This window comes from Lathyrus oleraceus, chromosome 1 (genome assembly GCF_024323335.1).
Source record: "Lathyrus oleraceus cultivar Zhongwan6 chromosome 1, CAAS_Psat_ZW6_1.0, whole genome shotgun sequence".
Taxonomy (NCBI): Eukaryota; Viridiplantae; Streptophyta; class Magnoliopsida; order Fabales; family Fabaceae; genus Lathyrus; species Lathyrus oleraceus.
Window position 1 is genome coordinate 347671377 of NC_066579.1, and position 72089 is coordinate 347743465.

General features: G+C 33.0%; 1 protein-coding gene and 1 long non-coding RNA gene across 3 annotated transcripts; both read right to left on the reverse strand.

Annotated features, from left to right (window-relative positions):
- Positions 1-38894: 38894 nt before the first annotated feature.
- LOC127135957 (uncharacterized) lies at positions 38895-40475 on the reverse strand. The gene is made up of 6 exons (XR_007808664.1): positions 40406-40475; positions 40030-40325; positions 39556-39937; positions 39400-39481; positions 39215-39310; positions 38895-39114 (listed from the first exon to the last, which is right to left on the reverse strand). It is a non-coding gene; the product is annotated as an uncharacterized LOC127135957 (long non-coding RNA).
- Positions 40476-46560: 6085 nt separating this feature from the next.
- Positions 46561-47494, reverse strand: LOC127135963 (alternative NAD(P)H-ubiquinone oxidoreductase C1, chloroplastic/mitochondrial). 2 transcript variants are annotated; one of them, XM_051062586.1, is made up of 4 exons: positions 47432-47493; positions 47111-47313; positions 46914-47009; positions 46561-46841 (listed from the first exon to the last, which is right to left on the reverse strand). In XM_051062586.1, exons 1-4 carry the CDS (start codon positions 47478-47480, stop codon positions 46836-46838), a joined length of 354 nt encoding a protein of 117 aa, XP_050918543.1. In that variant the 5' UTR covers positions 47481-47493; the 3' UTR covers positions 46561-46835. The 2 variants fall into 2 exon arrangements, with proteins under 2 accessions (XP_050918543.1, XP_050918538.1); XM_051062581.1 differs by having other exon boundaries at positions 46561-47009; positions 47432-47494.
- Between the last annotated feature and the right edge of the window lie 24595 nt (positions 47495-72089).

The window sequence follows — 72089 nt, forward strand, 5'->3', positions numbered from 1 at the left end:
ATTTTTTCATATATAATTTGTTGTTATTATTTTTAAATAATATATACAAATTATTTGTGATACCTTATATTTGATAGAATTATATCATTACAAATATTTGTAAAGATATTTGCATGCGTATTTGTAAGGATTTCCTTATAATATTCACTAATATTAAAACTATTATCAGTGCCTTCTCCATTTAATACAATAGTGAAAACCATAGTTTATTAAAGACTTACATCGTGATTGTAAAGTTTATTTAATTTAGAGTAAGATAAGTTAGTAAATCTACAATTAAAACTTGAAATTTATGAAAAAAACTTACCAATTTTGATTCATCATTTTCTTCTTGACTACCTTTATTACCAAATAGGTCACAACAGTTTATAAATTCAAAATATTTTGAAATTACGTTATGATTCTTCATTTGCCAAAGGGGGTTGAAATATGTTTTTATTTTTGAATAATGGTAAGTTAAAAGATAAGTTTTCATTCATGATCACTTTGTTCATATAATAAGGAAACAAAGTTTCTTGTCTTATATAAAATATTTAAGGAAAGTTTATTGTGAATTTAGAATCATTTAAGGAAAGTTTGTTATGTTAATTGAAACATTGAAGGAGTTTTGGTTCTTCAATTTTGTTTATATGTTATTTGTTGTTATTGCTTTCAAATAATATATAAAAATTATTTGCAATGTCTCGTCTTTAATAAAGTGAAATCGTTACAAATATTTGTTAAGAAATATGCATGTGGATTTGTAAGGGTTTCATTATAATATTCTCTATTATTATTATTATTATTATTATTATTAATGTTTTCTCCATTTAATTTAATCGTAAAAAACAGAGTTTAATATATATTTAATTTGTGATTATAATCTTTATTTAGTAATGAGTCATATATGTTAGTGAATCAACAATAAAAACTTGAATTCTTTAAGAAAAAAACTTATCAATTTTGATGCTTCTTTTAATTCATGAATACATTTATTACTATATAGGTAAAAAAAGGTTATAAATCCAAAACCTTTTAAAACTACTCTATGATCGCTCATTTTCCAAAGGGGATTGCAAAATATTTTCTATTTATAAACTACGAAAAATTAGAAAGAATTTTTTTGATTTATGATCACCACAACTATGTCCATATAAGGAAACCGAGTTTGTTGTGTTAGATGAAATATATAAGGAAAGTTTGTTGTGATTTTAGAAACGTTTAAGGAAAGTTTTGTTTGTTAATTGAAACGTTTAAGGACTTCTAGTTCTTTATTTTTTTTTGTATATAGTATATTGTTATTATTTTTAAATAATATATACAAATTATTTGTGATACCTTATCTTTGATAAAGTGATATCATTACAAATACTTGTAAAGGAATTGGCATGCCTATTTTGAAGGCGTTCGTTATAATAATCTCTAATACTATTATTATTATTATTTTTATTATTGTCTTCTTCATTTAATTTAATCATAAAAACCATAATTTAATATAGATTTAATTTGTGATTGTAAACTTTAATTAATTATGAGATATATATGTTAGTGAATCAACAATAAAAACTTAATTTCTTTAAGATAAAACATACTAATTTTGATTAAACTTTTTCTTCTTCAATACATTTATTACTCTCCAGGTCACAATAAACCTCCCTTTAATTACTTTTATTTAACATTGGACGCTTGCTTGAACAATAGACTTCCTTTCATTTACATGCTACCATAATCATAACTCTTATTAAGACTCCAACTGAGCTAACCAACTCCCCTTACTTCCAATTCTTGGCTTGAATCCACCCTCAGGCACAACTCTACACACACTTCAGAGTCCTCGTGGTCGCTTAACCATTACCTTACCTTCAACGCACATAGAATTAGGTTGATCAGGCCTAATAATACATATATTGATAATAAGAATCTTGTTGGCTAAACATACATATGAGGAAGGGATATATTTGCTTATGATGTTTCAAGGCTATGTTGAGAATTGACCTGCTCTGATACCAACTGTAACAATCCTTATAATATATATTTAGTATAATATCATATAAGTGTTAATTATTGGTACTGTCACAACATAAGTTCCTAACGACATCTTTATATATATGTCCATAAAATAAAATACAACATATGACACATGTCATACAATAGTGCATAAATAAAAATCTAAGAACTATGCATAATACCTATAATTATACACAATACACAGCGGAAGATCACACTAAAAACTATGTCTCGTCTTTAATAAAGTGAAACCCTTACAAATATTTGTAAAGATATATGCAAGTGGATTTGGAAGGAGTTCATTATAATATTCTCTAATATTACTATTATTTTTATATACATCTCCATTTAATTTAATCGTAAAAACCATTTTTAATATAGATTTAATTTGTGATTGTAAACTTTATTCAATTATTAGCTGTATATGTTAGTGAATCAACAATAAAAACTTGAATTCTTTAAGAAAAAACATACCAATTTTGATACATCTTTTTTTTGTTCAATACATTTTTACTATCTAGGTAAAAATAAATTATAAACACAAAACCTTTTAAAATTACACTATGATGTTTCATTTTCCAAAATGAATTGCAAAAGCTTTTGTATTTATAAACCACGGAAAATTAGATAGAGAAGTTTTGATTTATGATCACTAATACAATGTTCATATAAGGAAATTGAGTTTGTTGTGTTATATGAAATATTTAAGGAAAGTGTATTGTGATTTTAGAAACATTTAAGGAAAGTTTGGTATGTTATTTGAAACATTTAAGGAAATTATTTGTGATACCTTATATTTGATAAAATTATATCATTAGAAATATTTGTAAAGATATTGGCATGCGTATTTGGAAGGATTTCCTTATAATATTCTCTAATATTAAAACTATTATCATTGCCTTCTCCATTTAATACAATAGTAAAAACCATAGTTTATTAAAGACTTACATCGTGATTGTAAAGTTTATTTTATTTAGAGTAAGATAAATTAGTAAATCTACAATTAAAACTTGAAATTTATGAAAAAAAACTTACCAATTTTGATTCATCATTTTCTTCTTGACTACCTTTATTGCCAAATAGGTCATAACAGTTTATAAATTCAAAATATTTTGAAATTACATTATGATTCTTCATTTGCCAAAGGGGGTTGAAATATGTTTTTATTTTTGAATAATGGTAAGTTAAAAGATAAGTTTTCATTCATGATCACTTTGTTCATATAATAAGGAAACAAAGTTTCTTGTCTTATATGAAATATTTAAGGAAAGTTTATTGTGAATTTAGAATCATTTAAGGAAAGTTTGTTATGTTAATTGAAACATTGAAGGAGTTTTGGTTCTTCAATTTTGTTTATATGTTATTTGTTGTTATTGCTTTCAAATAATATATAAAAATTATTTGCAATGTCTCGTCTTTAATAAAGTGAAATCGTTACAAATATTTGTTAAGAAATATGCATGTGGATTTGTAAGGGTTTCATTATAATATTCTCTATTATTATTATTATTATTAATGTTTTCTCCATTTAATTTAATCGTAAAAAACAGAGTTTAATATATATTTAATTTGTGATTATAATCTTTATTTAGTAATGAGTCATATATGTTAGTGAATCAACAATAAAAACTTGAATTCTTTAAGAAAAAAACTTATCAATTTTGATGCTTCTTTTAATTCAAGAATACATTTATTACTATATAGGTAAAAAAAGGTTATAAATCCAAAACCTTTTAAAACTACTCTATGATCGCTCATTTTCCAAAGGGGATTGCAAAATATTTTCTATTTATAAACTACGAAAAATTAGAAAGAATTTTTTTGATTTATGATCACCACAACTATGTCCATATAAGGAAACCGAGTTTGTTGTGTTAGATGAAATATATAAGGAAAGTTTGTTGTGATTTTAGAAACATTTAAGGAAAGTTTTGTTTGTTAATTGAAACGTTTAAGGACTTCTAGTTCTTTATTTTTTTTTGTATATAGTATATTGTTATTATTTTTAAATAATATATACAAATTATTTGTGATACCTTATCTTTGATAAAGTGATATCATTACAAATACTTGTAAAGGAATTGGCATGCCTATTTTGAAGGCGTTCGTTATAATAATCTCTAATACTATTATTATTATTATTTTTATTATTGTCTTCTTCATTTAATTTAATCATAAAAACCATAATTTAATATAGATTTAATTTGTGATTGTAAACTTTAATTAATTATGAGATATATATGTTAGTGAATCAACAATAAAAACTTAATTTCTTTAAGATAAAACATACTAATTTTGATTAAACTTTTTCTTCTTCAATACATTTATTACTCTCCAGGTCACAATAAACCTCCCTTTAATTACTTTTATTTAACATTGGACGCTTGCTTGAACAATAGACTTCCTTTCATTTACATGCTACCATAATCATAACTCTTATTAAGACTCCAACTGAGCTAACCAACTCCCCTTACTTCCAATTCTTGGCTTGAATCCACCCTCAGGCACAACTCTACACACACTTCAGAGTCCTCGTGGTCGCTTAACCATTACCTTACCTTCAACGCACATAGAATTAGGTTGATCAGGCCTAATAATACATATATTGATAATAAGAATCTTGTTGGCTAAACATACATATGAGGAAGGGATATATTTGCTTATGATGTTTCAAGGCTATGTTGAGAATTGACCTGCTCTGATACCAACTGTAACAATCCTTATAATATATATTTAGTATAATATCATATAAGTGTTAATTATTGGTACTGTCACAACATAAGTTCCTAACGACATCTTTATATATATGTCCATAAAATAAAATACAACATATGACACATGTCATACAATAGTGCATAAATAAAAATCTAAGAACTATGCATAATACCTATAATTATACACAATACACAGCGGAAGATCACACTAAAAACTATGTCTCGTCTTTAATAAAGTGAAACCCTTACAAATATTTGTAAAGATATATGCAAGTGGATTTGGAAGGAGTTCATTATAATATTCTCTAATATTACTATTATTTTTATATACATCTCCATTTAATTTAATCGTAAAAACCATTTTTTAATATAGATTTAATTTGTGATTGTAAACTTTATTCAATTATTAGCTGTATATGTTAGTGAATCAACAATAAAAACTTGAATTCTTTAAGAAAAAACATATCAATTGTGATACCTTATATTTGATAGAATTATATCATTAGAAATATTTGTAAAGATATTTGCATGCGTATTTGGAAGGAGTTCCTTATAATTTTCTCTAATATTAAAATTATTATCACTGCCTTCTCCATTTAATACAACAGTGAAAACCATAGTTTATTAAAGATTTACATCGTGATTGTAAAGTTTATTTTAATTTAGAGCAAGATAAGTTAGTAAATCTACAATTAAAACTTGAAACTTATGAAAATAACTTACCAATTTTGATTCATCATTTTCTTCATGACTACCTTTATTACCAAATAGGTCATAACAGTTTATAAATTCAAAATATTTTGAAATTACATAATGATTCTTCATTTGCTAAAGGGGGTTGAAATATGTTTTTATTTTTGAATAATGGTAAGTTAAAAGATAAGTTTTCATTCATGATCACTTTGTTCATATTATAAGGAAACAAAGTTTCTTGTCTTATATGAAATATTTAAGGAAAGTTTATTGGGAATTTAGAATCATTTAAGGAAAGTTTGTTATCTTAATTGAAACATTTAAGGAGTTTTGGTTCTTCAATTTTGTTTATATGTTATTTGTTGTTATTGCTTTTAAATAATATATAAAAATTATTTGCAATGTCTCGTCTTTAATAAAGTGAAATCGTTACAAATATTTGTTCAGAAATATGCATGTGGATTTCGAAGACTTTCATTATAATGTTCTCTAATATCATTATTATTATTGTCTTCTCCATTTAATTTAATCGTTAAAAATAGAGTTTAATATATATTTAATTTGTGATTACAATCTTTATTTAGTTATGAGTCATATATGTTAGTGAATCAACAATAAAAACTTGAATTCTTTAATTCATGAATACATTTATTACTGTATAGGTCAAAAAAGTTTATAAATCCAAAACCTTTTTAAAACATTTATTGCAAAATCTTTTCTATTTATGAACTACGACAAATTAGAAAGAATTTTTTTGATTTATGATGACCACAACTGTGTCCATATAAGGAAACCGAGTTTGTTGTGTTAGATGAAATATTTAAGGATGGTTTGTTGTGATTTTAGAAACATTTAAGGAAAGTTTTGTTTGTTAATTGAAACATTTAAGGACTTCTAGTTCTTTATTTTTTTTGCATATAGTATATTGTTATTATTTTTAAATAATATATACAAATTATTTGTGATACCTTATCTTTGATAAAGTGATATCATTACAAATACTTGTAAAGGAATTGGCATGCCTATTTTGAAGGCGTTCGTTATAATAATCTCTAATACTACTATTATTATTATTATGATAATTATCATTATTATTATTATTATTGTCTTCTTCATTTAATTTAATCATAAAAACCATAATTTAATATAGATTTAATTTTTGAAGGCGTTCGTTATAATACTCTCCATGTCACAATAAACCTCCCTTTAATTACCTTTATTTTACATTGGACGCTTGCTTGAACAATTGACTTCCATTCATTTACATGCTACCATAATCATAACTCTTATTAAGAATCCAACTGAGCTAACCAGCTCCCCTTACTTCCAATTCTTGGCTTTAATCCACCCTCAGGCACAACTCTACACACACTTCAGAGTCCTCGTGGTCGCTCAACCATTACCCTACCTACCACGCACATAGAATTAGGTTGATCAGGCCCAATAATACATATATTGATATTATGAATCTTGTTGACTAAACGTACATATGAGGAAGGGATATATTTGCTTATGATGTTTCAAGGCTATGTTGAGAATTGACCTGCTCTGATACCAACTGTAACAACTCTTATAATATATATATAGTATAATATCATATAAGTGTTAATTATTGGTACTGTCACAACATAAGTTCCTAACGACATGTTTATATACATGTCCATAAAATAAAATACAACATATGACACATGTCATACAATAGTGCATAAATAAAAATCTAAGAACTATGCATAATACCTATAATTATACAAAATGCACCGAGGAAGATCACACTAAAAGCTATGTCTCGTCTTTAATAAAGTGAAACCCTTACAAATATTTGTAAAGATATATGCAAATGGATTTGGAATGAGTTCATTATAATATTCTCTAATAATACTATTATTATCATATACATCTCCATGTAACTTAATCATAAAAACCTTTTTTTAATATAGATTTAATTTGTGATTGTAAACTTTATTCAATTATTAGCTGTATATGTTAGTGAATCAACAATAAAAACTTGAATTCTTTAAGAAAAAACATAACAATTTTGATACATCTTTTTTTTGTTCAATACATTTATTACTATCTAGGTAAAAATAAATTATAAACCCAAAACCTTTTAAAATTACACTATGATGTTTCATTTTCCAAAATGAATTGCAAAATCTTTTGTATTTAGAAACCATGGAAAATTAGATAGAGAAGTTTTGATTTACGATCACTAATACTATGTTCATATAAGGAAATTGAGTTTGTTGTGTTATATGAAATAGTTAAGGAAAGTTTATTGTGATTTTAGAAACATTTAAGGAAAGTTTGGTATGTTATTTGAAACATTTAAGGACTTCAAGTTCTTCATTTTTTCATATATAGTTTGTTGTTATTATTTTTAAATAATATATAAAAATTAATTGTGATACCTTATATTTGATAAAATAATATCATTAGAAATATTTGTAAAGATATTTGCATGCGTATTTGGAAGGAGTTCCTTATAATAGTCTCTAATATTAAAACTATTACCAGTGCCTAAACCATAATTTATTAAAGAAAAAACTTGAATTCTTTAAGAAAAAAACTTGAATTCTTTAAGAAAAAAACTTATCAATTTTGATACGTCCTTTAATTCATGAATACATTTATTACTATATAAGTAAAAAAAGTTTATAAATCCAAAACCTTTTAAAACTACACTATGATCCTTCATTTTCCAAAGGGGATTGCAAAATCTTTTCTATTTATAAACTACGACAAATTAGAAAGAATTTTTTTGATTTATGATCACCACAACTATGTCCATATAAGGAAACCGAGTTTGTTGTGTTAGATGAAATATATAAGGAAAGTTTGTTGTGATTTTAGAAACATTTAAGGAAAGTTTTGTTTGTTAATTGAAACGTTTAAGGACTTCTAGTTCTTTATTTTTTTTGTATATAGTATATTGTTATTATCTTTAAATAATATATAGAAATTATTTGTGATACCTTATCTTTGATAAAGTGATATCATTACAAATATTTGGGAGGCGTTCGTTATAATATTCTCTAATACTACTATTATTATTATTATTATTATTATTATTACTATTATTATTATTATTATTGTCTTCTTCATTTAATTTATTCTTAAAAACCATAATTTAATATAGATTTAATTTGTGATTGTAAACTTTATTCAATTATGAGATATATATGTTAGTGAGTCAACAATAAAAACTTAACTCCTTTAAGATAAAACATACCAATTTTGATAAAACTTTTTCTTCTTCAATACATTTATTACTCTCCAGGTCACAATAAACCTCCCTTTAATTATATTTATTAAACATTGGACGCTTGCTTGAATAATAGACTTCCTTTCATTTACATGTTACCATAATCACAACTCTTATTAAGACTCCAACTGAGCTAACCAGCTCCCCTAACTACCAATTTTTGGCTTGAATCCACCCTCAAGCACAACTTACACACACTTCAGAGTCCTCGTGGTCGCTCAACCATTACCCTACCTTCAACACACATAGGATTAGGTTGATCAGGCCCAATAATACATATATTGATATTATGAATCTTGTTGGCTAAACATACATATGAGGAAGGGATATATTTGCTTATGATGTTTCAAGGCTATGTTGAGAATTGACCTGCTCTAATACCAACTGTAACAACGCTTATAATATATATTTAGTATAATATCATATAAGTGTTAATTATTGGTACTGTCACAACATAAGTTCCTAACGACATCTTTATATATATGTCCATAAAATAAAATACAACATATGACACATGTCATACAATAGTGCATAAATAAAAATCTAAGAACTATGCATAATACCTATAATTTTAAAAAATGCACAGCGGAAGATCACACTAAAAACTATTTCTCGTCTTTAATAAAGTGAAACCCTTACAAATATTTGTAAAGATATATGCAAGTGGATTTGGAAGGAGTTCATTATAATATTCTCTAATATTACTATTATTTTTATATACATCTCCATTTAATTTAATCGTAAAAACCATTTTTTAATATAGATTTAATTTGTGATTGTAAACTTTATTCAATTATTAGCTGTATATGTTAGTGAATCAACAATAAAAACTTGAATTCTTTAAGAAAAAACATACCAATTTTGATACATCTTTTTTTTGTTCAATACATTTTTACTATCAGGTAAAAATAAATTATAAACACAAAACCTTTTAAAATTACACTATGATGTTTCATTTTCCAAAATGAATTGCAAAAGCTTTTGTATTTATAAACCACGGAAAATTAGATAGAGAAGTTTTGATTTATGATCACTAATACAATGTTCATATAAGGAAATTGAGTTTGTTGTGTTATATGAAATATTTAAGGAAAGTGTATTGTGATTTTAGAAACATTTAAGGAAAGTTTGGTATGTTATTTGAAACATTTAAGGAAATTATTTGTGATACCTTATATTTGATAAAATTATATCATTAGAAATATTTGTAAAGATATTGGCATGCGTATTTGGAAGGATTTCCTTATAATATTCTCTAATATAAAAACTATTATCAGTGTCTTCTCCATTTAATACAATAGTAAAAACCATAGTTTATTAAAGACTTACATCGTGATTGTAAAGTTTATTTAATTTAGAGTAAGATAAGTTAGTAAATCAACAATTAAAACTTGAAATTTATGAAAAAAACTTGCCAATTTTGATTCATCATTTTCTTCTTGACTACCTTTATTACCAAATAGGTCATAACAGTTTATAAATTCAAAATATTTTGAAATTACATTATGATTCTTCATTTGCCAAAGGGAGTTGAAATATGTTTTTATTTTTGAATAATGGTAAGTTAAAAGATAAGTTTTCATTCATGATCACTTTGTTCATATAATAAGGAAACAAAGTTTCTTGTCTTATATGAAATATTTAAGGAAAGTTTATTGTGAATTTAGAATCATTTAAGGAAAGTTTGTTATGTTAATTGAAACATTGAAAGAGTTTTGGTTCTTCAATTTTGTTTATATGTTATTTGTTGTTATTGCTTTCAAATAATATATAAAAATTATTTGCAATGTCTCGTCTTTAATAAAGTGAAATCGTTACAAATATTTGTTAAGAAATATGCATGTGGATTTGTAAGGGTTTCATTATAATATTCTCTAATATTATTATTATTATTATTATTGTTATCTCCATTTAATTTAATCGTAAAAAACAGAGTTTAAATATATTTAATTTGGTATTATAATCTTTATTTAGTAATGAGTCATATATGTTAGTGAATCAACAATAAAAACTTGAATTCTTTTAGAAAAAAACTTATCAATTTTGATACTTCTTTTATTTCATGAATACATTTATTACTATATAGGTCAAAAAAGTTTATAAATCCAAAACCTTTTAAAACTACTCTATGATCGTTCATTTTCCAAATAGGATTGCAAAATATTTTCTATTTATAAACTACGACAAATTAGAAAGAATTTTTTTTATTTATGATCACCACAACTATGTCCATATAAGGAAACCGAGTTTGTTGTGTTAGATGAAATATATAAGGAAAGTTTGTTATGATTTTAGAAACATTTAAGGAAAGTTTTGTTTGTTAATTGAAACGTTTAAGGACTTCTAGTTCTTTATTTTTTTGTATATAGTATATTGTTATTATTTTTAAATAATATATACAAATTATTTGTGATACCTTATCTTTGATAAAGTGATATCATTACAAATACTTGTAAAGGAATTGGCATGCCTATTTTGAAGGCGTTCGTTATAATAATCTCTAATACTATTATTATTATTATTTTTATTATTGTCTTCTTCATTTAATTTAATCATAAAAACCATAATTTAATATAGATTTAATTTGTGATTGTAAATTTTATTTAATTATGAGATATATATGTTAGTGAATCAACAATAAAAACTTAATTTCTTTAAGATAAAACATACTAATTTTGATTAAACTTTTTCTTCTTCAATACATTTATTACTCTCCAGGTCACAATAAACCTCCCTTTAATTAGTTTTATTTAACATTGGACGCTTGCTTGAACAATAGACTTCCTTTCATTTACATGCTACCATAATCATAACTCTTATTAAGACTCCAACTGAGCTAACCAACTCCCCTTACTTCCAATTCTTGGCTTGAATCCACCCTCAGGCACAACTCTACACACACTTCAGAGTCCTCGTGGTCGCTTAACCATTACCTTACCTTCAACGCACATAGAATTAGGTTGATCAGGCTTAATAATACATATATTGATATTAAGAATCTTGTTGGCTAAACATACATATGAGGAAGGGATATATTTGCTTATGATGTTTCAAGGCTATGTTGAGAATTGACCTGCTCTGATACCAACTGTAACAATCCTTATAATATATATTTACTATAATATCATATAAGTGTTAATTATTGGTACTGTCACAACATGAGTTCCTAACGACATCTTTATATATATGTCCATAAAATAAAATACAACATATGACACATGTCATACAATAGTGCATAAATAAAAATCTAAGAACTATGCATAATACCTATAATTATACACAATACACAGCGGAAGATCACACTAAAAACTATGTCTCGTCTTTAATAAAGTGAAACCCTTACAAATATTTGTAAAGATATATACAAGTGGATTTGGAAGGAGTTCATTATTACATTCTCTAATATTACTATTATTTTTATATACATCTCCATTTAATTTAATCGTAAAAACCATTTTTTAATATAGATTTAATTTGTGATTGTAAACTTTATTCATTTATTAGCTGTATATGTTAGTGAATCAACAATAAAAACTTGAATTCTTTAAGAAAAAACATACCAATTTTGATACATCTTTTTTTTGTTCAAAACCTTTATTTCTATCTAGGTAAAAATAAATTATAAACCCAAAACCTTTTAAAATTACACTATGATGTTTCATTTTCCAAAATGAATTGCAAAAGCTTTTGTATTTATAAACCACGGAAAATTAGATAGAGAAGTTTTGATTTATGATCACTAATACAATGTTCATATAAGGAAATTGAGTTTGTTGTGTTATATGAAATATTTAAGGAAAGTTTATTTTGATTTTAGAAACATTTAAGGAAAGTTTGGTATGTTATTTGAAACATTTAAGGACTTCCAGTTCTTCATTTTTTCATACATAGTTTGTTGTTATTAGTTTTAAATAATATATACAAGTTATTTGTGATACCTTATATTTTATAAAATTATATCATTACAAATATTTCCAAGGGCATCTACCAGACAAGACTGGTATTTTGATAGTGGCTTCTCAAGACATATGACTGGGATGAGCAACTTATTGGTGGATCTACAACCTCATGCTACCAGGTATGTGACATTTGGTGATGGAGCTAAAGGAGAATTCAAGGGTGTTGGTAAGCTGGATTGTCCTGGAGTTCCAAAACTGAGTAATGTGCTGTTAGTAAAAGGACTAACTGCTATCAGCATAAGCCAGCTATGTGATCAAGGCTTCAATGTACAGTTCACTAAGGAAGGATGTGTGGTGATGAATGGCAGCGATCAGGAAGTTATGAGAGGAGCCAATTTTAAAGATAACTGTTATCTATGGGAATCTAAAGTCTCACACTACACCTCAAAGTGCGCCTTGGCCAAGGAAGAGGAGGAAGTGAAGCTGGGGCATGGAAGAATTGGACAACTTCATTTAAGAGGAATGAAGAAGATCATATCCAAGGAAGCAATTAGAGGAATCCCAAATCTGCTTATGGATGAAAGAAAAGGCTGTGGAAAATGTCAGATTGAAAGCCATGAGTCATCCTCACCTATTGGACCTCATCAAAATGGTGTAGTAGCAAGGGAGAAACAGAAGTGTGTATCATTGTCCACTGCAGAAGCTAAGTACCTAGCTTCTGGTAGCAGGTGTTCACCACTGGTATGGATGAACCAGATGCAGACTGAATACAATGTCACTCAGAATGTCATGACATTGGATGCTACTCAGTTTGACAAAGTTAGGGGCAAAGAGGGAATGTGCGCTTCTGAGAAATTATAGCAACTAATGATGTTAGTTATTTACTGTTTAGTAAGTCAACTTATTAAATAATTGATAGTACACTCTGATTGGTCAACAAATAATAGACATTGCTCGAGCAACCAGCGTTTCCTATTCCATCGTTTCAACTTTCAGTCTTGCAAAGTTTCTCTCAAAGAAACTGTTCATCTCTCCTCCGAAAGATTCATCATGTCGCACCAATCCGACTCAACTTCCTACATGACCATGTCTGATTCCTCCAGCTCTAAGTCTTGCAACCCTAACCTGGAAGATCCTGTGGCTGAGGCTGCAAATACGTCTCATGCAAGAAGACCTAAAGAAACGGTCTCCGGATTCTCCTCAGCAATCGCACTTGATGAACTAACCAGGGATGTAACAACCCGTATAATATATATCTAGAATAATATCATACAAGTGTTAAATTTTGGTACTGTCACAACATAAGTGCCTAATGGCATCAATATATATACATGTCCAAACTAAAAACATCAATGGAACATGTTATACAATAATGCCTAAACAATAAAATCTAAGAACTATGTGCAACATCTTCATTGCACACCACTCCACAGCGGAATATCATAATGAACAGAAACCCTTGAAACATCCATAACAGCTTCTCTTAGATTCAACCTGTAAAGAATTACCTGAAAAATAACAACAATGATGGGATGAGATAATAATCTCAGTGAGTTCTCCTATCCTATGGGTCCACTCGGCTCTACAGGGTTTCTAATCAATATTCAGCTCATATCCAACTCAAGTCAACAAGGGAACGAAGACTTGAGCGATGGGGAAACTATCTCGCAATTGTATGGCAACATGCATCTGAGTTCTCATAACTCAACCACGATCATTATTCAGATCACGACGCATCAATTCCCGGACGGACTTACGTCTAAGCCAGGCCCGGTTCGTGCATGCTCGTATGATTCGACTTTCGCGGTGGATATCGGGTCCTCTATGAGGCTTAATCCCCAGTTCAAGCGACCGTCACCCGTATGGGACTCTAACCCACCTAGGGTATCTTTCACCGTATGGGACTCTAACCCACATAGGTGTCCACCTTTCCCCCATGTCCGCCATGGTTGGGGCTCAAACCCATTTGAGGCTCGAATCATTGGTCCCACATCCCAATGCTTACACGTCTAAGCATACCAATAGAGATGTGTACCATCACAGAAAACACACATTCTGAATACATGATCGGTTTCGTAAATCATTGGTTCCACGAACCATAACAAATTCATAAATCACAGGTGACTTCATTCACCATAATACACAAATAATAACATGGCATGTTCCATAATCATAGGTGACTTTATTCACCATGATACACAAATAATAACATGGCATGTTCCATACAATGCGTCTCATTCTCAATCATGGCAACAATTCGTCCACGACCTCACATAAGCGTCGTACGAATGAATACCGTATTCTCATACATATATCACATATGTTCCATAACCTAGATCATATTTCTAAGTTATTAATCACATTATTCTCCTAGGTTTCCTCACTCATCTTTGTAAAGTTTTTAATCATATTACTTCACTTTCCACATAACAACAATATTTAATTTTCATCATGATAAAATTCATGGCATTTATAAATCACATAATATTTTATAACATGGAACAATAATAATAACCCTTTTAGTTATCTTTCTAACGCATCCGTCCGCATCCAAAACGGAGTTATAACGCTCAATTAATTCATTAATCTATCTTAATCAAGATTTAGATTAATATTTATTCATTGCATAAGTATTCAACAACAACTTCTCTAGCCTAGTGGTAAGGCAAGTACAGTTCCAAGGAGGTCCTGGGTTTGAATCCCCTTGGTGACATATTCTGTACAAACAGGAAATTAAATTATGTTTCTGTGTTAACCGGTTAACCTAAACCGTTAACCGGTTAACCACTCACGAAATTGCCCAGAAAGTGAATTTTGCTACGCGTTAACCGGTTACCTCATACCGTTAACCGGTTAACAATGTAAAAAGAGGAAAAATCACCTAGTAGAAGAAGAAGATGAAGTTGGTGATGATGAAGATGAGATGATGGTGTTGATGAACATGCTCTTCATGAGCTTTCCATCTTCTTTCTCTTTTCTTCTTCTTCTTCCTCTTCCTCTTTCTTCTTTCCTTCTCTTTGTCTTTCTCTTCTCTTCCCTTTCTGATAACTCTCCCTTTCTTCTTATCTCTTCCTACTACTTCTTATCCTTTTCTTCTTTTCTTCTTTTCTTTTCCACCACACATAATACATTACATATATAATATATATATATAATATACAATATTAAGTAGTAATCAAAATATCCCAATTGATATTTTATCTTCCAGCACCAATTGACCAATTATTAATGTTACCAAAAATGTCCTCTCTTGTACTTATTAATATTGGTCTGTCTCTTTATTAATAATTAATCCCTTCAGAGTTTACCGGTTACTCTATTGGTCCCAATTGACAACATTTAGAGCACATAGGAGCTCCAATTGTTATAACTAACCAAAGATATAGTACACAGGTACTCAATTGGTCCCAACTGACAACTAATTGAGCATTTAAGGGAATATGGGATATTACATTCTCCCCCACTTAAATTGAAATTCGCCCCCGAATTTCCTTCACTCAACAAACAAACAATCCTTGTATCAACGTCTTAGACCAACACTTGACTTCTCTTCGATTTCAAGTCTCTGACATACTTATTCTTCTAACTTATCTTTGCTAACAATTTTCCTTCTTTCATGGACTCCCAAAACTTCTTGATTTCCATCACAATCTCATTCTAATATTGGATTAACATTTAAACTTGCTCCCACTTAATTCCTCTTATATACCGCTCAACATTAGTGGGTCACTTTCTTCCCGGAAACCACGACTTCCCTTCCTTGTACTAAGTTACACAAAACATAATTACAACATCTTATCTTGACTTGGTTAATCAATACTCATTAATTCTTCATAAGAAAATTTATTGATTCCCTGACCACAAATAATATTGACTGCCCTTTTCTTGTTATTCCTTCAACAAATGCAACAACTTTGTGATCCATTTATTGATAATCTCATAAACTTCGCTTGATTTATTACTGTATGCTACAAGCCCTTACTCCTACTGCCTTACTTCTCTCGTACTACTCCAATGAGATAGAACCATTAGCACGAGATTGTCTTACTCTCATCCTTACCTCCATTCTTACGAGTTACTATCTCCATGATCCCCATAGACTTGATTGAGCTCTTTCATCCATCACCTTCAATTATGCTACTCTGACTCCAACAGTGGAACACTTGGGGTTCCTAGGCACTACTGTTTAGCTAACAATCTTCAAAGAAACACACTTACCCTCAGAGTGCCTACTGTCCAAAATGGTACTAGAACCTTACCAACTTCTATTAGTAGAATAACTTCCTTGGTGACTCACAAAAGTGTAGAATAAAACCAACACTCTTCAAAAGATAGGTATCCAGGATTTACATTGTTACAACCATAAAAACATAAAACATCCAAACTCATCATGGGTTCGATGTAGCTAAACCAAATTAGTTTGACAATATCCGGTCCTGGTTACTATATTCCATATCAAATCCTCTCATAGGGTTTTGATTCATTCAATATTTCTCCCAACACATGATCTCGACCAAAACAACATAACATCATCAAGGAACTTTAAATCATCAACAAAACACCACTTCTAAGGAACTTAAGCAATCTCGAACATAACTATTGTGAAAGAATTCTTTAACTCGAATTAATTTTTAATGATAGCAAATTGTGTGATCATCATCCAAATTGATTGTGCATAGCATTACATGATATAATAGTGTTCTTATATTGTCCATCATCCCACTTTATTGTTGCATAAACATTCTACATTGAAAATTCCCTTAAAATAACTATTAAAATGCATTTTATAACAGTATGTATCAATACATGAGCCTTTGCATCGATACATGTAACATGTGATTAATTACAAAACAATTTCTGATCAGTATGCATCGATGCATACGAGCCATGCATCAATACATGGAAAGCCAAAAACTCTATGTATCGATACACACGATTCCTGCATCGATACAGGACTACTTGAGACTGCCTGTGCATCAATACATGAGCATTAAGCATCGATACATATCAGTGTAAAAATCACATGCATCGATACACACGATTTATGCATCGATACATGAGTAATTGATTTCACCAAATATTCACTCAACTTACAGTATGTATCGATACACACTATTATGCATCAATACACAAAGTTGTTTTAAGTCATAACAGCAACTGTTTCTGCAGCATATAAGAACAGGTTTCAACAGCAGACAAAAGCGACGAATTCATTGAGGGAAAACAATTGAACACAGATCAAAAGCAGTGTTGGAGCAATTGTTTGTGAGCACATAGAAACCTGAAAGAGACTTCATCTTCTTCATCTTCTCAATCACTTCTCTTCAAGAACAATTACACATAACAATTCTTGTTCTTTGGATTAAAGAAGGATTGAGATAACGTTCAGTGGTACGATCAAGGATCTAGCTGTGGGTTGCAGTGGAACGATCGAGGATCTAGCTGAGTCGAAGATTGAAGGGGGTTTCTAGGAAAAACCTATTGGTTTGTCCTTCAAGAACTGGTGTGTTCTTGAGGGTTTGGGAGTCACATTTGCAGAACATATTCAGCCGCAGCGTTGCGTTTGGAGATCGGGGGATTTCGCAAGCAGGTCGTGGAACCGGTGAATTGTTTGCAACTTTGTGCAGGAAAATCTTGATCGAGCTCAGATCAAGTGAAGGTTTATACAAGAAGAGGTTCTTGGAGTTTAGAAATTCTGTCTTTGTATCAAAACCTTGTATCAACGGATTCGGCAATAATTGATAATCAAAGTTCTCAATTTCATTTGAAATTGAGAGGGAGACGTACCCACACGCGAGGACGACGTGGGGAACTTCCTTACCAAATCTCTGCGTATCGTATTCTTACCTTAATCTTCTTTACGTTACAAAACCGTTTTGCAATTTCTGTTAGTGTGTGGTGATTGATCATTTTTCTGGACAGCAGTGATAATAAAACTTTTAGTCATACACCATTGTTGATTATCATCAAACACACACACACCAACTGTTTGACAAAACGGTTAAATTGATTGTGTTCATTGGAAATAGAATTTAAGGATAAGCGCATTCAATATGTTAAAATTCTGTGTGTATTATCTCTGTCATTCTCATTAAAATCCAGCAACTGCACTTGCGTGTCCGGCTTTCTAGTAGCGGTTCAGAATAGACGGAAGTCGATTCGGGACTGCTTCTTTCCGCCATTTTTGAAAACTCTGATTAAACGTTAAATCCGTTAAATTTTTTGAGGTGATCTATTCACCCCCCCTCTCGATCACTAGCCACACCGTCTAACAAGTGGTATCAGAGCGCCGGTTCGCTGGTGCTCTGTGGCTGCCTGTAACAGTATGGATTCTGAACCAAAGGGGGCGTATAATAGAGCGCCTATTTTCAACGGTGAAAACTATGGCTACTGGAAAGACTGCATGCGAGTTCATATAAATTCTGTGGATAGGTTAGTATGGGCTGCCATTGAAAACGGTCCGTTTCAAATTACAATGACTAATGCGGCTGGCACCATAGTACCTAAACCAGAAGATGATTGGAATGAGAAAGATGAGAAAAAGTGGTCGTGTGATTGGAGAGCTCGAAACATGTTAATTTCAGCACTTGGTGTTGATGAGTATTATCGAGTATCACATTGCACGACAGCTAAAGAAATGTGGGACGCTTTAGAAGTTGCCCATGAGGGTACTACTGAAGTAAAACAGTCCCGCATTAACACACTCAATCAAGAGTTTGAGCTCTTTCGCATGAAACAAGGAGAATCCATCTCCGACATGCAAAAGAGATTCACCCATCTAACTAACCGATTGAATGCTCTTGGAAAACCTATTTCCAATGAAATTGCTACTAATAAAATTCTCAGGTGTCTAAGCAGGGAGTGGCAACCTAAAGTTACAGCAATCAAGGAAGCCAACGATCTTACAAGACTTACGATTACAACACTGTTTGGAAAGCTGGAAGAACATCAGCAAGCTTTGGAAAGTCTTGAAAAATATGAGAATAAAAGTAAGAAGGAAAAGGAGAAGAAAAGAGACAAAGAGGGAGAGAAGAAGCCAATAGCTCTTGTGGCTTCTAGCTCTAAGTCCTCACGAAAAGAGCAAAGCGACAATGATTCAAGTAGTGACAAAGACTCGGATGATGAGGAAATGGGACTGTTTGTAAGGAGATACAATAGATTCATTCGAAAGAATGGAGTCAAGCATTCCGACAAAAATCTCATGAAGTTTCGAAGACAATCCATAAATTCGAAACAAGAAGAAAACAAGAAGAGTAGAGGAAGAGGATCATGCTTTAATTGTGGTAAATCCGGACACTTTAAAACGGACTGCCCTATGAAGTATAAGGACCAAAGAAAAGACTCACCAAAAGGGTACAGCAAGCAAAGAAGAGCGTATATTGCATGGGAAAGTGATAGTGATTCATCAAGCACACAAAGCTCAAGTGATGATGATGAAGCTGCAAATCTGTGCCTTATGGCTCACACAAAAAATCATTTCTACCACAAGAAGAAAAACAATGACAAAAAGGATGAGTGCCTTGCCTCCGTAGATAGAAGGTGGTTTCTTGACAGCGGCTGCTCAAGGCACATGACCGGTGACATATCGCTTTTTATAGATTTCAAGGCAAAGAAAAAGGGATATGTTACTTATGGAGACAACAACAAAGGAGCTATACTCGGCAAAGGTAGTGTAGGTAATCCCTCCACCACTACTATTTCAAATGTCCATTTAGTTGAGGGACTTAAACACAATTTGTTAAGCATAAGTCAACTATGCGACATGGGCTATAAAGTTTCGTTTACAAAAACTTGCTGCATAATTGAACATGCTGAACAAAACATTGTGTTTAAGGGTGTAAGAGTAAACAACATCTATATGCTTGACTTGTTTGATGTACCGTTAACAAATACTAAATGTCTAGTCACCTTGAATGATGATTCTTGGCTTTGGCATAGACGTTTAGCTCATGTTAACTTCGATTTGCTAAACAAGGTTGTATCTAAGGATCTAGTAGTTGGTCTACCAAAAATAAAATTTTCAAAAGACCACCTGTGTGACGCGTGCCAAATGGGAAAGCAAACAAGGGTGTCTTTTAAATCTAAAAATGTAATTTCAACTTCACGACCCCTTGAGCTTCTCCATATGGACCTCTTTGGACCTTCTAGGACAAAGAGCCTAGGTGGAAACTACTATGGCTTTGTAATAGTTGATGACTACTCTAGATTCACTTGGACTATATTCCTTCATAGCAAAGATGAAACTTTTTCTGCTTTTAAAAATTTTGCAAATCTGTCCCAAAACAAAATGAATTCCAAAATAGTTACAATTCGTAGCGATCATGGTGGTGAGTTTCAAAATTATCACTTTGAGAAGTTTTGTGACAAGTATGGCATTGAGCATAACTTTTCAGCCCCTCGCACTCCACAACAAAATGGCGTTGTGGAGCGTAAAAATCGTGTTTTAGAGGAGTTGGCAAGAACAATGCTTAATGAGGGTGGATTACCAAAATACTTTTGGGCTGATGCTGTTAGCACAGCCTGTTATGTCCTAAACAGAATCTTAATTCGCCCTATTTTGAACAAAACTCCTTATGAACTCTTGAAAGGAAGAAAACCAAACTTGTCACATCTTCACGTATTCGGTTGTAAATGTTTTGTTTTGAATAACGGTAAGGAAAACATTGGGAAGTTTGATGCAAAAGCGGATGAAGGTATTTTTCTTGGTTACTCAATGTCAAGTAAAGCATATAGAGTGTATAATAAGCGTTTACTTACTGTTGAAGAGTCGGTTCATGTTTCTTTTGATGAGTCTTATCCGAAAAATGTCGGAAAAGGTATTTCTTTTGATGACGCAGGTGTATCTACAGAAGACATACTCAAGGAAGCTGTTGAGGAAATTGATCAGTCCAAAACAGCTGCCCATGAGAAGGAGGAAGATACAAGTCATGAAGAAATTGAGGAAGAAAAGACAGCTGAAGTGAATGATCTTCCAACAGCTTGGAGATCCTCAAAAGACCATCCCATCGACAACATTTTGGGAGACATTTCAAAGGGAGTAATGACCCGGTCTAAGATAAGTAACTTTTGTTCTCACTTCGCGTTTGTTTCACAAGTAGAACCTAAAAATGCCAAAGAGGCCTTGATTGATGAATTTTGGCTAATGGCCATGCAAGAAGAGCTTAATCAATTTAAAAGAAATGACGTTTGGGAACTTGTCCCTCGTCCGCGAGATCATCATATCATAGGCACTAAGTGGGTTTTTAGAAACAAGCTTGATGAAAACGGAGTGATTACTAGGAACAAGGCACGCTTAGTAGCACAAGGATATAACCAAGAGGAGGGCATAGACTATGAGGAAACTTATGCTCCAGTTGCTCGCCTCGAAGCTATACGTCTTCTGCTTGCCTATGCGTGTTCTAAGGATTTTAAGCTTTACCAAATGGACGTAAAGAGTGCCTTTCTTAATGGTGTCATAAATGAAGAAGTATATGTTTCACAACCTCCCGGTTTTGAAAATGCTGAAAATCCAGATCATGTTTTCAAATTAAAAAGAGCTTTGTATGGTCTTAAACAAGCCCCTCGGGTTTGGTATGAAAGGCTTAGCAAATTCCTAATTGATCATGGATATTCAAGAGGTAAAGTGGACAATACTCTCTTTATTAAACACAAAGGGAAGCACATTCTTTTAGTTCAAGTTTATGTCGACGATATCATATTTGGTTCAACTAACATACACTTGGTCGAAGAATTCTCTAAGGTTATGCAGGGTGAATTTGAGATGAGTCTAATGGGGGAGCTGAACTACTTCCTAGGACTGCAAATAAAGCAACTTGATGCGGGTACAGCAGTATGTCAAACAAAATACTGCAGAGAACTACTCAAGCGCTTTGGAATGAATGACTCAAAATCGATTGACACCCCAATGCCTACCAACGGAAATCTAGACAAGGATGAGCATGGTAAGTGTGTAGATGTCAAAAGGTTCAGAGGTATGATCGGATCTCTCTTGTATCTTTCTGCTTCTAGGCCTGACATCATGTTTAGTGTTTGCATGTGTGCACGCTATCAATCAAATCCTAAGGAATCGCATCTTAAAGCGGTAAAGCGCATATTTAGATACCTTCACGGAACACCTAAATATGGGCTTTGGTATTCCAAAGGAAGTGATTGTAGCTTAGTAGGGTACTCCGATTCTGATTTTGCTGGCTGCAAATCAGATAGGAAAAGCACAAGTGGCACATGTTGTAACACCCTTCTAAAATACCCCAAATATTTAATTAAAACAACAGCATATAAATCAATATCAGAGTAATCATGCACCAAGGGTGTCACATAATACTTCACATAATTCACCGTAAAAATCAGTCATGCTCATTATTTAATTCAACATAAACACTTCTTTAAAAATTCGCAGCGGATAGAAACATTCAACATCTGTAATATCTTAAAATTAACATTTATTCAACAAATAAAACATCCCGTCCCGATGTTACATCTATCAGAGCATGACCCACTAAAACCACTCTAGACTTCAAGCACTAGCTTCTACTCAACTCACTGCTCGTTACCTGAAAAATATAACTGTAAGGGTGAGTTCCTCAATCGATATAACAAATATTATAAATCATCATGTTATGTTAAGTAACTTTACACGTTAATCACCCACATCATATCATGCAGTCGGTAGCAGCATATTCAACTCAACATCATATTCAAACACAACGTAAATGCAACTCAAATGAGACTCGACTCTTCATGCATGTGGTACCATTTGGAGTAAAACTCCTAACTTAAAATCATTGCCAGTTTAGTGGGCATCAAGGCATAAGCCTTCAACTTTCAACTTAAAATTTTTGCCAATCCAGGCCAACGTGGTGTGAGCAAAAGCCCCATAATTTTGCCAATCCAGGCCAACGTGGTGTGAGCAAAAGCCCCGACTTAATGCATATGAATGTATATGGCATGTACGACTTGAAGTTCCACAACATAATAACAACGACAACATAACAGCTTTTTCAGCAACAACAACTTAAAAATCAACTTTGGCTCATCAGCCTACAACTCAGCATTTTCAACAAAACAACTTATATTCAACTTTGGCTCATCAGCCTACAACTTAATATTTTCCACAAAAACAACTTATCAACATATTTGCATCAACATTTCGCAACATAGACTCCACGAATTTATTTATCACAATTGGATACAATAGGCCAATCACTAATTACACTTACATCATAAAAATCAACCATTTTTACATACTGCAACAGTGTTAACCGGTTAACGCTATAGGTTAACCGGTTAACGCAGGAAAATTACACTTCCAGGCAAAACGCAACAGTGTTAACCGGTTAACGCTATAGGTTAACCGGTTAACGCAGGCAAAACTCAACATTTTTCACAATTTATAACAGTGTTAACCGGTTAACACCCTGGGTTAACCGGTTAACGCAGGCGAAACAGCAGTTCCTGCGCTAACACAAGGCAGAATGCAGAGTTTCCGCATTTTCCGCCGTTGGAGGACTTCCGGACCTCCGATTCAACTTCCGTAAAAAGCTATACGCTCAGAAATTCACAATACACTCAAACACAAATTCAATTTCAGCTTTAATACAACTTATTCAACATAATTTCTCAACATTCTAAATCTCAATTAGGGTCAATCGACGGCTTATCACTACCCATTACATGTTAATCGATAATACCCATTAAACGACGATAAACCCCCCTTACCTGAGTTAATCCGGCAAAATCTCTAAGCTCCAAGCTCTTCTCCAACCTTTGCTCTCTGGTTCTTCCTCTTTGCCCCTTTCTCCTCTTCTCTGCCGCTTCTCAGTTTTCACGTAAAACCCTTTTACAAAAATGAAAACTCTTTTTCCTTATTCCAACTTATATATTTTCCAATAATTATTATTCCAAAATAATAATAATAATAATCCAATAATTCAGTTTATTTAATTAAATTAATAAATATATTATTATTAACTTAATTTAAATAATTCTCTTATTTTATTCGGGGTGTTACAACTCTCCCCCACTAAAAGAGTTTTCGTCCTCGAAAACATACCTCAAGCAAATAACTCTGGATAGGACTCCTTCATCTGACTCTCCAGTTCCCAAGTCACATTGCCACCTGCTGGTCCTCCCCAAGCTACCTTCACTAAGGAAATCTCTTTACCCCGCAACTGCTTCAACTCTCGATCCTCGATCCTCATAGGTGATGTTTCAACAGTCAGGTTATCTCTCACCTGTACATCATCTACTTGGACTACATGCGACGGATCATGAATGTACCTCCTCAACTGAGACACATGAAAAACCTCATGCAAATTCGCAAGTGACGGCGGTAAAGCGACACGATAGGCTACCTCTCCTATCCTCTCTAAAATCTGATAAGGACCAATAAATCGAGGTGTCAACTTCTTCGACTTCAAAGCCCGACCAACACCTGTTATCGGAGTAACACGAAGAAACACATGATCTCCCTCTTGAAACTCAAGTGACTTCCTCCTCTTGTCATGATAACTCTTCTGACGACTCTGAGCCATCCTCATCTTCTCCTGAATCATCTTAATCTTTTCTGTAGTCTGTTGAACAATTTCCGGTCCGACCACAGCACTCTCACCGGACTCACACCAACATAACGGTGTCCGACATCTCCTACCATACAAAGCTTCAAACGGCGCCATACCAATGCTCGAATGAAAACTATTGTTGTAGGTAAACTCAATCAAAGGTAAATAACAATCCCAACCACCTCCTTTTTCCAAAACACAAGCTCTCAAAAGATCCTCTAGCGACTGAATCGTCCTCTCAGTCTGACCATCAGTCTGCGGGTGATATGCAGAACTCAATCTCAGCTTAGTTCCCAAAGCCTTCTGCAAACCTTCCCAGAACTTCGAGGTAAATCTAGGATCTCTGTCCGAAACAATACTCGACGGAATACCATGCAAACTTACAATTTTCTCAATATACAACTCAGCTAATTTCTCTAACGGATAATCCATTCTGATCGGAATGAAATGAGCCGACTTTGTCAACCTGTCAACAATCACCCAAATAGCTTCAAAATTCTTACTTGTCCTCGGTAAACCAGAAACAAAATCCATACTGATACTATCCCACTTCCACTCTGGAATAGCCAACGGTTGCATTAGCCCAGACGGCTTCTGATGCTCAATCTTCGACTTCTGACAAGTCAAACAAGAATAAACAAAACTCGCAATTTCTCTTTTCATTCCCGGCCACCAAAATAACTTTTTCAAATCATGGTACATCTTCGTAGCTCCAGGATGAATACTCAGACCACTACGATGTCCTTCTTCAAGAATACTCTTCTTAAGTTCGGTAACATCCGGAATACACACCCGATTACCAAATTTCAAAATACCATTCTCATCAACTCTGAATTCGCCACCTTGACCTTGATTCACTAGAGTCAACTTATCAACCAAAAGCATATCAGATTTTTGACCCTCTCTGATCTCATCCAGAATACCACTCGTCAACTTCAACATTCCCAATTTAACACTATTGTGAGTACTCTCACACACCAAACTCAAGTCTCTAAACTGTTCAATTAAATCCAATTCCTTAACCATTAACATAGACATATGTAATGATTTCCGACTCAATGCATCAGCCACTACGTTTGCTTTACCCGGATGGTAATTCAACCCAAAGTCATAATCCTTCAGAAACTCTAACCATCTTCTCTGCCTCATATTCAGCTCTTTCTGATCAAACAAATACTTTAAACTTTTGTGGTCACTGAAAACCTCAAATCTTGACCCGTACAAGTAATGTCTCCATAACTTCAGAACAAACACCACAGCTGCCAACTCTAAATCGTGCGTCGGATAGTTCCTCTCATGAACCCTCAGCTGTCTTGAAGCATAAGCTATAACCTGCTTATTCTGCATCAACACACCACCCAAACCCAACAATGAAGCATCACAGTAAACCTCAAATGATTCCGACGGACTCGGTAATATCAGAATAGGAGCAGTAGTCAACCTTCTCTTTAACTCTTGGAAACCTCCTTCACATTTTGAGTCCCAAACAAACGCTTGCCCCTTCCTAGTCAACATCGTCAATGGTAACGCCAACTTAGAAAATCCTTCAATGAACTTCCTATAATAACCAGCCAAACCAAGGAAACTTCGAATCTCAGCAACAGACTTCGGAGCTTCCCACTTAGATACCGCTTCTATCTTAGAAGGATCAACAGCAACACCACCTCTTGAAATCACATGACCAAGAAAACTAACCTCTTCTAACCAAAATTCACATTTAGAGAGTTTAGCAAATAACTTCTTTTCTCGTAGAATTTCCAAAACCACTCTCAATTGTTCAGCATGCTCTTCTTCAGATTTCGAATACACCAAAATATCATCAATAAACACCACAACAAACTTGTCTAGGTACGGATGGAAAATCCTATTCATATACTCCATAAATACTCCAGGTGCATTAGTCACACCAAAAGGCATTACAGAATACTCATAATGTCCATACCTTGTTCTGAAAGCAGTCTTCTGAATATCCTCTGTTTTCACACGGATCTGATGATACCCAGATCTCAAATCTATTTTACTGAACACACTTGCACCAACCAACTGATCCATCAAATCATCAATCCTCGGCAAAGGATACCGATTCTTGATCGTCACTTTATTCAGTTGCCTGTAGTCCACACACAATCTCATAGTACCTTCTTTCTTCTTAACCAATAGCACTGGTGCACCCCACGGTGACACACTCGGACGAATAAATTTCTTATCCAATAGATCTTCCAACTGACTCTTCAATTCAGTTAACTCAACAGCAGACATACGGTACGGAGCCATCGATATCGGCCTAGTACCAGGTACCAAGTCAATAGAGAACTCCACTTCACGCTCTGGCGGCAATTCATTCACTTCTTCCGGAAACACATCAGGAAAATCACACACCACAGCTAGGTCGCAAATCATCAGTTTATCTTTAGCCTCCAAAGTCGCTAACAGCATAAACAACTCTGCCCCATCAGCTACTTCCTCATCCACTTGTCTCGCTGATAGAAACAAACTCTTTCCTTCCTCACTCTCAGGAAATATCACAGTCTTATCAAAACAATTGATAGAAACTCGGTTAAACACCAACCAGTTCATACCCAGAATAACATCAATCTGCACTAGTGGAAGACACACTAGATCCATTCTAAAGTCTCTACCAAAAATACTCAAAGGACAATTTAAACAAACCGAAGTAGTAGTCACTGAACCCTTCGCAGGAGTATCAATTACCATACTACCAAACATCTCAGATATCTCTAACTTAAGTTTCACAGCACAATCCAAAGATATAAAGGAATGAGTCGCACCTGTGTCAATAATAGCTACAAGAGGAAAGCCATTAATATAACACGTACCTCGGATCAAACGATCATCTGCAGAAGTCTCAGAACCCGATAAAGCAAAGACCTTGCCTCCTGACTGATTCCCTTTCTTCGGCTTCTGACACTGACTTCCAATATGCCCTTCTTCTCCGCAATTAAAACAAATCACTTCCTTGTGCTTGCAATCAGCTATTGCATGGCCAATCTTACCACAGCGAAAACACCTCTTTACTTCAGCAGTGCATACATTACTCTTATGACCAGCCTGACCACACTTGAAGCAAACTATACCAGTAGGAGCACCTCCCCCACTAGCTCTCTGAGCCGGAGCAGCTCTTTGTCTCCCTTTTCCAGCTGGAACATCATACGGCTTGCCACGGTTTTGATGTTGCTTGCCTCTGCGGTCACTGACAATCTTGTAATGAGCATTATTGTCTTCTTCAAATATCCTGCAGCTATCAACCAAATCAGTAAAAATGCGTATCTTCTGATACCCAACAGCCTTCTTAATTTCAGAGCGCAATCCGTTCTCAAACTTGATGCACTTCGAAAATTCAGCACCACCACCAGTGTAATGAGGATAAAATTTGGACAGCTCCACAAATTTCGCAGCATAATCAGTGACAGACATGTTTCCTTGCTTCAGCTCAAGGAACTCGATTTCCTTCTTACCACGGACATCTTCCGGATAATACTTCCTCATGAATTCCCTACGGAATACATCCCAAGTAATGACTTCACCTGCCACGGTCAACCTCTCGTGAGTCTCTAGCCACCAGTCATCAGCTTCGACTGCTAGCATGTGAGTACCATACCGAACCTTCTGAGCTGGAGTGCAATCCATAACACGGAACATTCTCTCAATCTCTTTCAACCATCCCAAGGCTGCATCTGGATCATGCTTCCCTTTAAACACCGGCGGATTCTCTCTCTGAAAAGTCGCCAAGCTACGTGACCCAGCATCACCACCAGCATTTGGCAAGTTCTGCACCGCTTGTGCCATTGCTTGCATTGCGGCAGCCATTGCAGCGTCATTCCTTCCAGCCATCTCAACTTATCACTACAACACAACTTAAAAGTTAGACTAGTAACAATTACACAATTGTTAGACAGTACGACACGACAACTGGCCGGACAGACCGACCTGCTCTGATACCACTAATGTAACACCCTTCTAAAATACCCCAAATATTTAATTAAAACAACAGCATATAAATCAATATCAGAGTAATCATGCACCAAGGGTGTCACATAATACTTCACATAATTCACCGTAAAAATCAGTCATGCTCATTATTTAATTCAACATAAACACTTCTTTAAAAATTCGCAGCGGATAGAAACATTCAACATCTGTAATATCTTAAAATTAACATTTATTCAACAAATAAAACATCCCGTCCCGATGTTACATCTATCAGAGCATGACCCACTAAAACCACTCTAGACTTCAAGCACTAGCTTCTACTCAACTCACTGCTCGTTACCTGAAAAATATAACTGTAAGGGTGAGTTCCTCAATCGATATAACAAATATTATAAATCATCATGTTATGTTAAGTAACTTTACACGTTAATCACCCACATCATATCATGCAGTCGGTAGCAGCATATTCAACTCAACATCATATTCAAACACAACGTAAATGCAACTCAAATGAGACTCGACTCTTCATGCATGTGGTACCATTTGGAGTAAAACTCCTAACTTAAAATCATTGCCAGTTTAGTGGGCATCAAGGCATAAGCCTTCAACTTTCAACTTAAAATTTTTGCCAATCCAGGCCAACGTGGTGTGAGCAAAAGCCCCATAATTTTGCCAATCCAGGCCAACGTGGTGTGAGCAAAAGCCCCGACTTAATGCATATGAATGTATATGGCATGTACGACTTGAAGTTCCACAACATAATAACAACGACAACATAACAGCTTTTTCAGCAACAACAACTTAAAAATCAACTTTGGCTCATCAGCCTACAACTCAGCATTTTCAACAAAACAACTTATATTCAACTTTGGCTCATCAGCCTACAACTTAATATTTTCCACAAAAACAACTTATCAACATATTTGCATCAACATTTCGCAACATAGACTCCACGAATTTATTTATCACAATTGGATACAATAGGCCAATCACTAATTACACTTACATCATAAAAATCAACCATTTTTACATACTGCAACAGTGTTAACCGGTTAACGCTATAGGTTAACCGGTTAACGCAGGAAAATTACACTTCCAGGCAAAACGCAACAGTGTTAACCGGTTAACGCTATAGGTTAACCGGTTAACGCAGGCAAAACTCAACATTTTTCACAATTTATAACAGTGTTAACCGGTTAACACCCTGGGTTAACCGGTTAACGCAGGCGAAACAGCAGTTCCTGCGCTAACACAAGGCAGAATGCAGAGTTTCCGCATTTTCCGCCGTTGGAGGACTTCCGGACCTCCGATTCAACTTCCGTAAAAAGCTATACGCTCAGAAATTCACAATACACTCAAACACAAATTCAATTTCAGCTTTAATACAACTTATTCAACATAATTTCTCAACATTCTAAATCTCAATTAGGGTCAATCGACGGCTTATCACTACCCATTACATGTTAATCGATAATACCCATTAAACGACGATAAACCCCCCTTACCTGAGTTAATCCGGCAAAATCTCTAAGCTCCAAGCTCTTCTCCAACCTTTGCTCTCTGGTTCTTCCTCTTTGCCCCTTTCTCCTCTTCTCTGCCGCTTCTCAGTTTTCACGTAAAACCCTTTTACAAAAATGAAAACTCTTTTTCCTTATTCCAACTTATATATTTTCCAATAATTATTATTCCAAAATAATAATAATAATAATCCAATAATTCAGTTTATTTAATTAAATTAATAAATATATTATTATTAACTTAATTTAAATAATTCTCTTATTTTATTCGGGGTGTTACACATGTCACCTGTTTTCAAACTCCTTGGTCAGTTGGCATAGCAAAAAGCAAGTTTCTGTGGCTTTGTCAACTGCAGAGGCAGAATACGTTGCAGCCGGTAGTTGTTGCGCTCAGATTTTATGGCTGAAGCAGCAACTACAAGACTTCAACATTCAACTCAAACGTATTCCTATCAAATGTGACAACACTAGTGCCATAAACCTTACAAAAAACCCTGTTTTACACTCACGCACTAAACACATAGAGATTAGACATCATTTCCTTCGTGATCATGTTGAAAAAGAAGACGTTGTCTTTGAGCACGTTGATTCCAAAAATCAGCTTGCTGATATTTTCACTAAACCATTGGCAACGGAACCTTTCTTCAACATTCGTCGCGAATTGGGAATCTTAGATCTTTCTCAATTGATGTCATAAGCATGTTATCTCTTAATTATATTCTGCCTCACCATGGTTGATAAGGGCTGTTTTAGATGTCAATTATACATCACAAGAGTTCTCCAACAGAGGTAATATCAATCCTTTCTACAATTTTCTTATTGCTAAGTGATTGTGTATGTTACATCAAATATCCTTACTCTAGTTGACACAAAATTTGACTGCATAACTCCTGTCCATATTGTGTGCACACTAAAATTTGACTTCTGAATCTCTGTTGAGCATAATCATCATGACAGTGCATAATGCATATTCATACTGCATTAAAATTCATTAAAAACTGGTTCAACATCAGTATGCATCGACACAAATGACGCCTGCATCGATCCATATATTCAAAAATTCAATTTCTTTCAAAAACTGCTTCAGGATGTATCGATGCATCCATCGCACGTATCGATACACAGGGCAATTGTAAACACTTGGCATCGACGCATCCATCGCATGTATCGATACACATGAAAATTTTGAATACTAGGCATCGACGCATGACTATCTGCATCGATACATACTGATGCTATCTGCATTAAATGCATTTCTTTCTCTCTCATGCATCGACACATCAGCCAATCATCTCACTTCCTATCTCATTACTTCATCTCATCTGCCCTCAAAAACCCCAAAACCAGTGGCTAACCCTAATCCTTCTCATCTTCACTCTCTCACAAACTTGGTAAAACCCTAAATCTCATATCACCATGCCTCCACGCACCATTCCAGCCAGAGCCAAAGGAAAAGGAAAGGGAAAGGAAGCAGCCGGTACGTCTCAGCAACCACCAGATGTTCCTTCAAATGCCTTAAACATTCTTCATCCTGCCATTGCTGCTGAATTTGAGGAATCCTTCAAGGCCAGGTTGGTAATGAAACCTCATATCTTTGATAAAACAGATGCTGTTCATCTGCACCTAAATGAAGTAGTTGAACTGTTACATGCACAAAGACTTGGGTCCTTTCTATCTACAAAAGATGACTATCATGAGGATTTCATCCGGGCCTTTTATGCTGGTTTACACACTGGTCCAGGCTATATGTTCCGGTGTTCTATCGGAGTCAGAACATATACCTTTGAAGCCTCTGATTGGGAAACGGTGTTTCAAATGCCGCTTCCGTCGATGGTTTTCAAGTCCTGGCATGACCTGCATTTTGATCCTGAATTTGACCTGAAGGACTTTACAACTTCTATCCTAAAGATTGATAGACCGTTGAGTGAGGACGAACACATCACATCAGGTATGATCAAACAAACTCCGCGTATTCTTCACTGGATCATTACACACATTCTGCGTCCAACCAACAGTGGCCACTCTCGGTTGGATAGGCCTAGCATACATCTTCTCTACATTCTGCAAAATAAGATTCTCTTAAATTGGGCGAACTACTTTGTAAAACGTCTATTTTATGTCCGAGACAGCTCCAAATCTGTGGCTCTAGGGTATGCCTCTCAAGTAATGAAAATTCTTAAGTTTTGGAAAGTTGCAATACCTATTGTGCCTCTCCTATCTCCATCTGCAGCTCAAGAATTTGACTCTGCCACTCTATCGCATATGGGATATCGATGGGACAAAGACCGCAAATGCTTCTACTTTTTTGAAAGAAAATCCAAAACCAGAATTTACAACTTTGACGTGCCTTCGGAACGCATCCATGTTGCTGAAGAACAACCTGATGAAGAAATGCAGGATGCGCCTGAAACAGATGTGCCTCAAGCTGAGGCCAATACTGGTTGGGGTGAGTGGGTGCCACGAAGATGGTCTCCCACCAACTACGTACCTGAACCTACAGCCCCTCCATTCGCCGGTGGTACTTCAGCCTCAACACCAAATGCGGACATCACTCACATGCTTCAACAGATGGAAATCGTCAACAAAGAACGCCATGAAGAAGCACGGTACTGGCATGTTCAACAAACTGAATGGCACAACGAGCATCGGGACTGGCATGATGAGCATACACGGATGTATCACAATCAACACGCTTGGCACCAAGACTTGGTTAAATGGCATCAGGTTTTCTACAACGAAATGTCCGGCTTTATGGATGATTGCCGTGAAAATCCTGGGATTATGGACAGCTTTAGAAGCATTGAAGTTCAGAATCGATTTAGGCGATACTCCTTCATGGGCCAAAATCCAGACACAATGCCTCCTCCTCCGCCTCCGCCAAGCTACCGAGATCCTGACAGACATGATGAGGAGTCCTGTGGTGGCAACAATCCAAATTAACCAACCACCCTTTCATCTCACTGCATTTCATTTCATATTGCTCATGTTTTATTTTGTTGCACATTATATGGTTTAGCTTATGTAACTCTTAAACTTGTTCGCACACTTAAAATGCTTTTCAATTTCTGTTTACCTCTATTTGTTATTGCCCTTACTGTTTGAATGATTTTTTGTGAATGATTCTTTAACTTACAGCTTCTTTCTTTGTGATTGATAGCCTATTATCCATTTTTGCCATGCCCTGCTACACTTTCTGCTTGATAACTATGTGTCTTCCTCTTTTTGATGTTGACAAAGGGGGAGAAAACGCAGATATGCACAAACTCAGGGGGAGTATCACACATCTTGCCAAGAATTTGCCATCATCAAAAAGGGGGAGTTTGTGAAAGAATTCTTTAACTCGAATTAATTTTTAATGATAGCAAATTGTGTGATCATCATCCAAATTGATTGTGCATAGCATTACATGATATAATACTGTTCTTATATTGTCCATCATCCCACTTTATTGTTGCATAAACATTCTACATTGAAAATTCCCTTAAAATAACTATTAAAATGCATTTTATAACAGTATGTATCAATACATGAGCCTTTGCATCGATACATGTAACATGTGATTAATTACAAAACAATTTCTGATCAGTATGCATCGATGCATACGAGCCATGCATCAATACATGGAAAGCCAAAAACTCTATGTATCGATACACACGATTCCTGCATCGATACAGGACTACTTGAGACTGCCTGTGCATCAATACATGAGCATTAAGCATCGATACATATCAGTGTAAAAATCACATGCATCGATACACACGATTTATGCATCGATACATGAGTAATTGATTTCACCAAATATTCACTCAACTTACAGTATGTATCGATACACACTATTATGCATCAATACACAAAGTTGTTTTAAGTCATAACAGCAACTGTTTCTGCAGCATATAAGAACAGGTTTCAACAGCAGACAAAAGCGACGAATTCATTGAGGGAAAACAATTGAACACAGATCAAAAGCAGTGTTGGAGCAATTGTTTGTGAGCACATAGAAACCTGAAAGAGACTTCATCTTCTTCATCTTCTCAATCACTTCTCTTCAAGAACAATTACACATAACAATTCTTGTTCTTTGGATTAAAGAAGGATTGAGATAACGTTCAGTGGTACGATCAAGGATCTAGCTGTGGGTTGCAGTGGAACGATCGAGGATCTAGCTGAGTCGAAGATTGAAGGGGGTTTCTAGGAAAAACCTACTGGTTTGTCCTTCAAGAACTGGTGTGTTCTTGAGGGTTTGGGAGTCACATTTGCAGAACATATTCAGCCGCAGCGTTGCGTTTGGAGATCGGGGGATTTCGCAAGCAGGTCGTGGAACCGGTGAATTGTTTGCAACTTTGTGCAGGAAAATCTTGATCGAGCTCAGATCAAGTGAAGGTTTATACAAGAAGAGGTTCTTGGAGTTTAGAAATTCTGTCTTTGTATCAAAACCTTGTATCAACGGATTCGGCAATAATTGATAATCAAAGTTCTCAATTTCATTTGAAATTGAGAGGGAGACGTACCCACACGCGAGGACGACGTGGGGAACTTCCTTACCAAATCTCTGCGTATCATATTCTTACCTTAATCTTCTTTACGTTACAAAACCGTTTTGCAATTTCTGTTAGTGTGTGGTGATTGATCATTTTTCTGGACAACAGTGATAATAAAACTTTTAGTCATACACCATTGTTGATTATCATCAAACACACACACACCAACTGTTTGACAAAACGGTTAAATTGATTGTGTTCATTGGAAATAGAATTTAAGGATAAGCGCATTCAATATGTTAAAATTCTGTGTGTATTATCTCTGTCATTCTCATTAAAATCCAGCAACTGCACTTGCGTGTCCGACTTTCTAGTAGCGGTTCAGAATAGACGGAAGTCGATTCGGGACTGCTTCTTTCCGCCATTTTTAAAAACTCTGATTAAACGTTAAATCCGTTAAATTTTTTGAGGTGATCTATTCACCCCCCCTCTCGATCACTAGCCACACCGTCTAACAACTATGAGTGTCCATACACCTCATAGAGTCACACACAATATTCCATACACATCTAGAGATAACATTTCACTTTGTATCCAAAATCATTCATCTCAATCATTATGTCCCATCTTCCATATTCTTAGCTCATGCTCTTACTAACATACCATCCGAGTTACATGTTTAACCGTAGGAATAACTAATTCTCGTTCTTCCTGGGAAGTATAACTCATGAATCCTTCCGATAGGGTAGAGTATCATCGTACACATCCATTACCACTCTCAGGGAGTTTACATCTAAGGCTATGAATCCAAATGAATCAATCAATTTCATACCATGACGAACCGCTTCACACCCTATCAATTATACCACACACCTAGCTAATCTCTTCCAGATCACCACTTAGTAGGTCTCTTCCAAATCCGTTCCGTACAGTTATTCATAATCATAATAGTGGTACTTCCCAAACTCGCTTAAACTGAGCATGGTCTACCAGGTTGGTTTTCCCACGCGTCTGACTTCCATGAACTCTCTACAGATGACCAACTATGCACTACACCTTCGGAAATCCCAATTTTAAAACTACTAATCTGACTTGTGGTAACTTGTAACTCCATCCTCGATTTGTACATCCACAACGGTACACTTATGACATTTAAGACATCCTTAGCTCCAACACGGTGTGAATGTTTATACTCCGCGACTAACCAACCAACCAAATACTTCTCAAGAAGATAAATAACAACCAGATTTCCAATAAGCCAATATTACTCTTTCAATCCAAATAAAATGCACTTAAGATGAACCTCATCATTGCCACACACTTATGATTGAAATTTTATTCTAAACCAATACCTACTACACACTGCATCATACCGGGGTTACTTGTCTCTATAACTTCCTACGAATAATCCTCATTTCCCCCCAATAAACTCTTACAACATAAAATATTCCACATTCTACACTTAGTCCACATGCTCCAGCTTAGCTTATCTTTCATTGTCTATCATCAACTCAACTTCTTAGAATACAAGACTCACTGCTCAACAAAATGTATGTTACTTTACATCCATCTCAAGACAAGGAATCCATTACACTTACTTATGACCATAATGCTGCTATCACATACTTCTCTTAACACCAAGGTTTAACTTCCTCTATTCCACTATGTAACACCCCAGACTGCTTTCAGGATTATCAACTAACCCCACAAATCAACACGGGCCTTTTCAACATGTTTTGTCCTCACTCGCACACTTTCCAGGAAACTTCCCAGAAGGTCACCCATCCCAATATTACTCCAAGTCAAGCACGCTTAACTATGGAGTTCTTATTGGTTAGGATACCGAAAAGAAGATGCATCTTGTTGATATAGGTAGTACCAATTAATCCTTATAAGCCTTCTTTCAACCATGTAGTCTCATACCTACACCGCCTCAGGATCCCTCTCATTCCAATGTGAATTTGGTTTTTCCCCTAGAAGTTGCTAGAAGTTGCTAGGAGTGTCTCATTGTCATGCATCATGCATCGACAACCACTCCATCGCCCTCGGATGTTACATGTAACCACTCTTCGGCCTCTCCGACCTCGGGTGTTACACACTACATACTCTAGAAATCCTCGATGTGAACAATCATCAACTACACGCCCATAACTTTGTCTTAATGAATCTTAATGGTCCCATTGTGCCTCTATCTAAAATGTGCCCCATTACAACAGTTGTATTGCAACATCCACACTACTTCCGCACTCGGTGTTCACTTGTCTCCCTATGGTAATTCTCTCCGTTCCAATTACAAAAACCATTCTACTAGAAGTCCTTAAATCCAACTTAATTGCTCTTATCCTCAACCAGTTCTCATACAACTAAAACCCACTGGAGCTTCCATTACTATATAATATGCGTTATCTGTCTCCAACACAAACTCTTATAATTGATCTTTAGGTAACTCATCATTCCATAATGGTCTCTTACTAACACTGAACCGCTGACGAGCTATCTCAAATCCAATCTCCCTTCTAAAACTGAACATACTTGGTTTATCTTCTAACCTCCATTTTGTCCATACATGTTTCACTTGGAATAGGCAACCATGTCCTCGAGTCTCTCCTTAGACTTCACCACTACCTTAGGCTCCCAACAAAACTGAACGTCCTTAACCCTCAAGTCTTTAACCACTTGCAAGGTACCATTCCAAATATATATATTCCATTAAGTACTCTTGTTCTTCCAAAATATTTTAGTGGCCTTAGAAATTGAAACACTAATACACTACCTCACTTCCAGACCTTATGACATATGCGTAACATAACCATCCTTTCTCCTTTACTATACATAATTACTCACTATGCTTATTCCATATTAGTGAGTATATCTTACTCCACTAGCAAATTCACTCATTCCTCAAAATTCTGACAATTCATCCAATAGAGATCCTCAACGTCTTAACTCTATTAACACCGCAGAATCGCTTGGATGATACACTACTCACTACGCCAAAAAAGACCTATGAGAGCGCTTTTTTTGGCCTTTAAAAGCGCTTAAAAGCGCTGCCGTAGGTGGCGCTGCTATAGGTTTTAGCAGCGCTTTTTGTTTACTAAAAAGCGCTGCTAAAGGTTGTCAATAGAGAGCGCTTTTTAGTAAAAAGCGCTGCTAAAGGTGGTATATAGACAACCTTTAAGAGCGCTTTTTACTAAAAAGAGCTCTCTATTGACAACCTTTAGCAGCGCTTTTGAGTAAAAAGCGCTCTTAAAGGTTGTCTATATACCACCTATAGCAGCGCTTTTTACTAAAAAGCGCTCTCTATTGACAACCTATAGCAACGCTTTTTAGTAAAAAGCGCTCTCTATTGACAACCTATAGCAGCGCTTTTTACTAAAAAGCGCTCTCTATTGACAACCTTTAGCAGCGCTTTTTAGTAAAAAGCGCTCTCTATTGACAACCTTTAGCAGCGCTTTTTACTAAAAAGCGCTGTCTTTTCCTCTAGTAAAATAACAAAACGCTGCCTTCAGTTTAAGCCTACCATTTCAACCTGTAATATTTTTGGGAATAATCCCATAAACCTGTAAATCAAGCCTCTCTAATTCAAGCATTTGGAGTCATAATTCAAGCATTTGTAATTTTTTAAACCAACACAAGCAAACCAACACAAGAATGAACACATTTGGAGTCATAATTCAAGCAAACCAACACAAGGATAGATAGGCACTGAACACATTTGGAGTCATAATTCAAGCATTTGTAATTTTTTAAAGCAAACCAACACAAGAATGAACACATTAATCTATCCATGAAATTAAAGATATCACTAAAATTATAAAGAACTATACACAAGTCAAAACTAATATGTTATACGGCCTATTTGGAGTCATAACTAATCTGTTAAAAATATAAAGAACTATACACTTGCCAACCAGAAACCATTCTTCATCAAAGTATTCATGTTATTTTGAAACCATTATATAATTAATCTTTTCTCAATAAAATATTGACACAATTCCTCCTTGATTTGTTCCAACTGCAGTCTCGTGTAATGAGCACACTTGTATTCATCAAAGTACTACATAACAAAACATAATATGCATGATTTAGTTAAAAGTAATAAATAATATGAAATATTCGATAAATATTAAAACAAATCCTAAGTTATAAATCCATACCGTGATTGGAATCTCTATTTGATTCATATTAATGATTTCCCTCATAAACCTCATTACAAAGTATCCGCAATCGATACCGTTGCGCTGTAGAGGACACTACATAGAAAAATAAATAAGAATGTATAGTTATCTTTTCTTATCAAGTAGCATCACTATTATAAGCAAAATTGTGAAAATTAAAGTACCTGCACTTTTATCCACGTAATGTTGCTGGATTTAGTACGTGGTACTCGAGCTTGTCTTTGAGATCGGAACACTTTTATTGATCTAACAAAATAAAAACATATATTTAGAACAATCTCACATAAATATACACGAATATTTAGAACAGTCTCACTTACGTATCAACTAATTGCTTCATATCCGGATAATTTGTCCATTCACCATCTATCGAATTCAGAAAATATACCACTTCTTTTAAAGGATCAAGAGCAAGCAACAACCAGTGACACCTATAAATTAAAACAAAAGTTTATATGGAAATTTTTTACGTAAAAGAAACAATTAAAGATTAGAATAAACTTAGAATTAAAATCTAACCCTGAATTATACGGCCAAAGATACAAGTTGTTTGTACTGCTGGCCATGAATCTCTTGACTAAGTACTCTCTACATGAATCCGGTTCCCTACAAATTAATGCTTTGTTGACCAGGGAGGAAGACACGAAACGGAATCTGTTTGACAATTGATCATTCCCGCGCATGAAATTGTCATACAAGAACCTTCAATAAAAACATAATAAACATTAGACTATTTTTATTGAAATGTGTAAATAAATTGTTCAAGTAATTAAATAATATATAGATCGGATTACCGGATGTATGTGTGTATAACACCGACGCCTAATTCTTGATGCCGAAAAATATGTTCCAGATCTTCTTTTCCGATTGTTTCAGTGCATGAATAACCAAAGATATCTTCCTCCATATCCAGTAAGCGAATAGCACCAGCTGTTGCCATATCTGATGAGTCAACAAGTGTTTCAAGAGATATCTGGTATCGAGGCACAAAAGCACCTTTTTTTGGCAAAGAAGTCACTGGAAGATCCCTTTTGTTTTTCTGTCGACTACCAATTTTCTGGCTCAGTTGTTGTGACCCTTGAGCAAATACCTATAAATCATATAACATAGGTAAATTATAAAATCATGCATTTTTTGATTCGGATCATATAATTAACACTTTCAATATACCTCTTTTTGTGATGCAACAGACTCGTTGTGCCGCGAAATCCCTTTATCCTTAGATGCGGGTTTTGTAGGCGTCTAAAATTACCATGTAAAAAAAATTAACTTAACGGTTCAGAATTGACATTTGAATACTAAAAGATTCATAGTGGTTTTTGAATTCAACATACCTCATCATCAATGAAAATGAGATCCAAGGGCCATGCAACAAATGATCCTATTGCATCTCGCAGGAATGTTGTCTCTGAAACAATGTCAGGTATCGGTAGCAACGCATCCTTATCTAATACAACATCAACCGATACTTTAAGGTGTCCATCCGGGAGCGGTCTATGGTGAAGTAAATCTCCCGAAGTGTTGTGCACTTTTCCCTTGCCAACTAGGCGATAAGTCGGTGACGATAAGTATAGCTGACAAGATGAAATGCCCTAAACCAATAATAAATATGTTACTTTTAATGTGTATATATTTCAATTAACATAAATGTGCTATTTTAATTTCAAAATAACATATATAATTACCTCGGGAAATTTATTTTGACAATTGATACTGGCTTTCTCACTAGTTTCTTTCAACTGTGAACTGCACTTTTCCATACACCTATATCTCTCATTATCCTTTTGCAATTGAAGAACTTGCGCTTGTAATGCCTGCAACGTCTCCATCACTTCTTGATTGCTAGGATTTCTTCTCCTTGGATTCTTATACAAGGAAGTTGGAGTACAACCATGCCCTTTACCCCTCACCCGACCGGGATATTCAGGAACATTTAGTGCTCTACTAAGTACGCTCCTGTTCTCCTGGTCCTCAGCTGTGCTTATCGATTGAGATAGGGTCTCCTGAAATTCATTTACATATCGGAAATTATTAGTGGAGATAAAAAAATTAATTATATATTATTAAACTTTTGATTTAATTAAAGACACAATGTTCTACTTACACATTCATCATAAATATGTTGAACGTCATCCCTAACAGTTTCATCCTTTCCCACACGAGCTTCTTTCCACAAAACATGTGGCGGAAGTGATGTTGCGTCACTTTTCGTCTCGTCTAACTACGCATTGACACAAATAATAAGATAATCAATTATAACACATTGAGACAATTAATAAGATCGTAGCATTTTTGTATACTTACAATTTTTTCCTCTAAGCGTGCATATCCCAAACGCCCTTTTTTGTATGCATACGTGGGATTTGACGCTCTCTCGCGATTTGTGGCACTCACTTTCTTGAAATTTTCGTCTCTTCTTTGGGCTACAAAAGCAACCCATTCTTCTTCTGTAATGAAGATCGCATACTTCACTGGATATTCCGGATCATATTCAACAAAAAAATTTTCTTTGTCCTTAAGATACTTGTTTGTTAAAAACGTTCTCCACCCTCTGTGTCTTTTTCCGGCCAATTGAAGTATATACTTTTTTCGGATAGTTGTATCTTCAATGTTAAAAGACCTCTACGAAAAAATATTGGAATAGAGTGTGTTAGTATAAGTAATTTAAACACATTATCGTCAATATAAAGAAAATATAAACAATCATATATTGTACCAGTATCTCAGTCCAAATATTATCTTTAGCGCTACCCAACTCTTTATTACTCCATCTTGTAGCAGTGATTGGAATGTGCATACGAACAAGTGTACCAATGTAGCTTGCCAACTTTGCAGCATTAGACCCAATTAGTTGGTTATCAGCATTCCAATTTACATTATATGTTACTGCTTTATCTCTATCACGAATGATACTCTTCATAATAGTGATGCCTCGTGTAATTTCTTTTTCTGAAGTATCATCAGGAGCATTTGCATCTTGTGAGTTTTCTTGATCACTAGCCATTTAACCTGTAATAAAGAAAAAATATAAAAATGAAATGAAAAATATAAAAATCCATAATCAATAATCCATATATATATTGAATAATATAAAATGACATAGGCTATAATTAAATTTTCTTGAATGACATAGGCTATAATTATACTATTACCTTTTTCAGTAACGTCTCTTTCTTTTCTTGGTAGGAATATGTTCTACTTTTCTTTTAACAACGCGGACGGTTGGATTGATCCAAATACCCTCATTATGATCATTTCTAATACATGATTCATTCTCATTTTGATCATTTATGGTAAAAGATTCAATCTCAACATCAATATCACCTTGATCTCCAATTCTTTCATCAATTACTTTGTTAGATAAAAGCACTATAGACCATTTCGTACTTGTCGGATCAGTGACATAGAATACTTGTTTAGCTTGAGAGGCTAGAATGAAAGGCTCATCTGTGTAACCCACCCTATTAAGATCAACTTGCAAAAATCCTGACTTATCCACTCGTATGCCATTATTATTTTCAACCCACTTGCAACCAAATATAGGAATCTGAAACTTCTCATAATCAAACACCAAAATGCGCTCGATAACCCCAAAATATGACAGATTTGCAAATTTCGGGTTTAAGTCCTTCACACTTGATATGTGCATTGCTTCAGCTACCAAGGTGACACCACTATTTTGCATAGTACTTTTATCATCTTGTTCTTTGGTATAAAATGTGTATCCATTAATTGCGTATGCGCTATAAGAAAACACAACCAAACTTGGACCATATGCTAAACATCTCAACCTTTCTGTTATTGAAGCGGGATCTGAACGATACTTTGAATAAATATGTTCCTTAAACCATGGTATGAAACTTCGATTGTGCTCTCGTACTATCCAATTCTCATTTCTATTCGGATTTAAACCTCGAAGAACACCCTTGTGCATTTCAACATACGGCTCAACCTCAATCTCATTGTGCAGAACATACAAATGCACTTGATCTCGTTCGACCCTTGATACTGTCACAACTTTATTTCCAATTAGCTGTTTACCTTCTTTTTTTTCAACAATATGAGATTTGGGGAGTCCAATTGATTGAACATTTGACAAATATTCTGTACAAAACTCAACCGCTTCTTCAACAATGTATCGTTCGGCAATACAACCCTCTGGTCGACTTCGGTTTTTCACATACCCTTTTAATATTTTCATATAACGTTCAGCAGGGTACATCCATCTCATATAAGCTGGTCCGCACAATTGTGTCTCTTTCACAAGATGAACGACTAGATGGACCATTATGTCAAAAAACGAGGGAGGAAAATACATTTCAAGATCACACAAAGTAACAACTATTTCTTTTTACAATGTTGGTAAGATCGCAGGATCGATCATCTTACTGCAAATTGACTTGAAGAAAAAACACAATTTAGTTATTGCGCTTCTTACTTTTTCTGGCAGAATAGAACGTATACTTATCGGTAGAAAATGTTCCATTATAACATGGCAATCATGCGTCTTTAAACTCTTTAACTTGAGGTCTTTCATAGACACAAGTCTTCTAATATCTGATGAGTAGCCTTCTGGAACTTTAACTTCACTTAGGAACTTACACAATATTTTTTTCTCCTTTCTAGATAGAGTGTAAACAGCAGGTGGTAGATATGTTCGTTTTCCTTTCTTCACGGGTCCCAATTCAGTTCTCATTCCCATGTTTACCATGTCCTTCCTTACATTAAGGCCATCCTTAGACTTTCCTTGTATATTGAGTAACGTACCAATAACACTGTCAAATACATTTTTTTCAATATGCATAACATCGAGGAAATGTCTTACATACAAAGACTTCCAATATGGCAGTTCAAAAAAAATTGACCTTTTCTTCCACCCACTCTTGACAAGTGTATGTGCAAAAGGCTTGCCAAACTTAGTACTTACGTCCTTCACCTTTTCAAAAATTTGATCACCTGTCAACATTGTTGGAGCTCTACCTTCTTCTGTATTTCCATTGAATGCTTTTCTCCACCCACGGTAGTGATGATTAGAATTTAAGAATCTACGATGACCGAGAAAGACATTCTTATGACAAAGGTCCAATCGCATCGTATCGGTTCCGTCTTCACAAACAGGACACGCTTTTTCACCTTTAATGCTGTACCCTGATAGATTTCCGTATGCTGGAAAATCATTAATTATTCCAAACAACATCGCCCTCAAGTTGAAACTTTCTTTCCTATACCCATCATAAACCTCCATTCTCCCACAAAAACTTTAAATCTTCGATTAAGGGTGTCAAGTATACGTCTATGTCATTCCCTGGTTGTTTAGGCCCAGAAATTAACATAGATAACATCATGTACTTACGCTTCATACATAGCCATGGAGGTAGGTTATAAATCATAAGAATCACAGGCCATGTGCTATGCGAGATACTTTGAATACCATGTGGGTTCATTCCATCAGTAGACAATGCCAAGCGAAGGTTTCTTGCTTCTTTTCCAAATTCAGGATAATCATTATCAATTTTCATCCACTGGGGTGAATCTGCCGGATGTCGAAACTTTCCATCAATAATTCTTTCATCTGCATGCCAAGTCAAGTGTCTTGAATCGGTTTCACTACGATACATGCGTCTAAATCTCGGAATTATAGGAAAATACCATAAGACTTTTGCTGGAGACAACTTTTTCTTATATCGAGGGGCACCACATTTAGGACACTCATTTAACGATGCATACTCGTTTCGAAACAAAACGCAATCGTTTGAACAGGCATGTATCTTATCATAGCTCATGCCAATAGAGCACAACATCTTTTTGGCCTCATACGTTCGATTGGGAAGAACATTATCCTCTGGTAGTATATCTTTCATAAGAGCTAATAACTCTGTGAAACTTTTATCCGACCATCCATTGCCCGCCTTTAAGTTGTACAACTTTAATAACGCAGACAATCTTGTGAATTTTGTACAACCATTATACAACGGTTTCTCTGCATCGCTTACCAACCTCTCGAACATTTTGGGACAGTCCTTAAGATCTTCTTCAAGCGCTTCTGCAATCTCTTCGACTCGATCATAATCATATGTATCTGTGCAATCGTCGTTTGAAGCATAGGTCGTATTATACCCCGATTCAACATTCTCGTTACTTTTCTCACCATGCAAATTCCAACATGTATAACTTCTATCAATTCCATACCGTAGTAAATGCGATGCCAACTGAACCGCGTCAACCTGACTCCCATAACAGCAACTCAAGCAAGGACATGTCATTCGATTGGGGTCTTTGGCGTGCGCAATAGCAAACTTAACAAATTTCGATACCCTATTCTCGTACTCTTTCGACAATCGATTGGAATACATCCATGTCTTATCCATGGTTTTAACGCAAAGTAATTAGGGTACAAAACGGTATAACGCGTTTCTGTCAAAACCCAAAGTATACACGGAATGAATACGGAGCAAGAAAACACAACATATTCACGCAATTTCAGACAAATTCATCACAGTGTACCAGTAATTTGAGGAAGAAATTTACCTCGGATTCACCGAACAGCAACGTCGAGAAGGTCAAACTCACGGAAACACAGGGAATGAGCGCTGTACATATAAAACAACATCAAGGATAAGTCATAACGTATAAAACAATTCAAGAAACTTATATGATGCACATGAACAATTCAAGAACCAAGTAATCGATCATTCAAGAAATTCAATTCACAAGTAAGAACCAAAATATGACTGTAGCAGACAAAGTTATGCCAAAATATGAATGTACATTTTGAAGTTTAACTGTTCATTCAAACCAACGTGTAATAGGATTGCCAAAATATGAGACATTGCTCTAAGTTCTTGACTTCGATAAATCTAACCCTAACTTTATGCAAATTTCATTCTCCATCTTTTCAGAAATGTCACACATTGCTTTTCAGAAAAAGTGCAGAAAAATCAACAACTAAGCCACAGTGCAAGGATATAAGCAAGATTTATAATGAGTGGTACAATCAACTTGCAAAATAAGAACAAAATATATTGCAGCTTACCATGATTCATGAGAGTTAAGCTCAGCTTGGATAAACAGTTCAATATAGCGCTTATAGCATAAGTGTTTATCATATAGTGGTTTTAGTATAAACTATTTCCATAATAAAAGATAAAATAAAGTTATACTATACTCTTATAAGCTATAAGTTGTTTTCATAACCTATCATGGAGAGCTTATAGATATAAGTTGAAAACATTTTATAGCCATGTCATAAGCTGTTTCCATAAGTTCTTTCAAACATACTCACAAGTGCTTATGTCAGGAGATAAGTTTAAATAAGTCAATCCAAACATACTCCTAATCCATTCCTCACCATGCAATCATAACATATAATTGGGATTAAATTTAAACTCAGTTCCTCTCATCTCTTACAATCTAACATAATGCTCCACTAAATATAAATATAAGGAATATTCTAAAGAGTGTCATTAGGGAACTTGTTAAGGAAACTAATATAGGAGTAAGGCATTTCCACGTTGTTATATGATTCTTTTTTTTTCTCTTTTGCTCCATTGATGAATGTTCTGTACCGAGACATAATCTCATCAAGAAAGATGCTCCTAAGTTATTCCTATCATAGATTTTGCATCAATTTCCACACACTTGAAAGAACTGAATTGAATTTGAATGTTCGAATACTCACATGTGGCTTTTTGTCTTCGGGCCACTGGAGTGATTCCAACCTTAAAGCAGTATATAAACCACCGAATCCACCACCTAAAATACACACTCTAGGCTTCTGCAAAACGTGAATCAGAGAATAAACATACAATTACAAACAAACTAGCAAACTCTATACAACTTCAGTATCCAAAATTAACAAAAATAACCATACGAAACCTTGTTATCAGGCCAAACGAAATCCGTGTGCGCCTTTACTGTTTCAGATATCTCATCCACAACACCTCCATTGACGCCATTTTTTCCAGAAGCAAAAAACCGCAACGGTAACCGTTTTCTGGTGGAATTTGGAAATGAGGATGGATTGATTCCCCTGCTTCTCCAGCTACTCGGAAACAGCGTGCTCCATTGTTTCGCTCCACCTTATAGAAAGAAGAAGAAAAAGTGAATCCGATAGTGTTGAAATTTACAGTAATTGTTAAAATAGGAAAACGAAAACAGCGATAATTTGATGATTGATAGAAGAGAAATAGAGCATACGGTGAAAAGCGACTACGGTGGGTGATGCAGTTAAAGCAATGTGTGACATTTCTGAAAAGATGGAGAATCAAATTTGCATAAAGTTAGGGCAAAACAGAAAGACACGAAAACCTAACCTTAAAACGCAATGAGATTTCCAGGTATTGAATCCTTCTCTTTCGAATGCAGTCTCTTTCAAATTTGCAGTGTTTATCGTTGAGATTTCCAGGTACTCTGTGGAATTTTTTCCAGGGCAGCGAGAGCTTCGAACGAGAGAGAGTGAAAGAGGGATTTCTGAAAGTCAGGGATTTTGTAATATTAGATTTATTATAATTTTTATAAATGACCTATGAGAGCGCTTTTACCATGAGACCTATAAGAGCGCTTTTACCTTAAAAGCGCTTTCATAAGTGTGTGAGACTGAGACCTATAAGAGCGCTTTTACCTTAAAAGCGCTTTCATAAGTGTGAAACCCATGAGACCTATAAGAGCGCTTTTACCTTAAAAGCGCTTTCATAAGTGTGAAACTCATAGATGTGAGACTGAGACCTATAAGAGCGCTTTTACCTTAAAAGCGCTTTCATAAGTGTGAAACCCATGAGACCTATAAGAGCGCTTTTACCTTAAAAGCGCTTTCATAAGTGTGAAACTCATGGATGTGAGACTGAGACCTATAAGAGCGCTTTTACCTTAAAAGCGCTTTCATAAGTGGAGACCTATAAGAGCGCTTTTACCTTAAAAGCGCTTTCTTTACATAGGCGAATTTTTTTTCAAGCTATTACAGCGCTTTTTTAAAAAAGCGCTTTCTTTTTGGTGCTGCCAAAAGCACTTTTTGGCGTAGTGACTCTTCAATTCCATAATACCCAAATCACAACGCCTCTGAAACTTCAACTGGGCCATCTAGTTCTCCTTACTTTCTAACTCTTGGCTTGAGCCTATTCTCAAAGCACAAGTTCAACCCACACTTCGGAGTCCTCGTGGTCGCTCAACCATGATCCTACCTACCATGCACATAGCATTAGGTTGATCAGGCCCAATACTATATACAGTGATATTAAGAATCATGTTGGCTATACACACATATGAGGCAGTAATAGATTTACTTATGATGTTTCAAGGCTAGGTCGAGAATCGACCTGCTCTGATACCAACTGTAACAACCCGTATAATATATATCTAGAATAATATCATACAAGTGTTAAATTTTGGTACTGTCACAACATAAGTGCCTAATGGCATCAATATATATACATGTCCAAACTAAAAACATCAATGGAACATGTTATACAATAATGCCTAAACAATAAAATCTAAGAACTATGTGCAACATCTTCATTGCACACCACTCCACAGCGGAATATCATAATGAACAGCAACCCTTGAAACATCCATAACAGCTTCTCTTATATTCAACCTGTAAAGAATTACCTGAAAAATAACAACAATGATGGGATGAGATAATAATCTCAGTGAGTTCTCCTATCCTATGGGTCCACTCGGCTCTACAGGGTTTCTAATCAATATTCAGCTCATATCCAACTCAAGTCAACAAGGGAACGAAGACTTGAGCGATGGGGAAACTATCTCGCAATTGTATGGCAACATGCATCTGAGTTCTCATAACTCAACCACGATCATTATTCAGATCACGACGCATCAATTCCCGGACGAACTTACGTCTAAGCCAGGCCCGGTTCATGCATGCTCGTATGATTCGACTTTCGCGGTGGATATCGGGTCCTCTATGAGGCTTAATCCCCAGTTCAAGCGACCGTCACCCATATGGGACTCTAACCCACCTAGGGTATCTTTCACCGTATGGGACTCTAACCCACATAGGTGTCCACCTTTCCCCCATGTCCGCCATGGTTGGGGCTCAAACCCAATTGAGGCTCGAATCATTGGTCCCACATCCCAATGCTTACACGTCTAAGCATACCAATAGAGATGTGTACCATCACAGAAAACACACATTCTGAATACATGATCGGTTTTGCAAATCATTGGTTCCACGAACCATAACAAATTCATAAATCACAGGTGACTTCATTCACCATAATACACAAATAATAACATGGCATGTTCCATAATCATAGGTGACTTTATTCACCATGATACACAAATAATAACATGGCATGTTCCATACAATGCGTCTCATTCTCAATCATGGCAACAATTCGTCCACGACCTCACATAAGCGTCGTACGAATGAATACCGTATTCTCATACATATATCACATATTTTCCATAACCTAGATCATATTTCTAAGTTATTAATCACATTATTCTCCTAGGTTTCCTCACTCATCTTTGTAAAGTTTTTAATCATATTACTTCACTTTCCACATAACAACAATATTTAATTTTCATCATGATAAAATTATGGCATTTATAAATCACATAATATTTTATAACATGGAACAATAATAATAGCCCTTTTAGTTATCTTTCTAACGCATCCGTCCGCATCCAAAACGGAGTTATAACGCTCAATTAATTCATTAATCTATCTTAATCAAGATTTAGATTAATATTTATTCATTGCATAAGTATTCAACAACAACTTCTCTAGCCTAGTGGTAAGGCAAGTATAGTTCCAAGGAGGTCCTGGGTTCGAATTCCCTTGGTGACATATTCTGTACAAACAGGAAATTAAATTATGTTTCTGTGTTAACCGGTTAACCACTCACGAACACATAATATCCTTTTTATAACTAACCAAAGATATAGTACACTACTTCTTATCCTTTTCTTCTTTTCTTCTTTTCTTTTCCACCACACATAATACATTACTGGGATACTATCTGGTAATCGTAAGGTTCCTGGGGTCTCCGTTCCCTTAAACACTATCATACCTGATAATGTTCCATGTCAAGAAAACGCATTCGTCTTAAGAAAGAATGTCTCTGACAATGTTGAGCAAACTGATGCTCATGAGGGGTCAAAAAGTGACAAACCCTTAGACAATGTGGGTAGTGAGGCAGTCCGTGTCACTCGTGATGTCAGTGACAACCCTAAAACTGACACAGTTAATCTGGAAGAGTTCTCTAATAATGAACTGTTGACCTCAGTTGTCCCTAGCATAGCCAAAAGGGTTAGGACTAGGAGAGAAAAGAAGATTGTGGTGCAGAGGTCCCCAATAAGGAAGTTTGATGTGGAAACTTCATCTTCTTCTTTTACTAGGTGTTGATGCAAGGTTTGTTTGTTTGTTGGGTGAAGGAAATTCGGGGGCGAATTTCAATTTAAGGGGGGGAGAATGTAATATCCCATATTCTCTTAAATGCTCAATTAGTTGTCAGTTGAGATCAATTGAGTTCCTAAGTAAATTATCTATTATCATTTGTAACAATTGGAGCTCCTATGTGCTCTAAATGTTGTCAATTAGGACCAATAGAGTAACCAGTGAACTCTAAAGAGATTACTTATTAATAAAAGAGACAGACCAATATTAATAAGTACAAGAGAGGATATTTTCGGTAACATTATTAATTGGTCAATTGATATTGGAAGATAAAATATCACTTGGGATATTTTATGTTACTACCTAATATTATAATATATATATATATATATATATATATATATATATATATTATATGTTATATGTATTGTGTGGTGTAGAATGAAAGAGAAATGAAAAGAGGTAAGAAGAAGTAGGTAAGAGAGAGTGAGAGATATCAGAAAGAAAGAAAGGGAAGAGAAGAGGAAAAGAGGAAGAGGAAGAAGAGAAGAAGAGGAAGGAAACCACCATCATCATCTTCATCATCTCATCTTCATCACCATTTTCTACTCATCTTCATCATCACCAACTTCATCTTCTTCTTTTACTAGGTGAGTTCTAGTTAGAAATTCTAGGTTTCTAGAAAAGTTAGGGTTGTAGAATCATAAACAAATCATGAGTAATCCATGCTATGTGATGAATATCTCTCTTGTTATTGTTGTTTTCATGAACATGTGCTTGATATGCTCTTCATGATTGTTGTGATTACATGAGTTATTATGGTTGTATTTATGATGTTGAAATCCTTATTATACATGTACATATGAACATGTAATGTGATGAGTTTTGTTGGAAGAAGAAAAGGATGGTGTGTTAGAAATTAAATGACAGAGCAAAATGGTGTTATAAAGTGGGTTTTATTGTTGAAATTATGGAGGTTAACCACTTGATTGATGATAATATATGTTTTAGAATGGTTGGGTATGATTAATTGTGGAAGGAAGAATGTTTAGAAGAGGTGTTTTTAGAAGATATGCAGATGTCAATCGTATGGTTCTTGGGTGCAATCGATTGACTGAATTAATTATTTGATGAATTAAAATATGTCACAATGAGGTTCAAACCCGGGACCTCCTTGGAATTGTAAAAGCCTTACCACTAGGCCAATGATGTTGTTGTTGAATACTTATGCAATGGATAAATATTAATCTAAATCTTGATTAAGATAGATTAATGAATTAATTTAATGGTATATCTCCGTTTTGGACACGGACAGATGCGTTAGAAAGACAACGTAAAGGGCTATTATTATTGTTCCATGTTATAAAATCTTATGTGATTCATAAATGCCATGAATTATATCATGATGAAAATTAAATATTGTTGTTATGTGGAAGGTGAAGTAACATGACTAAAAACCTTACAAAGGTGAGTGAGGAAACTTAGGAGTATAACTTGATTAATAACTTAGAAAGATGATCTAGGTTATGGAACATGTGTGATACATGTATGAGAATACGATATTCATTCGTATGACACATATGTGGAGGTCGTGGACGAATTGTTGCCAAGATTGAGAATGAAATGCATTGTATGGAACACGCCATGTTATTATTTGTGTATTGTGGTGAATGAAGTCACCCGTGATTGATGAATTTTGTTATGGTTCGTGGAACCGATGATTTGTGGAACCGATCATGTATTCAGAATGTGTGTTTTCTGTGGTGGTACACATCTTTATCAGTATGCTTAGATGAGTAAGCATTGGGATGTGGGACCAATAATTCGAGCCTCAATTGGGTTTGAGCCCCAACCATTGTGGACATGGGGAAAGGTGGAAACCAAAGTGGGATAAGGCTCATACGGTGAAAGAGACTCAAAGTGGGTAAAGTCCCATACGAGTGATGGTTCTTAAAAGTGGGTTTGAGTCCCATAGGGGAACCGAATATCCACCGCGAAAGTCGAATCATACGAGCATGCATGAACCGGGCCTGGCTTAGACGTAAGTCCGTTCGGAAATTGATGCGTCGTGATCTGAATAATGATCGAGGTTGAGTTATGAGAACTTAGATGCATGTTGCCATACAATTGCAAGATAGTTTCCCCATTGCTCAAGTCTTCGTTCTCTTGTTGACTTGAGTTGGATATGAGTTGAATATTGATTAGAAACCCTGTAGAGCCGAGTGGATCCATAGGATAGGAGAACTCACTGAGATTATTATCTCATCCCATCATTTTTGTTATTTTTTTCAGGTAATTCTTTACAGGTTGATTCTATGAGAAGCTGTTTATGGATGTTTCAAGGGATGTTGTTTAGCATGATCTTCCGTTGTGGAGTTGTGTGCAATGAAGATATTGTACATATTTCTTAGATTTTTATTGTTTAGGCATTATTGTATAACATGTTCCACTGATGTTTTTAGTTTGGACATGTATATATATTGATGCCCTTAGGCACTTATGCTGTGACAGTACCAAAATTAACACTTGTATGATATTATTCTAGATATATATTATACGGTTGTTACATTCTCCATTTAATACAATAGTGAAAACCATAGTTTATTAAAGATTTACATCGTGATTGTAAAGTTTATTTAATTTAGAGTAAGATAAGTTAGTAAATCTACAATTAAAACTTGAAATTTATGAAAAAAGCTTACCAATTTTGATTCATCATTTTCTTCTTGACTACCTTTATTACCAAATAGGTCATAACAGATTATAAATTCAAAATATTTTGAAATTACATTATGATTCTTCATTTGCCAAAGGGGGTTGAAATATGTTTTTATTTTTGAATAATGGTAAGTTAAAAGATAAGTTTTCATTCATGATCAGTTTGTTCATATAATAAGCAAACAAAGTTTCTTTTCTTATATGAAATATTTAAGGAAAGTTTATTGTGAATTTAGAATCATTTAAGGAAAGTTTGTTATGTTAATTGAAATATTTAAGGAGTTTTGGTTCTTCAATTTTGTTTATATGTTACTTGTTGTTATTGCTTTTAAATAATATATAAAAATTATTTGCAATGTCTCGTCTTTAATAAAGTGAAATCGTTACAAATATTTGTTAAGAAATATGCATGTGGATTTGGAAGGGTTTCATTATAATGTTCTCTAATATTATTATTATTATTGTCTTCTCCATTTAATTTAATCGTTAAAAACAAAGTTTAATATATATTTAATTTGTGATTATAATCTTTATTTATCAATTTTAATATGTCCTTTAATTCATGAATACATTTATTACTATATAGGTCAAAAAAAGTTTATAAATCCAAATCCTTTTACAACTACACTATGATCCTTCATTTTTCAAAGGGGGTTGCAAAATCTTTTCTATTTATAAACTACGACAAATTAGAAAGAATTATTTTGATTTATGATCACCACAACTATGTGCATTTAAGGAAACCCAGTTTGTTGTGTTAGATGAAATATTTAAGGAAAGTTTGTTGTGATTTCAGAAACATTTAAGGAAAATTTTGTTTGTTAATTGAAACATTTAAGGACTTCTAGTTCTTTATTTTTTTGAATATAGTATATTGTTATTATTTTTAAATAATATATACAAATTATTTGTGATACCTTATCTTTGATAAAATGATATCATTATAGACTTGTAAAGATATTTGCATGCCTATTTGGAAGGCGTTCGTTATAATATTCTCTAATACTACTATTATTATTATTATTATTGTCTTCTTCATTTAATTTAATCATAAAAACCATAATTTAATATAGATTTAATTTGTGATTGTAAACTTTATTTAATTATGAGATATATATGTTAGTGAATCAACAATAAAAACTTAATTTCTTTAAGATAAAACATACTAATTTTGATAAATCTTTTTCTTCTTCAATACATTTATTACTCTCCAGGTCACAATAAACCTCCCTTTAATTACCTTTATTTAACATTGGACGCTTGCTTGAACAATAGACTTCCTTTCATTTACATGCTACCACAATCATAACTCTTATTAAGACTCCAACTGAGTTAACCAGCTCCCCTTAGTTCCAATTCTTGGCTTGAATCCACCCTCAGGCACAACTCTACACACACTTCAGAGTCCTCGTGGTCGCTTAACCATTACCTTACCTTCGCACATAGAATTAGGTCGATCAGGCCTAATAATACGTATATTGATATTAAGAATCTTGTTGGCTAAACATACATATGAGGAAGGGATATATTTGCTTATGATGTTTCAAGGCTATGTTGAGAATTGACCTGCTCTAATACCAACTGTAACAACCCTTATAATATATATTTAGTATAATATCATATAAGTGTTAATTATTGGTACTATCACAACATAAGTTCCTAATGACATCTTTATATATATGTCCATAAAATAAAATACAACATATGACACATGACATACAATAGTGCATAAATAAAAATCTAAGAACTATGCATAATACCTATAATTATACAAAATGCACAGCGGAAGATCACACTAAAAACTATATCTCGTCTTTAATAAAGTGAAACCCTTACAAATATTTGTAAAGATATATGCAAGTGGATTTGGAAGGAGTTCATTATAACATTCTCTAATATTACTATTATTTTTATATACATCTCCATTTAATTTAATCGTAAAAACCATTTTTTAATATAGATTTAATTTGTGATTGTAAACTTTATTCAATTATTAGTTGTATATGTTAGTGAATCAACAATAAAAACTTGAATTCTTTAAGAAAACCTTTTAAAATTACACTATGATGTTTCATTTTTCAAAATGAATTGCAAAAGTTTTTGTATTTATAAACCACGGAAAATTAGATAAAGAAGTTTTGATTTATGATCACTAATATAATGTTCATATAAGGAATTTGAGTTTGTTGTGTTATATGAAATATTTAAGGAAAGTTTATTGTGATTTTAGAAACATTTAAGGAAAGTTTGGTATGTCATTTGAAACATTTAAGGACTTCCAGTTCTTCATTTTTTCATACATAGTTTGTTGTTATTATTTTTAAATAATATATACAAATTATTTGTGATACCTTATATTTGATAAAATTATATCATTACAAATATTTGTAAAGATATTTGCATGCGTATTTGGAAGGATTTCCTTATAATATTCTCTAATATTAAAACTATTATCAGTGCCTTCTCCATTTAATACAATAGTGAAAACCATAGTTTATTAAAGACTTACATCGTGATTGTAAAGTTTATTTAATTTAGAGTAAGATAAGTTAGTAAATCTACAATTAAAACTTGAAATTTATGAAAAAAACTTACCAATTTTGATTCATATATTTCTTCTTGACTACCTTTATTACCAAATAGGTCATAACAGTTTTTAAATTCAAAATATTTTGAAATTACATTATGATTCTTCATTTGCCAAAGGGGGTTGAAATATGTTTTTATTTTTGAATAATGGTAAGTTAAAAGATAAGTTTTCATTCATGATCAGTTTGTTCATATAATAAGGAAACAAAGTTTCTTGTCTTATATGAAATATTTAAGGAAAGTTTATTGTGAATTTAGAATCATTTAAGCAAAGTTTGTTATGTTAATTGAAACATTGAAGGAGTTTTGGTTCTTCAATTTTGTTTATATGTTATTTGTTGTTATTGCTTTCAAATAATATATAAAAATTATTTGCAATGTCTCGTCTTTAATAAAGTGAAATCGTTACAAATATTTGTTAACAAATATGCATGTGGATTTGTAAGGGTTTCATTATAATATTCTCTATTATTATTATTATTATTGTTTTCTCCATTTAATTTAATCGTAAAAAACAGAGTTTAATATATATTTAATTTGTGATTATAATCTTTATTTAGTAATGAGTCATATATGTTAATGAATCAACAATAAAAACTTGAATTCTTTAAGAAAAAAACTTATCAATTTTGATAATTCTTTTAATTCTTGAATACATTTATTACTATATAGGTCAAAAAAGTTTATAAATCCAAAACCTTTTAAAACAACTCTATGATCGTTCATTTTCCAAAGGGGATTGCAAAATATTTTCTATTTATAAACTACGACAAATTAGAAATAATTTTTTTGATTTATGATCACCACAACTATGTCCATATAAGGAAACCGAGTTTGTTGTGTTAGATGAAATATATAAGGAAAGTTTGTTGTCATTTTAGAAACATTTAAGGAAAGTTTTGTTTGTTAATTGAAACATTTAAGGACTTCTAGTTCTTTATTTTTTTTGTATATAGTATATTGTTATTATTTTTAAATAATATATACAAATTATTTGTGATACCTTATCTTTGATAAAGTGATATCATTACAAATACTTGTAAAGATATTTGCATGCCTATTTTGAAGGCGTTCGTTATAATATTCTCTAATACTATTATTATTATTATTATTATTATTTTTATTATTATTATTATTATTATTATTATTATTGTCTTCTTCATTTAATTTAATCATAACAACCATAATTTAATATAGATTTAATTTGTGATTGTAAACTTTATTTAATTATGAGATATATATGTTAGTGAACCGACAATAAAAACTTAATTTCTTTACAATAAAACATACCAATTTTGATAAAACTTTTTCTTCTTCAATATATTTATTACTCTCTAGGTCACAATGAACCTCCCTTTAATTACATTTATTTAACATTGGACGCTTTCTTGAACAATAGACTTCCTTTCAATTACATGCTACCATAATCACAACTCTTATTAAGACTCCAACTGAGTTAACCAGCTCCCCTTACTTCCAATTCTTGGCTTGAATCCACCCTCAAGCACAACTCTACACACACTTCAGAGTCCGCGTGGTCGCTCAACCATTACCCTATCTACCACGCACATAGAATTAGGTTGATCAGGCCCAATAATACATATATTGATATTAAGAATCTTGTTGGCTAAACATACATATGAGGAAGGGATATATTTGCTTATGATGTTTCAAGGCTATGTTGAGAATTGACCTGCTCGGATACCAACTATAACAACCCTTATAATATATATTTAGTATAATATCATATAAGTGTTAATTATTGGTACTGTCAGAATATAAGTTCCTAACGGCATCTTTATATACATGTCCATAAAATAAAATACAACATATGACACATGTCATACAATAGTGCATAAATAAAAATCTAAGAACTATGCATAATACCTATAATTATACAAAATGCACAGCGGAAGATCACACTAAAAACTATGTCTCGTCTTTAATAAAGTGAAACCCTTACAAATATTTGTAAAGATATATGCAAGTGGATTTGGAAGGAGTTCATTATAATATTCTCTAATATTACTATTATTATTATATACATCTCCATTTAATTTAATCTTAAAAACCTTTTTTTAATATAGATTTAATTTGTGATTGTAAACTTTATTCCATCATTAGCTGTATATGTTAGTGAATCAACAATAAAAACTTGAATTCTTTAAGAAAAAACATACCAATTTTGATACATCTTTTTTTTGTTCAATACATTTATTACTATCTAGGTAAAAATAAATTATAAACCCAAAACCTTTTAAAATTACACTATAATGTTTCATTTTCGAAAATGAATTGCAAAGGTTTTGGTATTTATAAACCACGGAAAATTAGATAGAGAAGTTTTGATTTACGATCACTAATACTATGTTCATATAAGGAAATTGAGTTTGTTGTGTTATATGAAATATTTAAGGAAAGTTTATTGTGATTTTAGAAACATTTTAGGAAAGTTTAATATGTTTTTGAAACATTTAAGGACTTGTTGTTCTTCATTTTTTCATACATAGTTTGTTGTTATTATTTTTAAATAATATATACAAATTATTTGTGATACCTTATATTCGATAAAATTATATCATTACAAATATTTGTAAACATACTTGCATGCGTATTTTGAAGGAGTTCCTTATAATATTCTTTAATATAATAACTATTATCAGTGCCTTCTCCATTTAATACAATAGTAAAAACCATAGTTTATTAAATATTTACATCGTGATTGTAAAGTTTATTTAATTTAGAGTAAGATAAGTTAGTAAATCTACAATTAAAACTTGAAATTTATGAAAAAGCTTACCAATTTTGATTCATGATTTTCTACTTGACTACCTTTATTACCAAATAGGTCATAACAGCTTATAAATTTAAAATATTTTGAAATTACATTATGATTCTTCATTTGCCAAAGGGGGTTGAAATATGTTTTCGTTTTTTAATAATGGTAAGTTAAAAAATAAGTTTTCATTTATGGTCACTTTGTTCATATATTAAGGAAACACAGTTTCTTGTCTTATGTGAAATTTTTAAGGAAAGTTTAATGTGAATTTAGAATCATTTAAGGAAAGTTTGTTATGTTAAATGAAACATTTAAGGAGTTTTGATTCTTCAATTTTGTTTTTATGTTGTTTGTTCTTATTGCTTTTAAATAATATATAAAAGTTATTTGCAATGTCTCGTCTTTAATAAAGTGAAATCGTTACAAATATTTTTTAAGAAATATGCATGTGGATTTGGAAGAGGTTTCATTATAATATTCTCTAATATTATTATTATTATTGTCTTCTCCATTTAATTTAATCGTAAAAAATATAGTTTTATATATATTTAATTTGTGATTATAATCTTTATTTAGTTATGAGTCATATATGTTAGTGAATCAACAATAAAATTTTGAATTCTTTAAGAAAAAACTTATCAATTTTGATACGTCCTTTAATTCATGAATACATTTATTACTATATAGGTAAAAAAAGTTTATAAATCCAAAACCTTTTAAAACTACACTATGATCCTTCATTTTCCAAAGGGGATTGCAAAATATTTTCTATTTATAAACTACGACAAATTAGAAAGAATTTTATTGATTTATGATCACCACAACTATTTCCATATAAGGAAATCGAGTTTATTGTGTTAGATGAAATTTTTAAGGAAAGTTTGTTGTGATTTTAGAAATATTTAAGGAAAGTTTTGTTTGTTAATTGAAACATTTAAGGACTTCTAGTTCTTTATTATTTTTGTATATAGTATATTGTTATTATTTTTAAATAATATATACAAATTATTTGTGATACCTTATCTTTGATAAAGTGATATCATTACAAATACTTGTAAAGATATTTGCATGCCTATTTGGAAGGCGTTCGTTATAATATTCCCTAATACTGCTATTATTATTATTATTATTGTCTTCTATATTTAATTTAATCATAAAAACCATAGTTTAATATAGACTTAACTTTAGATTGTAAACTTTATTCAATCATGAGTTATACATGTTAGTGAATCAAAAATAAAAACTTAATTTCTTTAAGATAAAACATACCAAATTTTGAAAAAAAAAATTCTGCTTCAATACATTTATTACTCTCTAGGTCACAATAAACCTCCCTTTAATTACATTTATTTAACATCGGATGCTTGCTTGAACAATAGACTTCCTTTCAATTACATGCTACCATAATCACAACTCTTATTAAGACTCCAACTGAGTTAACCAGCTCCCCTTACTTCCAATTCTTGGCTTGAATCCACCCTCAAGCACAACTCTACACACACTTTAGAGTCCGCGTGGTCGCTCAACCATTACCCTACCTACCACGCACATAGAATTAGGTTGATCAGGCCCAATAATACATATATTGATATTAAGAATCTTGTTGGCTAAACATACATATGAGGAAGGGATATATTTGCTTATGATGTTTCAAGGCTATGTTGAGAATTGACCTGCTCGGATACCAACTGTAACAACCCTTATAATATATATTTAGTATAATATCATATAAGTGTTAATTATTGGTACTGTCACAACATAAGTTCCTAACGACATCTTTATATACATGTCCATAAAATAAAATACAACATATGACACATGTCATACAATAGTGCATAAATAAAAATCTAAGAACTATGCATAATACCTATAATTATACAAAATGCACAGCGGAAGATCACACTAAAAACTATGTCTCGTCTTTAATAAAGTGAAACCCTTACAAATATTTGTAAAGATATATGCAAGTGGATTTGGAAGGAGTTCATTATAATATTCTCTAATATTACTATTATTATTATATACATCTCCATTTAATTTAATCTTAAAAACCTTTTTTTAATATAGATTTAATTTGTGATTGTAAACTTTATTCAATCATTAGCTGTATATGTTAGTGAATCAACAATAAAAACTTGAATTCTTTAAGAAAAAACATACCAATTTTGATACATCTTTTTTTTGTTCAATACATTTATTACTATCTAGGTAAAAATAAATTATAAACCCAAAACCTTTTAAAATTACACTATAATGTTTCATTTTCGAAAATGAATTGCAAAAGCTTTGGTATTTATAAACCACGGAAAATTAGATAGAGAAGTTTTGATTTACGATCACTAATACTATGTTCATATAAGGAAATTGAGTTTGTTGTGTTATATGAAATATTTAAGGAAAGTTTATTGTGATTTTAGAAACATTTTAGGAAAGTTTGGTATGTTATTTGAAACATTTAAGGACTTGTTGTTCTTCATTATTTCATACATAGTTTGTTGTTATTATTTTTAAATAATATATACAAATTATTTGTGATACCTTATATTCGATAAAATTATATCATTACAAATATTTGTAAACATACTTGCATGCGTATTTTGAAGGAGTTCCTTATAATATTCTTTAATATAATAACTATTATCAGTGCCTTCTCCATTTAATACAATAGTAAAAACCATAGTTTATTAAATATTTACATCGTGATTGTAAAGTTTATTTAATTTAGAGTAAGATAAGTTAGTAAATCTACAATTAAAACCTGAAATTTATGAAAAAGCTTACCAATTTTGATTCATGATTTTCTACTTGACTACCTTTATTACCAAATAGGTCATAACAGCTTATAAATTTAAAATATTTTGAAATTACATTATGATTCTTCATTTGCCAAAGGGGGTTGAAATATGTTTTCGTTTTTTAATAATGGTAAGTTAAAAAATAAGTTTTCATTTATGGTCACTTTGTTCATATAATAAGGAAACAAAGTTTCTTGTCTTATGTGAAATTTTTAAGGAAAGTTTAATGTGAATTTAGAATCATTTAAGGAAAGTTTGTTATGTTAAATGAAACATTTAAGGAGTTTTGATTCTTCAATTTTGTTTATATGTTGTTTGTTCTTATTGCTTTTAAATAATATCTAAAAGTTATTTGCAATGTCTCGTCTTTAATAAAGTGAAATAGTTACAAATATTTTTTAAGAAATATGCATGTGGATTTGGAAGAGGTTTCATTATAATATTCTCTAATATTATTATTATTATTGTCTTCTCCATTTAATTTAGTCGTAAAAAATATAGTTTTATATATATTTAATTTGTGATTATAATCTTTATTTAGTTATGAGTCATATATGTTAGTGAATCAACAATAAAATTTTGAATTCTTTAAGAAAAAAACTTATCAATTTTGATACGTCCTTTAATTCATGAATACATTTATTACTATATAGGTAAAAAAAGTTTATAAATCCAAAACCTTTTAAAACTACACTATGATCCTTCATTTTCCAAAGGGGATTGCAAAATATTTTCTATTTATAAACTACGACAAATTAGAAAGAATTTTATTGATTTATGATCACCACAACTATTTCCATATAAGGAAATCGAGTTTATTGTGTTAGATGAAATTTTTAAGGAAAGTTTGTTGTGATTTTAGAAATATTTAAGGAAAGTTTTGTTTGTTAAGTGAAACATTTAAGGACTTCTAAATCTTTATTATTTTTGTATATAGTATATTGTTATTATTTTTAAATAATATATACAAATTATTTGTGATACCTTATCTTTGATAAAGTGATATCATTACAAATACTTGTAAAGATATTTGCATGCCTATTTGGAAGGCGTTCGTTATAATATTCTCTAATACTGCTATTATTATTATTATTATTGTCTTCTATATTTAATTTAATCATAAAAACCATAGTTTAATATAGACTTAACTTTAGATTGTAAACTTTATTCAATCATGAGTTATACATGTTAGTGAATCAAAAATAAAAACTTAATTTCTTTAAGATAAAACATACCAAATTTTGAAAAAAAAAATTCTGCTTCAATACATTTATTACTCTCTAGGTCACAATAAACCTCCCTTTAATTACATTTATTTAACATTGGATGCTTGCTTGAACAATAGACTTCCTTTCAATTACATGCTACCATAATCACAACTCTTATTAAGACTCCAACTGAGTTAACCAGCTCCCCTTACTTCCAATTCTTGGCTTGAATCCACCCTCAAGCACAACTCTACACACACTTCAGAGTCCGCGTGGTCGCTCAACCATTACCCTACCTACCACGCACATAGAACTAGGTTGATCAGGCCCAATAATACATATATTGATATTAAGAATCTTGTTGGCTAAACATACATATGAGGAAGGGATATATTTGCTTATGATGTTTCAAGGCTATGTTGAGAATTGACCTGCTCGGATACCAACTGTAACAACCCTTATAAATATATTTAGTATAATATCATATAAGTGTTAATTATTGGTACTGTCACAACATAAGTTCCTAACGGCATCTTTATATACATGTCCATAAAATAAAATACAACATATGACACATGTCATACAATAGTGCATAAATAAAAATCTAAGAACTATGCATAATACCTATAATTATACAAAATGCACAGCGGAAGATCACACTAAAAACTATGTCTCGTCTTTAATAAAGTGAAACCCTTACAAATATTTGTAAAGATATATGCAAGTGGATTTGGAAGGAGTTCATTATAATATTCTCTAATATTACTCTTATTATTATATACATCTCCATTTCATTTAATCTTAAAAACCTTTTTTTAATATAGATTTAATTTGTGATTGTAAAGTTTATTCAATCATTAGCTGTATATGTTAGTGAATCAACAATAAAAACTTGAATTCTTTAAGAAAAAACATACCAATTTTGATACATCTTTTTTTTGTTCAATACATTTATTACTATCTAGGTAAAAATAAATTATAAACCCAAAACCTTTTAAAATTACACTATGATGTTTCATTTTCCAAAATGAATTGCAAAAGCTTTTGTATTTATAAACTACGGAAAATTAGATAGAGAAGTTTTGATTTATGATCACTAATACAATGTTCATATAAGGAAATTGAGTTTGTTGCGTTATATGAAATATTTAAGGAAAGTTTATTGTGATTTTAGAAATATTTTAGGAAAGTTTGGTATGTTATTTGAAACATTTAAGGACTTGTTGTTCTTCATTTTTTCATACATAGTTTGTTGTTATTATTTTTAAATAATATATACAAATTATTTGTGATACCTTATATTCGATAAAATTATATCATTACAAATATTTGTAAACATACTTGCATGCGTATTTTGAAGGAGTTCCTTATAATGATCTTGTTGGCAAAACATACATATGAGGAAGGGATATATTTGCTTATGATGTTTCAAGGCTATGTTGAGAATTGACCTGCTCGGATACCAACTGTAACAACTCTTATAATATATATTTAGTATAATATCATATAAGTGTTAATTATTGGTACTGTCACAACATAAGTTCCTAACGGCATCTTTATATACATGTCCATAAAATAAAATACAACATATGACACATGTCATACAATAGTGCATAAATAAAAATCTAAGAACTACGCATAATACCTATAATTATATAAAATGCACAGCGGAAGATCACACTAAAAACTATGTCTCGTCTTTAATAAAGTGAAACCCTTACAAATATTTGTAAAGATATATGCAAGTGGATTTGGAAGGAGTTCATTATAATATTATCTAATATTACTCTTATTATTATATACATCTCCATTTCATTTAATCTTAAAAACCTTTTTTTAATATAGATTTAATTTGTGATTGTAAAGTTTATTCAATCATTAGCTGTATATGTTAGTGAATCAACAATAAAAACTTGAATTCTTTAAGAAAAAACATACTAATTTTGATACATCTTTTTTTTGTTCAATACATTTATTACTATCTAGGTAAAAATAAATTATAAACTCAAAACCTTTTAAAATTACACTATGATGTTTCATTTTCCAAAATGAATTGCAAAAGCTTTGGTATTTATAAACTACGGAAAATTAGATAGAGAAGTTTTGATTTATGATCACTAATACTATATTCATATAAGGAAATGGAGCTTGTTGTGTTATATGAAATATTTAATGAAAGTTTATTGTGATTTTAGAAACATTTAAAGAAAGTTTGGTATGTTATTTGAAACATTTAAGGACTTCCAGTTCTTGATTTTTTCATATATAGTTTGTTGTTATTATTTTTAAATAATATATACAAATTATTTGTGATACCTTATATTTGATAAAATTATATCATTAGAAATATTTGTAAATATATTTGCATGCGTATTTGGAAGGAGTTCCTTATAATATTCTCTAATATTAAAAATTGTATCAGTGCCTTCTCTATTTAATACAATAGTGAAAACCATAGTTTATTAAAGATTTGCATCGTGATTGTAAAGTGTATTTAATTCAGAGTAAGATAAGTTAATAAATCTACAATTAAAACTTGAAATTTATGAAAAAAAAACTTACCAATTTTGATTCATCATTTTCTTCTTCACTACCTTTATTGCCAAATAGGTCATAAGAGCTTATAAATTCAAAATATTTTGAAATTACATTATGATTCTTCATTTGCCAAAGGGGGTTGAAATATGTTTTTATTTTTGAATAATGGTAAGTTAAAAGATAAGTTTTCATTCATGATCACTTTGTTCATATATGAAGGAAACAAAGTTTCTTGTCTTATTTGAAATATTTAAGGAAAGTTTATTGTGAATTTAGAATCATTTAAGGAAAGTTTGTTATGTTAATTGAAACATTGAAAGAGTTTTGGTTCTTCAATTTTGTTTATATGTTATTTGTTGTTATTGCTTTCAAATAATATATAAAAATTATTTGCAATGTCTCGTCTTTAATAAAGTGAAATCGTTACAACTATTTGTTAAGAAATATGCATGTGGATTTGGAAGGGTTTCATTATAATATTCTCTAATATTATTATTATTATTATTATTATTATTATTATTGTCTTCTCCATTTAATTTAATCGTAAAAAATATAGTTTTATATATATTTAATTTGTGATTATAATCTTTATTTAGTTATGAGTCATATATGTTAGTGAATCAACAAAAAAAACTTGAATTCTTTAAGAAAAAAACTTATCAATTTTGATACGTCCTTTAATTCATGAATACATTTATTACTATATAGGTAGAAAAAGTTTATAAATCCAAAACCTTTTAAAACTACACTATGATCCTTCATTTTCCAAAGGGATTGCAAAATCTTTTCTATTTATAAACTACGACAAATTAGAAAGAATTTTTTTGATTTATGATCACCACAACTATGTCCATATAAGGAAACCGAGTTTGTTGTGTTAGATGAAATATTTAAGGAAAGTTTATTGTGATTTTAGAAACATTTAAGGAAAGTTTTGTTTGTTAATTGAAAAATTTAAGGACTTCTAGTTCTTTATTTTTTTTGTATATAGTATATTGTTATTACCTTTAAATAATATATACAAATTATTTGTGATACCTTATCTTTGATAAAGTGATATCATTACAAATACTTGTAAAGATATTTGCATGCCTATTTGGGAGGCGTTCGTTATAATATTCTCTAATACTATTATTATTATTATTATTATTATTATTATTGTTATTGTCTTCTTCATTTAATTTAATCATAAAAACCATAATTTAATATAGATTTAATTTGTGATTGTAAACTTTATTCAATTATGAGATATATATGTTAGTGAGTCAACAATAAAAACTTAATTTCTTTAAGATAAAACATACCAATTTTGATAAAACTTTTTCTTCTTCATTACATTTATTACTCTCCAGGTCATAATAAACCCCCCTTTAATTATATTTATTAAACATTGGATGCTTGCTTGAATAATAGGCTTCCTTTCATTTACATGTTACCATAATCACAACTCTTATTAAGACTCCAACTGAGCTAACCAACTCCCCTTACTTCCAATTTTGGCTTGAATCCACCCTCAAGCACAACTTACACACAGTTCAGAGTCCTCGTGGTCGCTCAACCATTACCCTACCTTCAACACACATAGAATTAGGTTGATCAGGCACAATAATACATATATTGATATTATGAATCTTGTTGGCTAGACATACATATGAGGAAGGGATATATTTGCTTATGATGTTTCAAGGCTATGTTGAGAATTGACCTGCTCTGATACCAACTGTAACAACTCTTATAATATATATTTAGTATAATATCATATAAGTGTTAATTATTGGTACTGTCACAACATAAGTTCCTAACGACATGTTTATATACATGTCCATAATATAAAATACAACATATGACACATGTCATACAATAGTGCATAAATAAAAATCTAAGAATTATGCATAATACCTATAATTATACAAAATGCACAGCGGAAGATCACACTAAATCCACCGCGAAAGTCGAATCATACGAGCATGCATAAACCGGGCCTGGCTTAGACGTAAGTCCGTTCAGGAATTGATGCACCGTGATCTGAATAATGATCGAGGTTGAGTTATGAGAACTCAGATGCATGTTGCCATACAATTGCAAGATGGTTTCCCCATCGCTTAAGTCTTCGTTCAGTTGTTGACTTGAGTTGGATATGAGTTGAATATTGATTAGAAACCATGTAGAGCCGGGTGGATCCATAGGATAGGAGAACTCACTGAGATTATTATCTCATCCCATCATTGTTGTTATTTTTTTCAGGTAATTATTTATAGGTTGATTCTATGAGAAGTTGTTTATGGATGTTTCAAGGGATGCTGTTTAGCATGATCTTCCGCTGTGGAGTTGTGTGCAATGAAGATATTGTACATAGTTCTTAGATTTTTATTATTTAGGCATTATTGTATAACATGTTCCATTGATGTTTTTAGTTTGGACATGTATATATATTGATGCCCTTAGGCACTTACGCTGTGACAGTACCAAAATTAACACTTGTATGATATTATTCTAGATATATATTATACGGGTTGTTACAGTTGGTATCAGAGCAGGTCGATTCTCGACCTAGCCTTGAAACTTCATAAGTAAATCTATTCCTGTCTCATATGTGTGTTTAGCCGGCATGATTCTTAATATCATTGTATGTAGTATTGGGCCTGATCAACCTAATGCTATGTGCATGGTAGGTAGGATCATGGTTGAGCAACCACGAGGACTCCGAAGTGTGGGTGGAACTTGTGCTTTGAGAGTCGGCTCAAGCCAAGAGTTAGAAAGTAAGGATAACTAAGTAGCCCAGATGAAGTTTCAGAGAAGTTGTGTTTTGGGTATTTTGGAATTGAAGAGTAGTGTATCATTCAAGCGATTCTGCGATGTTAACAGAGTTGAGAAGTTAAGGATCTCTATTGGATGAATTGTCAGAGCTTTGAGAAAGGTGTGAATTGCTAGTGGAGTAAGATATACTCATTGATATGGAATAAGTATTGTGAGTAATTCCGTATGGTAAAGGAGAAAGGATGGTTACGTTACGCATATGTCATAAGGTCTGGAAGTGAGGTAGTGTATCAGTGTTTCAGTTTCTAAGGCCACTAAAATATTCTGGAAGGACGAGAGTACTTAATGGAATATATATTTGGAATGGTACCTTGCAAGTGGTTAAGGACTTGGGGGATAAGGACGTTCAGTTTTGTTGGGAGCCTAAGGTAGTGGTGAAGTCTAAGGAGAGACTCGAGGACATGGCTGCCTATTCCAAGTGAAACATGTATGGACCAATGGAGGTTAGAAGATAAACCAAGTATGTTCAATATTAGAAGGGAGATTGGATTTAGATAGCTCAACAGTGGTTCAGTGTTAGTAAGAGACCATTATGGAATGATGAGTTACCTAAGGATCAACTATAAGAGTTTGTGTTGGAGAGAGATAACGCACATTATATAGTAATGGAAGCTCCGGTGAGTTTTGGTTGTAGGAGATTTGGTTGTGGAGAAGAGAAAATAAGTTGGATTTAAGGAATTCTAGTAGAATGGTTATGTAATTGGAAATGAGAGAATTACCATAGGAAGACAAGTGAACACAGAGTGTGGAAGCAGTGTGAATGTTGCAATACAACCGTTGTAATGGGGAACATTTTGGATAAAGGCACAATGGGACCATTAAGATGCATTAAGATGAAGTTATGGGCGTGTAGTTGATGATTGTTCACATCGAGGATTTCTAGGGTATGCAGTGGAATGGAGGAAGTTAAACCTTGGTATTAAGAGAAGTATGTGATAGCAGGATTATGGTCACAAGTAAGTGTAATGGATTCCTTGTCTTGGGATAGATGTAAAGTAACATACATTTTGTTGAGTAGTGAGTCTTGTATTCTAAGAAGTTGAGTTGATGATAGACAATGAAAGATAAACCAAGCTGGAGCATGTGGACTAAGTGTAGCATATGGAATATGTTATGTTGCAAGAGCTCATTGGGAGACAATGAGGATTATTCGTGGCAAGTCATAAAGACGAGTGACCCTAGTATGATGAAGTGTGTAGTAGGTATTGGGTTAGAAGAAAGATTCCAATCATAAATGTGTGGCAATGATAAGGTTCATCTTAAGTGCATTTTATTTGGATTGCAAGAGTAATATTGGCTTATTGGAAGTCGGGTTGTTATTTATCTTCTTGAGGAGTGTTTGGTTGGTTGATCCCGGAGTATAAACGTTCACACAGTGATTGAAGCTAAGGGTGTCTTAAATGTCATAAGTGTACCGTTGTGGATGTACAAATTGAGGATGGAGTTGCAAGTCACCAGAAGTTAGATTGGTGGTTTTAAATTGGGATTTCTGAAGGTGTAGTGTGTAGTTGGTCATCTGTAGAGATATCATGGAAGTCAGACGTGTGGGAAAACCAACCTAGTGAACCATATTCGGTGTGAGTAACTCTTGGGTGTATCATTACTACGGGTAATGAGAACCATAAGGAGTGATATTGGAAGAGACTTACTAAGTGGTGATCTGGAAGAGATTAGTTAGGTATATGGTATATATTGGTTAGATGTAAATTGGTTAGTAGTGTAAGACCCCAATTTTGGCCCTAAGATCCCTCATGGCCCATATCATATCATATCATGGCCTCAAGGATCAATGCATACCCTAGCTGCCCTCCTAGTGGGTGGGATACCTTGTGAGTGTGGTTCTTGGTCACCGAGCATGTATTGCATTTGTATATCATTGCTTTTCATATGTTTACTGACCAAAAGTACAAAAATATTGTCATCTAACCATGTTGCTTGCAGATGAAGCTAACTAGGTCAAAGCAGTTAAATCAGGCCTTGAGCAATAGATGGTGACCATTCTTGAAGAATTTGGACACCATGATCAATAATAAAGAGTTCATATAACTTGGGATGTCATTTGGAATCAAGATCTCAATTGAAAGAGGCTTGCAATTCATCAGAACTTGGCCCAGTCAGACAAAAGTCAACAAAAGTCAACTGTGGTCAACTGTGGATTTAATCAGTGATTTGATGATTGGAATTGGTTGGAAAGGTCTCATTCATGTCTATATAAACCTCATTTGGAATTTCAAAGACCAAGGTTGAAGGAATTGAAGTCAGACAGAAAGTTTCCCAAAATGGCAAGTGGACCTGTAATCTCAGCTGCCCAAAGTGGAAAGTTTTTCCCCTCAAGATAACTTCATGATACAAGCTTCAAATCAAAATGTGTCCAACATGAAAGTTGAAGATCTTGTTCTCACCTTTCCAAAAAGTCCAAGAACTCAAATCCCATGTGTGGTTTGCAAGATATGGCTCAGTGAATTTCAAAAAAGACCCGTAATCAGGAGGGCATAACTACCACATGGGTTATCCAAATTGCAAGTTCTTTATATGCACAAACTCCATTTAATGTGTACTTCAAAGTTGCATAATTGGATTTCATGGAAAAGGCCCCATGCAAAAGGCCATTTTTGAAGTGAATTAATTAAGGAGAGGGGCAAAATCGTCCAAAATGAGAAATATGAAGAATTGGGAAATAAGGCCAATGCAACCAGCTTCCAAATGCTATTTTTGACTTGTTTCAAGTATCAATTTTCTGCTGTCATGCTTCTAAATTCAAAAGAGCTTAAATCCAAAATTGCACATATAAGCTTCATTCACTAATCACAATATTTTTGCTTAATTATGATTATGCTTGGATTAGTGTTTTCATATATAAGCTAAATCCATAACAGAAAGAAAGGACTAATCATCTTTTCCTTCACAATCTCAATTTCAATCTAACAGAAAAAGCTCTCAAAAAGGAAATTCTCTCAAAAACCAAAAAGCTCTTCTTCACATTTTTGGAGAATTCATCAAGAATTTCTCAATTCTTCTGCAGTTTGTGGTGTTGATCTTGTTTTGCAGGTAGCATTATACTTCTGTTTCAGCAATCCGTGGGAGAATCATCAAGAAATCCGACTGTTGAAGCATCCATGGCAGTCGAACTGTTCTGCAATTTGAGGCGTAATTGAAAGGTGCTCGAGCTGAATCCCGTCCACTATTCGCTTGCTGCACCAATCTTCTGTATCTGTTTCGCATCATCAAGCCAAAACGCGCGACTCCATTGCAGCTAGCGTCAAGAAAGGTTGGATTTAAAATCTCACGATTGCCTCGATTGAGTTAGGGATTGTGTAGTGCATTCATTGTAGGTTATGTATCAATTTGTGGATTGTAAATTCGTTGAGAATTGAGTGAGTAATCCGCGATTGAAGTTTCGAAGCGTTTTCTTATTTCGCTCGATTCGCACTGTGTAATAAGTTATAGATGAAATCGTTTACATATTTGTACTCGTGATCAAAAACCGGTTCGACCGGTATATAGCTTATGCGTTTCCATTAACTTTTGACCAAAACCTATTTCTGGAGATGACGAAGATCAAGAACGTTGAAGAACGTTCAATTTTCTGGAAAAAAAGCTGTATAGATCCTCTTGAGCGCGTTCTCGCTTCATGTCCGTGTTTCTCCATTGCCAGGTCCAATTACCGGCCGCCACGTCCTTTAATGACACGGCGTCGTTTAGTGCAGGGCTTCGATTATTACCGCTTGTGCCATTGCATTCAAAAATCAACTAATTAACTCCATTTTAATTCCAAATAAATATTAAATAAATATTTAAAAACTTTAAAAAATCATATGTTACTCAATTTTAATCCAAAAAATTGCAAGATTTTTTGTTGATCTTTATTTTTTCCCTACTTTTTTATAGAATTAAAAACAAAGTTGTTGCTTGGTAGAAATTTGATTGACATAGAGGTCTTTTTTAATGTAGATAAACTTCATACATGTTGCCATTTTAATTATAGAAACTACATGCTTAATCCAAATTAAATGAAAATTGAGATATTGATTCTTGACATCCTTCTGGATTTTTT

Coding starts and splice junctions, on each gene's coding strand:
- LOC127135963 (XM_051062581.1), bottom strand. CDS start 47,480: ATGTCACACATTGCTTTAACTGCATCACCCACCGTAGTCGCTTTTCAC. Junction 47,314..47,431: donor CACCGTAGTCGCTTTTCACC/GTATGCTCTATT, acceptor TCTTTCTATAAG/GTGGAGCGAAACAATGGAGC. Junction 47,010..47,110: donor TCGTTTGGCCTGATAACAAG/GTTTCGTATGGT, acceptor CACGTTTTGCAG/AAGCCTAGAGTGTGTATTTT.